At 33.5% G+C, this 72,089-nt stretch overlaps 4 protein-coding genes and 1 pseudogene across 4 annotated transcripts; 3 read left to right on the top strand and 2 right to left on the bottom strand.

Annotated features, from left to right (window-relative positions):
• Nucleotides 1-15,227: 15,227 nt before the first annotated feature.
• LOC133200387 (E3 ubiquitin-protein ligase Trim36-like) lies at nucleotides 15,228-16,907 on the top strand. The gene has a single exon (XM_061336196.1). It carries the CDS (start codon nucleotides 15,228-15,230, stop codon nucleotides 16,905-16,907), a length of 1,680 nt encoding a protein of 559 aa, XP_061192180.1.
• Nucleotides 16,908-22,402: 5,495 nt separating this feature from the next.
• LOC133200388 (small subunit processome component 20 homolog) lies at nucleotides 22,403-39,173 on the bottom strand. Its single transcript, XM_061336197.1, is given in 26 exon segments — nucleotides 22,403-22,554; nucleotides 22,891-23,017; nucleotides 23,410-23,673; nucleotides 23,773-23,797; nucleotides 23,799-23,919; nucleotides 24,125-24,257; nucleotides 24,510-24,644; nucleotides 26,366-26,428; nucleotides 26,650-26,769; nucleotides 27,036-27,185; nucleotides 27,348-27,458; nucleotides 27,563-27,694; nucleotides 27,839-28,009; nucleotides 28,147-28,411; nucleotides 29,786-29,952; nucleotides 34,391-34,558; nucleotides 34,770-34,868; nucleotides 35,061-35,167; nucleotides 35,170-35,216; nucleotides 36,034-36,173; nucleotides 36,478-36,713; nucleotides 36,849-36,961; nucleotides 37,085-37,356; nucleotides 37,917-38,054; nucleotides 38,977-39,029; nucleotides 39,152-39,173. Coding segments are annotated over 26 exon segments (3,531 nt in total).
• Nucleotides 39,174-44,430: 5,257 nt separating this feature from the next.
• LOC133200389 (uncharacterized) lies at nucleotides 44,431-45,732 on the top strand. The gene has a single exon (XM_061336198.1). It carries the CDS (start codon nucleotides 44,431-44,433, stop codon nucleotides 45,730-45,732), a length of 1,302 nt encoding a protein of 433 aa, XP_061192182.1.
• Nucleotides 45,733-50,342: 4,610 nt separating this feature from the next.
• Nucleotides 50,343-51,743, top strand: LOC133200390 (uncharacterized). Its single transcript, XM_061336199.1, has one exon. The coding sequence runs from the start codon at nucleotides 50,343-50,345 to the stop codon at nucleotides 51,741-51,743; it is 1,401 nt and encodes a 466-aa protein (XP_061192183.1).
• A 5,901-nt stretch (nucleotides 51,744-57,644) lies between these two features.
• LOC133200393 (uncharacterized) lies at nucleotides 57,645-58,765 on the bottom strand (annotated as a pseudogene).
• Nucleotides 58,766-72,089: the final 13,324 nt, after the last annotated feature.

Here is a 72,089-nt window from a genome sequence, read left to right on the forward strand (position 1 = left end):
CCAAATCCTTCAACTGGCGTCGGAATTTCATAAATATTGTGGATTCTGTAGAGGACTACGCCAGGCGATGGGCCAGACATGAAAAAGAAGACCTTGACACTTTGTCAGAATGGATTAAATGTATCAGATGTGTGTTAAAATCGCGCATTAAAAGATTGAGGGGCAATATGAGAACCATCTATCCTTCTGTATTCAATAATCCAGAAGTGAAAAAAGAATTAGATAGATTACATGATCAGTACGTACTGGTCCCTGCTGACAAAGCAGGTAACAACATTGTCTTTGTTTGTAAGGCTCATTATATTAAATGTATATTAGAGGAACTTGGATTTAATTCTACAAGTGGTAATCCAACTTATACTCATAGTTCCCTTTCTAAGGAAGAAATTCTTCAAAATCATATGTCAGTTTTGAATATTTTAAATATTATATAACAACCAAAATGAATTTGAATTACCATATTTATATTGGATTCCGAAACTTCATAAAAATCCTTACAAAGATACATAGCGGGTTCCAGTAAATGTTCAACCAAGCCTCTTTCTTTACTCCTCACTAAGATATTAACAGTGGTGAAGGAGAAACTTCAAGAGTACTGTGCAACAATATATTCGAGAAATGGTGTAAATCAGATGTGGATACTTAAAAATTCCAAGGAACTTTTAGAAAATTTGAAATCACAAGATTTTACCAAAATCAACAGCTTAAAAACTTACGACTTTTCAACTTTATACACAACCATTCCCCACGATATATTAAAGTCCAGGCTTTTTGATATCATTAACAGCTGCTTTTTCAACAAGAGGCCCATGGGCCACATCGCTCACCTGAGCAGATTGGCTAGGCAAAAGCACAAATCAGTTCAGTATTGAAAAGATTACGGGGGGGAGGGGCTTGAATTTTAAACTACCTGATCATGCTTCCATGTCAATATAACAAATGGCTTTGTTGTACTTGAGAAGATTTTTAAAAAATTTTCCCATATATTCCTTTGTAAAAATTTGATCCCCAATTGTGGTTCCTCCCTATCCCAGGGGTCATCATTTGAACTTGAATCTACACTACCTGAGGATGCTTCCATATCAATATGACTAAACATAGCTTTCCTGTTCTTGAGAAGAAATATTTTTCTATATGTTCTTATGTAAAACTTTCGATCCCCCAATGGGCCCCACCCAACCCCTGGGGGTCATCATTTGAACAAAATTTTATCTACACTACCTAATGATGCTTCCATATCAAAATGACTAATCATGGTTTGCAGTACTTCAGAAGAAGATATTTTCCTATATATTTCTATGTATAACTTTGATCCTCCATTGTGGCCCCGCCCTATCCCCGGCGGTCATATGATTTGAACAAAATAGAATCTACACTACCTGAGGATGCTTCCACATAAATATGATCAATCAGGGCTTTGCTGTTCCTGAGAAGAAGATTTTAAAAAATTTCCCTATACATTTCTATGTAAAACTTTGATCCTCCATTGTGGCCCCGCCCTACCCCCGGGGGTCATGGTTTAAACAAACTTGAATCTACGCTACCCGAGGATGCTTCCATATAAATATGAACAATCTGGGCTTTGCTCTTCTTGAGAAGAAGATTTTTAAAGGTTTTTCCTATATATTTCTATGTAAAAATTTGATCCTCCTTTGTGGCCCCGCCCTACCTCCGGGGGTCATGATTTGAACAAACTTGAATGTACACTACCTGAAGATGCTTCCACATGAGTTTCATCTTTCCTGGCCCTATGGTTCTTGAGAAGAAGATTTTTAAATGATGCATTTATTTTTTTCACTAATTCTTAATTATCTCCCCTTGAAAGAGGGCGTGGCCCTTCATTTAAACAAATTTGAATCCCTTTCACCCAAGGATACTTTGTGGCAAGTTTGGTTGAAATTGGCCCAGTGATTCTTGAGAAGAAGATGAAAAAGTGAAAAGTTTACAACAACAACGACAACGACGACAGACAACGGACAAATTTTGATCAGAAAAGCTCACTTGAGCCTTTGGCTCAGGTGAGCTAATAAAAATGGAACTCGTAAATATACTTACCTTGTCATTGGTCATTTGCAAAATTATTTTGTTAAAAAACATTCTGATTGTACACACAAGTACTCCGAAGTTGACATTATAAAGATGCTTGAGTTTCTGATTGACAATATCTATGTGGTTTTTGGAGACCAGGTCTTTCAACAATCTATTGGAATTCCCAGGGACCGTACCAATTGCGCCCCGTTATTAGCAGACTTTTTTGTATTCATATGAAGCAGAATTTGTCCAAAATTTTGTACGTGAAAAGAAGAAAACACTTGCTTTGGCCTTCAACTCGACATTTAGATATATCGACGACGTATTGTCAATTAACAATGGTTATTTCCATTCTTATGTCGATACGATATATCCTGGTGAGCTTGAGATAAAAGATACCACAGAGTCTGACACATCTGTTTCATATTTGGATATTTTACTTGAAAAAGACGTTAATGGTAATCTAACAACCAAGCCTTATGATAAACGTGATGACTTTAACTTTTCAATCGTCAACTTCCCTTACTTATGCAGCAATATACCTTCATCACTTGCATGCGGGGTATATATCTCTCAGTTGATTCGATACGCAAGAACATGCTCTACGTATGTAGAATATCTAAAACGGGGTAAATTATTGACAAACAAGTTGATGAAACAAGAATATCAGCTGTCTCGTTTACATTCATTATTTCGTAAGTTCTATGGTCGATACAATGACCTTGTCAGCAAATACAATTTATCATTGAGTCAAAGACTGACTGACGTTTTTCATACTAATTGTTAGGCCATTATTTACACACTGAATTGTCGACGGATTTTTCCGTTATATCCCGATCATGACAAGGAGCACACGGCGGGTGTGACCGGTCGGCAGGGGATGCTCACTCCTCCATGGCACCTGATCCCACCTCTGATGTTTGGAGGTCCGTGTTTGCTCTGCTCCTATTTTGTATTGTTTAACGGACCTTTGAGGTTGAATACTGTTCGTTATCTACATATATTTGACTCAGTAACTGAACATAATAATCATATCTATATTCCTGCCTGTACTTGCCAGTGCTAATATACTAATGCATTTTCACTATATAATTGATATATAAGTAAAGCTGCGCCCACTAGCAGAACATCTAACACAGAGGCCATGGATTTCACATTATTAGAGGAGGCATCCTTGTTCATCGTAAGCATGAAATTAGCATGAAATTAGTTTGTCTACTTAATATCTAAGGCAGAGAAGATTTTTGAAGAATTTATGCATTTTCACTATATGACTAATAGAGCTCCATCCTAAAATTAGAAACCCAAAGCCAGAGGCTATGAATTTTTTTAGGAATGTATGCATATTTACTCTATGATAACAGAGTACTGGATAACACAAGAATTCCTAACCCAGGAGCCATGAATTTCAGTGAAAAGGTGGAGATAAAAAAAACAGTGATAGATCTAAAACATCCATAAACAATACGAAGCTGTGAAGATGAGGGCATTAACATGGGCCCTGGAAATTTCAGGTGGGGTCAGGTACCTAAGATGAGTAAGCATTCCCTGTTGACCAGTCACACCCTTCGTGAGCCCTACGTAATGATCAGTTAGATGGAACCATTGTCAAATTCAGTATAAAAACCAAGGTCATACAATTAGTTTGAAATAAGTCAGCTAAAATATGACCCAATGATAGGTAGTGTTTGCTAACAAGGTTACTATAACCACCAAAGAATTTACGAAATGTCCACTTAAAACTAGGTTGTTGAAATCCCTGTAACATCAACTCATCTATCAGTAGTCTGCCTCAGTTTAAAAAGGAGCCATGAATTTCATAATTTTGGAAGATGCACCCTTGCTCATTATAATCTTTCACTAAGTTTGTTTGCTTAATACCCAGGACCAGAAAAGAAGGTTTAAAGAAATAATGCAATTTTACTATAGGACCTATAGAGTCCGTCCTAAAAACAAAACCCCCGACACGAGGGCCATGAATTTTTTAAATTTTAGAGGAGGAATCTAGCTCACTAGTATCCATGCATTGTTTGCTAAATACCATGGGGCAAAGTAAAAGTTTTTTAAAAGAATCTATGCATTTTTACCATGTGGTCAACAGAGCCCCATGATACCTCCTGACCTAGGGGCCAAAAAAAAAAATTTTGGAAATGCACCCTTGGTCATTATATTCATGCATTAAGTTTTTCTGCTAAATGCCAAGAAGCAGATATTTTCAAAGAATAAATGTATTTATGTATTATCAATAAAGCACTGCTAACACAAGACTTCTTACCCAGGGGCCATGAATTTCAATTGAAAGGAGGTACCCTTGCTCAAAGTAATCATGCAATTTGTTTGTTTATTATTATTATTTATACTCAGGAGTAGAGAGGAAAATTTTCAAACACAAAACACATTTTGCTATGTTATCGAAAGAGCCCAATCTTAACAAAAGAACTGCTGATTCAAGGGCAATGCATTTCACAATTTTGGAAGAGGCACCCTTGCTCATCATAATTTTGTAGTAAATCTGTTTGCTTAATACCCAGGATCTGAGATTTTTAAAGAATTAACACCTTTTTACCATATAATTAATAAAAAGAGCCCCGCTTTGACACCAGAACCCCTGACCCAGGAGCCACGAGTTACACAATTTAGCATGAGTCACCCTTGCTCACCATAATTATGCATGTAGTTTAAAATACAGGAGGAGAGGAGAAGCTTTTTAAAGAATGATTGCATCTTCACTATTTAATCAATGGAGCCCCACCCTTACAGCAGAACCCCCGACTCAGGGTCCATGAATTTCATAATTCTAGTAGAAGGCTCAATGCTTATTACAATCATACCAACAGTTTAACTACTTGGTGTCCAGGTGTAAAAAAAGATTTTTAATGATTGCTTTAATTTTGATGGTTTTAGCCTCATCCCTCAATTCCCTTCACCCAGAGATGTCATATGCCAAAATAGGTTGAAATGGGTTCAGCTGTTCCAGAAAAGCTGAAAAATGTTCAAATGTTAACACATGATGCATGTCACACAACACACAGTAGACCTTGCATGACAAGGGACAAAACAGATAGCAAAGGTCATCCAGGTGACCTAACAAGCTTGAATACTTTAATTCACCTTGCACTCTTGACACTGAAAATACAAATGTCTAGCATTTACATGAGCCTCTTTATACATGTATGAGCAAAAAATTTCAAACATGGTCAGTTCAGATAAAAATATTGGTTTTACTTTTACCTTTTATCATTCATGAACTATATAACATATTTTCAGATAAATTTTGATATCACAGTCATTATCAAGATGTAATGGCAAATTCTTTTATTTTCCGTTTCTTTATTTTCTTAGACACACGATATTCTTCTATCTTCCTCTTCTTTGCTTCTCTTTTCGCTAAGTTGTTCTTCATCTTCTTTTTAGCTGCATATTGTGGATTAGAAACAGCCTGAAAAATACATAGAAATTTAAGTACGAGAGAGAAAGATATTGCTAAACCTCATCCCTTTTTTCAAATCTCTTTAACTTTGCAAATGATAATATGATACCATTCAAAAAATATTGGCCGATTCCATCTAAGTTAGAAGTAGGTGACTGAAATCTGCCTAGGTTTGATGAATAAATGCAAAATCATGAATTGAATTATTTTCTTTTCAAAAATCTTGATTTTGTGCTTTGTCTCACTTATACAGTACAAACAGTGCAGTGTTTTTTAAATATTTTTAGAAAACAAGGTATAATATCTAATTCAGACCTCAACAGCATCTTTTCTTTTCCTTGTTTCCTTCCTGTCAAACTGCTCTTTGTGAGTTTTTGCAAAAAGCTGGGTGTATGTTTCCACACCAAGGATCTTGTTGAGTATATCTAAAACTTCCTGTGCAAGTCTTTTGAGTGATGAATCTACAAGCAATGGTATACTAAATATACAGGTGGTTTGTAAAAAATAAATCATAATTCAAATGATACAATAAATAGTCTGATGTTGTTATTTTATCATGTAAATCAAAAATGCTATTTTACAACAGCAGAGAAAATTACATAAATATTCCCAATTCCTTTTGAAAATACATGTAAATTTCCCCAGAATTCACTTTGATTATTAGATTCAAAATGATACTGAAATGTCTTTATCAAAATATTTCCTCATCTGAAAAGAAATATTCATTTGTAACAAAAAAATAAGTAAATTAATAGTACTCTATTAATTAAATCAATAACACTGACCAGTATTTGGATTGTTCTCATTTGTCTCCCTTTGTAGAGCTGGCATCATGACTGGAACAACACTGGGAGAGAAGTTGAGGACCGAGATCCATACTGACAGCTGCCACCCACTTAAACACACTAGATCTCTACAACAAAATACACTAGTCTCTACAACAAAATATACCAGATCTCTACAGCACCACAAAACACACTAGATCTCTACACAAAATACACTAGCTAGATCTCTACAACAAAATATACCGGATCTCTACAGCAACACAAATCACACTAGATCTCTACAACAATTCACAATACAACTTGAACTCTTTATACAGAAAATCACTGAAACTGGTGTTCATTTAATCAAGGAGAGAAACTCTGCTTTGTTTAAAGTTCTTGAAAAGCAAAACTGAATTTCAACATGCTATGTTTTCTCTTATGTTGTATGCTATTCATATATTCTATATTTTTCTTCTTTATATGCTGTTGCTAGTTCTCAGGCTTGTTATTAAGGTAAAATACTTGACCAATTTTTTTTAGAAAAACTCAATAGTGCATATTAGTGATATTACCAAAACTTAAGTCATTCAAATATAGCATAAAAATATACCTTTATTGTAGTTTTTGGCTGGTTCACTGCCTCATGGTTTGCTTCCCTTATCATTTTCTTGATTAACCATTGCAATGAAAGACACTTTTTGTCCTTTGTACACTGTTTTCTTTTTCTACAGAGTCATTAGAACTCTCTCTGTCAGTGAGAAGCTTGGCTACCTTGGCAATGAACACCATGTTTTTGATGATTTGATTGGCTAATTCCTCTATTAGAAACTGTGACTGTAACTGTGCTATAAGGTCCAATGCCAAACTCTCCAGCTAAAACAGAGATAGATTAGTACATATTTCTCATAATCTTTACTCACAAATAAAGAAAACAGATATTCAATTTACAGTAATACACTGTACCTTTTTAATGGAGTCCGTTTTAATGAAATCACACTGAGCAGAACTAGAAGAGGACTGTAAAATTTCCTCTGGAGTCCATGCAGCGAACATCAGACCAATCAGTTGGCAGGATGCCAACTGCACCCACATACGTTCATATCCCAAATGACTCACAACATATTCTGAAACAACAGTAAAAACTAACTAAACATTAACCACTTAACTTTACAAAAACTTAAAGGTACTTTCTGTCTTTATCTGCCACAATATTTCAACTTATTGCAGAAATAATGAAAAATCTTTGAATCTTATTCATAATAACCTTGCTTACAATAATCTGAAATCAATTTCAAATGAAATTGAAAAATATACTATTCAAAAAATTTGATTAACATATACCCCATATGATATTCACTTCTTCCATCCATTTAACATCCCTGATTACTAGTATGTCACATTCCCTCAGTAACTTGAGGAGTGTATTTAAACAGTTGAAACGTAGTCTATCTTTCTCTGTTTCTCCATCAGAACTTAGGGGCTAAAAATAAAACAATGTATTCCATCCCTAGAAATGCTAAATACTGGAAAAAAATCATTATACCTGTATCTATTTTATAAGTATTACTTGATTATCTCAACAAAAATTTAAACATTTGTGTTTTTATTGATGATTTTAAAAGTTAAGCAGCATTCTCCAGAACAATATATCCTTCTTTCGATTTATATTACTGAGTGCACACATGTTCATATTTAGACATGGATTTCAAAATATGATATATAGAGCAAAAAGATACACACATTTTCTTCGTATCTTCCTGGGTCTATCTGCTGTTTAATTAAAGGCAATATCACAGACAAGTGGTGTGTAAACTTTGTACATTCTACTTCCATAAATAGATCAGTCAGCTGAGCGGCAAGACTCCGATGGTTTATCTATAAATATTGATAAAATCGTAAATAAGTGACCATGCAATATTACCTGCTAAGATTGGAATAAAACAGCAGAAAATTCCTAAAAACATGAGGCATGGCAGTAAAGAGCTAGGTTCAATTTATGCATAAAATGGCCCTGTCCTTATATCAATTGACTATCACCCTCTGTCCCATTTCATATGTCAAAATAAAGGAGAGACTTGGTGCTTTCATTTCCTATAGCAAATTTTCTTTTTAAGAATCCACGTACTGGAAAACAGGCTTCGTGAAAATGTAATGTTCTTAAATTTTGCAGAAAACAGGCGTATTTGACTGCTTTCAGCTAAGAATAAAAATACGAGCACAGCCCTGGATCCAAAAATTAAAACATGTTTTATGATCTTCAGAAACAGATTTTTCATTATATAATTACATATTTTGAAAAGGTTTTGCTCTATATGAAATATTGAAAAAATACTTCAACTTTTGGCTATTTTTAAAGAAATTTACAGGATATGAGAAAAATGATGCATTTCATGACGTCATAATACATTGACTAGAGAGAAAATTACGTCATGTTCAATAGATACATGGTCACCAAGGGTCCAAGTAATAAATACTGTATTGTCAACCACAGCTGAGCAGTTTTGGTTTTTTTTTTGGAAATTCTAAGGGCAAAAAAAGGCCCTGATTGGCCCTTGCACTTTGCATTTATTATCATACAATGTATGTATACCTTGTCATCGGTAAACCATCTTTGGGTGATGTTAAAGAGTTCCTTTCTTGAATTGTGATCTATCTTAAATGTAAATATAAACAAAACCCAACTGTAAATGAGAACAAAATGCAATGATATAAAATAGCAAAAATATGTGGACTTCTATGATAACAAATTTTAGCACATCTTTACATTATACATTAACATTTATAAACTCTAAATATGACAAATCAATTTTCCTCAAAATGCCTTAAAGGAAGATCTCTTTTTTGCTATTTTTTTCAAAACACATGCATGTTTAGATACCTTTTGCAAAAGCGATTTGATGGCAAGTGCTGTGTGTTTTCTACACTTTTGGAATCATCATTAACAAGAGCTGCAGCCATGGGTATGAAAAACATTCCTGCATGATCATTCAAGAAGTTCTGGAATATAATGCATCTATATTACAAAGGTATCTTTTTCACAGCAAACACTCTTAAACATATGTACTTCATGCTCTTTCTAAGTAAATTTACAGTGACACTTGTATAATCTGGATGCCATTATTCCGAAATCTTGCCAAATTAATTTGTTGAAAATATTGTCTAATCCAGAATGTTGTCTAATCTGGCCAATTTCTTTGGGACCACTGGAGTCTGGATTAGAAAAGTTTTATTGCTACATATACCTGAAGAAATGAAGAAAATATAGTGGCCAACATTTCCACAGCAGATTCACGTCCCATCTCCATCTCATAAGAAAACTGGGTGACATAAAACTTCAGGTGTTTGTCAGGGAGCTTCCCCAGGGGATATTCCAGGATGTACTGCAGGGCTATCTGCATCAAAGCAAGAACGAAAGATATGATTACGTGTGTTTTTGTAAAGTATCAAAAATGTAAGGAAAAGATATAAGGCAACAAGAAGATATTAGCTACAAGCGTTTCAAAGAAATTTTTTTTTTTCAAAGGAGTTAAAATATAACTTTCTCGCCCTTGTTACCTGTTTACATTCCCTTCTGACATGGGGGGAGTCAGCTGTGATGGACATACACTCCACCTTCTTTATCAACTCCAAAACTTCTGGAACATTCAACTTCCGAGACAATATGGCCTACAAAATGGTATTTATTTTCAGTTTTATACTTAATATTTCAATGTAATTGGAAAGCAAAAATCAATGTGATAAAAAAATCACCATGTATTTTACCTTTAGAAGAGAGAATGCGGTGCTCTGTATGTTGTAATCATACAAATCCTCTTTACAGAAAGTCAGCAGAACTTGGAGTTGTGTCTGATTCAGTTTGTAAATCTTCAATCTCTTACTAATACCGTCACAGCCTACATAAATGCATGTACGATTTAGAAAAAAAATAAGAGGTGGGTACATTTGTTTATTTTTCCATGTCAATTTTTTATTGAAAATATTCAAAAACTCAAGAGTAACATTTGTGATAGGATCCACAGTTTTTACCTTAAACGCCATAGAAATAAGCTCTACGTTCCCTCCCTTAGAAGCACCTACTGATGCATAGTTCTTCAGAATAACAAACATTCAATTGGCTAGTTTCCTGATGTTATCGTCCACAGATGGTAATTTGAATTTCAGTAACCAACACAAGCATCTCAGACTTAAGTTGTTAATCTGAAAGAATATAGATGTTTTAAACAATTGGGTGCATTGACAGTATTTTCTATCATGAGGGTCAATCAGTCAATTCCTTTCAATACTTGCCTATGAATTTAGGTCACCTCACAATGTTCAACATAGACTCACCCTGATATACTTAGAATGCAGACAGTCCACTAAGATGGCGATAAAAAGGACCACTAATTTACAGTGGTTCTCCTCTGTTGCCACGAAGCGGTCTCTCTTAAGACACAGACACAGAAGCTGGAGACCAAACTCCACCAAGACATGGATGTTGGTCTTCTTACTCAATTTTGGTTTGTTTCCTCCATGCTTTGGTTCCTCTGGTAACATGAGACAACTTGGAGGTCTAAAGGACTGGGTCTCCTTTTCTTCAGGTTTCTTTTGCTTGCTGAAAAAAATTCTCCACAATTAACAACCCCACTTTCAAAAACAATGTTCTATTTCAACATTTCTCACATTCAATGTATTGAAATAAATGCATATAATGCATAAGGTTTGTTTTCACACCATGCTATTTTTGCCCTATAACTCTTGAGAATGGTTTTGCCCCGTTTTAAATTTGCCCGTTCACAATTGTATTTTAGACATAACAATGTTTTCTTTGATTTTGCTCCGTTTTAAGTAGTTGCCCATTTGTGATAGAGGTGAAAGGGGGTATAAAATGGGGACAAAATGTCCCTGTAAACAGAAATTCAATCTACCTTTGTCTGTCGGATAGTTGTGGAAATGAGTGAGTGATTAATCCGTGCGTAAATATCATCAGAGACCCTGTATCTAGACCTGGGTTGTCCAGTAATCCTGTCACCACTTTCTTTAGGACTTCCTGTGCCTTTCTTGCTATAGTGTTGCTGTGTGTAGAGTCAAGAACCTGCAAGAAACAAAGAGTTTTCCCAGAATCCTTAATTGAATACAACATATGAAAACACTATGCAATGCACAGTATACATGATACTCAATGACAAATAACAAGGGCACTGCAAAGAAAAAGCCCCTCCCCCTAAAAAAGGATTTTTTTTAATAATTCATTAATATATGCATTCCTCTTGAATTTCGTAATTATGAACTCCTTTTAGTATGATTGTCATAAAATGTTATTTACTTATTAAACTTTATTATTATACTTTCATGTTAAATACTAAAATTTGATTGGTTTAGACGCATTAAACAATACTTTCTGTTACCTTCAGCGTTAGAAACACACTTCACAACGGGTAACATAACGAAAATTGTCACATGCATGTAAAGAATGTGTGTACGGTTTGCCGTAGAATTCTCATAACATCAGTTGTGCATTTGAAAGAAGCCGAATAAATCAAACTTGCATCCAATTGGCTTAATTGAAAACAACAAACGACAGATGAAATATGTTTTAGAGTGTGCAGAAATATATTTAACGAAACTTTAGATGATAAAGGACTCTTTGAGTATCAAACAAACAATAATGAGGTCAGTAAATCTTTTTCAAAGCTTTCTTATTGAGAAAAACAGAAGCGAGGAGTTTCAAAGCTTTTTACGTGTGAACTTAACAACGATCGACATTTTTTTTTTTTGCTTACATCCTAAATCAAGAAGACATTCTGTATAATAAAATTAATGGTGTGTTTTGGAGAGTAACAGTCGTAATTGACACCCCTCGGAAAACCAATGTCAACCTCCGCTGACACGCCGGTTAACAATGGTTTTCTGTGGGGTGTCAATTTCGACTGTTACCTTCCAAAACAGTCACCATTTATATATTACTGACTTTTTCTTTAAATTTCTAAAACATGTGATTATCACACCGAAAATAAAAAAGGATGACTGCACTTAAGGAAATGTCAAATTTGCGACAAAATAAACATTCAAAATAAGCATTTTCATTGCAAGAATGGTCAGCATTCAATCTGCAACTTTATGTAACAACGTTTAATAAAAGTATGTATTTACGAAGTTCGAATCTGTTTTCAAAGGCAGGGATCATCACAATTTCTTGAATCTCCGTTCGATAATGAGGTTGCCAACTTTTTTATTGACTTCATACATAGTCAGCGCATGTTTTTCTATTGCTCTACATTTAACAGTAGTTGTATATTGGCATAAGTAATAATGTGACAAAAGGAGATTAATAGACAAACATGCGCTCATGGTTAAAAAGAGAAAAAAAACTTCTTCTTCTTACATTCGCTCTCTCTGTTGTAACCAAGGGTTGTGACATGTTGAATTTATTCAAGAGATGAATTTAATTTTTGAGAATTCATGAGGACATGACCTACGGCGCTTCACGCCGGCATATTTCATAAAGCGCGTCAGCGCTTGATGATGAATATGCAGGCGTGAAGCGTTGTAGTTCATGTACCTCACGAATTCTCAAAAATTAAATTCATATCTTATATTTACATTATTTTTCTGATGACTTGCCACATATTTTTGGCATTCAACGATCATTTTTGGAAAAAAAGTTTGCAATATTTTCTTTTACTTCAATCACATCACATTGGAAATACTCTTACTCATCCCACGGTAGTTCATGAGAACGTGAACTTTTTCTAATTTGCAAAGAATCTTAAGGAAAAATATTTGGAAATGTAAATATATTATAATTCACCACGTGATTTCTTACCTCAGGTAACTTTGTGAATTCTAAATTCCGTCACGTGACTTTTAAGGTAGCATGTTTTGTGTTAACTAGGACATTGTGTTCGAACACGTTATGTGATCTGGCATTGATATAAAATATGCTTTAATTACATGGACGTGCTCATATTGTTTATTTGTCAGTAGTGTACTTGTTTCATATAGAATGGAGAGGGAGATGGGAAAGAGTGATCACGTTTCTTATTTCATGTCATTGTTATTTTTCTAGTCTAATTTTAGACCCATTCTTACAATGTTAGCTCCACCTCTCATGCATATCTTATATCAATCAAGGGCAGGCAACTGTAAATTCTATATATCTGGAAAGCAGTAAGCACAAAAATCATTGAGTCATTTTATTGTATCACAGTCTAAAATCATTTTAAGATTTAAATTTGGTTCCAAATTGACAGGATTCTTTCATAAATATACAAAAGTGAAATAATGTTTAGACATAAAAGCAACCGAAAAAGACCCAAAAACCGGCGTTAAGTGCAGTCATACTTTATAAATTAAGATTAAATGCTATGGTATGAAAAGCACAATTTAAAAATACTATTTTTTAATGTTCAACACGTTTTTTAAGCTAATCAATACAAATTTACAAAAATCGATTTTTTTCTGAAGGTAAGACCAGCGAAAGATACTGAATGCCTTTACAAGGTGTTTCAAATATCTGTTTAATATTCTAAATAGGTGATCTATCACAAGTTTCCAGTTGTACAATTTTAAAAATATAAAATCTGAGAAATGCAAATGTGTTTTATATGTTTTATTAATTTGTTTACATGTGCATGCATACAACTGTACAATGAAGGAATTAATGAACAACTATATCAAAATCACTGTGCTATTTTAATAAGGAAATTTTATTGCACAACTGCTTCATTAAGGAGGTTCGATCCTGAGCTTTCGAGCAGCTTTAAGTCTGAACCTTTATTTCTAAAATTCTGCATCTTATTTAAGTTCTTAAATTAAAATTGGATTCTACAATATACATTACACTATATTCAATGAAAAAAAAACGCAATTAAATTTCATTCCAATAGGATTAAGCTAGGAACTATATTTTGTGGTGGAAGGTGTTTTAGAAGAAAATATTTTTTTTTTCAGTTTTTAAGTATTTAAAGTTCTGTTAAGTATAGATCCCTATTTTTGAATGCTGGTTGCACATAGAGCTATTTTGTGCAGTGAAGTGTTTTATGATTCTGAAATATCTATTTCATCAATTTTCATCAATTCTATCGTCATATTGGAACAGATATATATAGTAAATATATATATTCTGAAAGTCCAGGAAAAAATTGAGCCAATTTTAACATAAATTAACACTTTTTCAGCAATGTCTAAAAATTTACATCATAGACCCCAATTTTTGATTTTCTTTTCTGAATATTTAAGATAACTTTGATCAATCTGCTTAAGTTTGGCAAAAGTTTAAGACTGTAAAATAATTTTCTTCTGTGTTGAATTTTTTATGCCAGAAAAAATGACATTTTTTGAGTGCAGAAAGGTCAAATAATTGATTACTCAAAGCAATTTGAAACTTTTTCTTCATCAAAATTTTATAAATGTCTTTTTTAAGATAGAATAATAGTACATTTTTAGCCCATGATTTAATTGGATAAAAAATATTGGAGGAAAAACTTCGAAGATGTCATTTATGATTAAGACACAATTTCAGTACAAAAAGGTCATAATAAATGAATCCTAGCACCAAAAGAAGCATATTGGCCCCCATTTTTGGTTTTGTTTTTTAATTAAGCTATGTGTAGATACTAAAAATATACTTGACAAAAAAATCTTAAGACTTTAAATATCAGGATCCAGCCTCATTAAAATTAATCCAGGTTTTTATGCAGACCCAGTGTCAAAATCCTTATCACAGGTAGACATTTAAATCAATGCATAGGAAGTACACAATTAGCACACACCTGAATCATTGATTATCTTAACATACAAACAAGCCGCCATATTTGTTAGAGACAAACTTAAACAGGTAAAGACAATTACAGCTTAATTCATTTGTTATTAAATATACGTAAATTCCCATTTAATTTTTCTTTTCTGTGCTTTCTTGTTGATTTGAAAAAGATATATTTTGTATGCCAATTTTATTTTGTAAGGTAAAACGATAAAGCTATACAGTTTCATTGTTGACACTCCTTAATAAGAGTGCCATGGCAACATCATTAGATTTTCATGCCAGGGCACAGGACATAAAACGCTGTCAACTTTGCCCAGGAAAAGACAGGAAGTCTGCCACAGAAACGGTGTGTAATACTTGTCATGTCAATCTGTGTAAGGACTGTGTAGGTCACCATATGATTTCTAGTCCAACCATTAGACATGATGTTGTAACTTTTCAATTCAAAAAATCTGAAATCATTCCACCACAATGCAATGCCCATGGTGAAATGCAATGTGAAATGTTCTGTGAACAATGTAATTCCCCGATTTGTCAGAAATGTCTAGCCTCTGGATCCCATGAAAATCACAATGTACCACATATTTCTGCAATTTACAGCTCTAAACAGGAGCTTATCAGGAAAGACTTAAATGAACTTGAAACTAGTATTGCACCTGTTTATGAATCAATTCTCTCTGAATTAAAAAAAATGTTATCAAGCATTGAACAGAAACACAATGAAAGACAAAGAACCATTGATGAATTTGGTAAAATATGGCACAAGCTAGTAGACAAAGTTATTAAAAAATATCAGAGTGATGCAAGAAAAATGGAAAGAGATGATGTTAACGCAATAAAGAACCTGGAAGCAGATTTCCAAATAGGATACTTATTAATTCAATCAGCAATGGATGACAACAAATCTATCCTAGCTTCAAATGATCCATCTAAACTAGTCAACTACACTTCAGAAAATGAAAAGTTCAGAACTGTTCATTCCAGATTTGAACTAATAGTGTCGGAATTCAGTCCCAAAGAACTTACAGAGCAGGCACTGTTTCATATCATTGGAGACATTCCAGAAACGGTGAAAACTAGCATTCAAGGACAGGTCCTAAAAGCTCCCCATTCTAATCCCAGTTCCGAAAAAGCTATCAAGAAGTGTCTTGATTTGCCACTTACAGTAGGAGAAATAAATACTGATGAAGAAATTTGTCAGCTAGCTTGTATTCCTCACACAGATCAATTCTATGTCAGTGGCGTCAATGGAATCATTAAACATATGAACAAAGAGGGGGAGGTGCTGAGGAAGATCACTACAGAGAATATTGAATTATGGGCTTTGACAGTCACCAGAAAGGGAAACTTAGTGTATATTAAAAAGGAGGAGAGAGAAATTAACATAGTTGAGGGTGAAAAGATAAAATGTCTGCTCCAAGTTCAAGACTGGATGCCAGATGCTATCTGCAGCACTTATACAGATAACATCTTAGTACATATGACATTCCAAAATACAATGAAATGGATCCAGCGTAGAAAAGTTGTCCGTTATTCTGGCTCTAAAGTTACACAAGTAATACAATTAAGTGACCTGGATTTATTTTCAATATTTGTACATTGTATTGATGAAAACAAGAATTTTGACATTATAGTGAGTGAGCAAAATTCAGTACTAGTGTTGAACAATAAAGGACAATTCAGGTTTAACTACAATGGAATGAAATACAAATACTTCACTCCACATGGTATTACTACAGACAGCATGTGTCACATCCTGATTGCTGACAGGGCTAATAACATTATACGCATCATTGACCAGAATGGACAATTCCTTCTGCACTTAGACAATTGTAAATTACACCCACCATGTAATCTAAGTATAGATAGCAATGACATATTGTACGTTGTTGCTGATAACCATAAAGTGAAACGAATCAAGTATATGGAATAAAAAAAATCATGTGTTCATGCAGCCAAATAAACTGAGATGATTTATGAACCTCAAAGTCCGACAGGGTTGGAAGAAAATATCAGTGGTGGGAATTATTTCTTTAATTCATTCAATATTATACAAAATTCAGAAATATAATAAACATTAAAACGGAAGATAATAGTATGCAATTATTGCTGTTTCGGAGATCAATACGATGATTTAGACACTTGAGGAGTACAATATTCACCGAGCCTGAGGGGAACTTCCAGAGTGGCAAGACCAATTATAATTTTTTTGTCATCCAGTGAAATACCGCATCTTACACTGTGCTTGGCTTGGACTTCAGCAAATATATATATATATATATATATATATATATATATATATATATATATATATATATATATATATATATATATATATATATATATATATATACTCACAAAAAAAGAAATACAAATTCCAAAAATTATGACGCTTTGCTTTGCTTGATGAGACAGAATTTGATAAGCTTTTAAATGATAAAGATGCAAAACACACTCAGAAGGCTACAAAAATAACAATCAGGATCATTTACAGCTATTTACAGGAGAAGGGACTCTCTCAAGATTTTGAATCAATGGAATTGGGTGACCTGGACTCTGCATTGAGCAAATATGCAGAAGAACAAGCAGCGATGGGCTCTATAAACGAAGCAGTTTATTTTCTTATAGACATGGACTTAATAGACATTTGACAATGAAATCACGAAATCCGCGGGACATTATCCACAGACAGAATTTCTGGAAAACACAACTTTTAAACAATTTGTCCAATATAACAACTCATTACAATGTACACTGCAAGGGAGAGCGTTAAAAAGGTTCAGTGATAGACTTGACACAAGAAGCTCAGAATTTAACATTTGAATCGTACCATTTTTTTTTTTTTTTTTTTTTTTTTGTTACACTGTGTTCTTATTGAAATTTTTTGTTGAAACTTACAATTAAAGCAAAAATGTTAGAGTATGCTGTCATATAATCATAATTATAATAAAACAATTATTGCTGTGTTTGAGGTCAATATGATGATTTAGCCACCTTTAAAGTACAATGTTGACTTCGACCTTGGCTCAATAAATATTGTACTCCTCAGGTGTCTTAAAGGTGCTTAGACACAAATTTGAAGTTAATATTTACTCCAATTTTCTGTATAATTTCATGACTTGTATTTTGCTATAGCATTTCTCAAGAAAATTTGATAAAAATCTTATTTTATCTGGAAGTTATTGAAACTTTGAATTTCTGGACGCGTTTGATAGACACATCCTTGCACTTTCACAAATTTTAACTTTATCCTTATTGCTTTAGAAAAGTATCAATTTTGTTGTTTATTAATGAGAAATATTAAAACTATAATGCAGAAATTTCAGAGTAGAAATGTAGAAGGCAAAATTCTCTCACCAGTATTGTCAGTCCGTGCTCAGTGGTGTGTGCAGAGTTTAACAATTGAACACACCCGGTGAAACGTAAACATTAACAACAACAGAGCTCGTGCCCTGTTTACAAAAACAGTTTACGTTTCACGGGTGTATTCAATTTGTTAAACTCTGTACACAACTACACAACACTGAGGAGCACGGGCTGACAATACTTAAGTGAGTGGGTTTTGCTTTCGCACATTTTTACTCTGAATTTTCTGGATTATAGATGTAATATTATTCATTAATACACAACAAAATTGCTACTTTTCTTAAGTATTAAGGACCAAGTTAAAAATTGTGAAAGTTTTTAATTTTATTTACGTGTCAAATGCTATAGCAACATATAAGTTGTGAAATTATACAGAAAATTTGAGAAAATATAAACTTGAAATCTGTGTCTATGCACCTTTAACCATAGTATTAACTTCAAAAACAGCTGCAATAATTTATTTTATTTTAGATCCAATTGAAATTTCTTTTTAAATATGATTAAAACATTATGAAAGTGGGAATTTTACATTCAAGTGTAAATTAAAATTCATTTAGATTTACAAAATGTAATTGACTTTCATTTCTTGTTGTTTTATTTTTTTACAAAAAATATTTTTGCAAATGCAGTGCATGCACAAAATTGCTAAAAATTTAGAGAGTAAAAATTTTGAGATTTATGATGTACTGTAGATTTACACATTTTTATTATCAGACCAATGCCATATTTTCATTCACAAATATTTTAAAAGTAATGATAACATTTTCTTAATATTTAGATATGTAAGACGTGACTATATTGATTTGATTATATATCAAATTTTTTATTGCACAATATGTATCATGATGGTATCATACAAAGACTAATATTCTGGCATTTCATACATACACATAATTACTAGTACGAATCTGGAAATCATTCATTCATTTGTTCAAAGTTTTGAATTACTGTTACCAGAAGTATAAAAATATTGTTGAACAAGGGTATCATAAATCAAGGCATGTTTTAAAATTATTAGAGCCATACACTCTTTAAATGCATTTAGATAATTGAAAATTGTGGAAACAAGGTCCCAAGGATGTGGTAACATGGTTTCACAAAATCTTTTGGGTGAAGATATATTGCCAAAAATCATGAGAAATACGATGATCAGGGATCAGCAAAATAGTAATTCTAGTACTCAGTAACTGAACATAATAATCATATCTATTTACCTGCTTGTACTTGCCAGTGCTAATATACTAATGCTTTTTCACTATATAATTGATATCAGTAGAGCCTTGTCCACTTGCAGAACATCTAACCCAGAGGCCATGGATTTTACATAAGAGGCATCCTTGTTCATCATAAGCATGAAATTATTTTGTCTACTTTTAAATATCTAGAGGCAGAGAAGATTTTTGAAGTATTTATGCATTTTCACTATATGATTAATAAAGCCCCATCCTAAAATTAGAAACCCAAATCCAAGGTCTGTGAATTTCACAAATTAAATAAATCATCATAACTTGGCACAAAGTTAGTTTGCTAAATAACCACAAAAAGAGAAAATTTTTAGGAATGTATGCATATTTACTACAAAAAATTTTTACTACATAAATAACACAGCACAAGCATAACACCAGAACTCCTAATCCAGGAGCCATGAATTTCACAGTGAAAAGGTTAAAATAAAAAAAAGTGATCGATCTAAAAACATCCATGAACAATACAAAGCTGTAAAGAGGGCATAAACACGGACCCTGGAAATACCAGGTGGGATCATGTGCCTAAGAGGAGTAAGCATCCCCTGTTGACCAGTATTACCCTCCATGAGCCCTTAGTATTGATCAGGAGGACAGAACCAATGTCAAATTCATTATAAAAACAAAGGTCATACAATTGGTTTGAAACAAGTCAGCTGAAATATGATCCAATGGTAAGTAATATTTGCTAACATGGTTATTATAACCACCATAGAATTTACAAAATGCTGACTTAAAACGAGGTTATTGAAATCCCTGTAATATTAACTCATCTATCAGTAGCCTGCCTCAGTTTAAAAAGGGGCAATGAATTTCATAATTTTGGAAGATGCACCCTTGCTCATTAAAATCTTGCACATAGTTTGTTTGCTTAATACCCAGGAGAAGAGAAGAAGGTTTTAAAGAAATAATGCAAATATACTAGAGTCCGTCCTAAAAACAAAACCCCTGACTCAAGGGCCAGGTTTTAAAAAAATAATAATGCAATTTTACTATAGAATCTATAGAGTCTGTCCTAAAAACAAAACCCCTGACTGGAGGACCATGAATTTCACAATTTTAAAGGAGGAATCCTAGCTCACTAATACCCAAGCATTGTTTGCTAAATACCATGGGGCAAAGAAAAAAAATTCCTCTATGCATTTATACAATGTGATCAACAGAGCCCCCAAGATACCTCCTGACCTAGGGGCAATAAAATCAAAATTTTGGAAAGAGGCATCCTTGCTCATCATAACCATGAGTTTTTCTGCTGAATACCCGGAAGCAGATATTTTCAAAGAATAAATGCATTTTTACTATATTATCAATAGAGCACTGCTAACAGAAGACTTCTTACCCAGGGACCATGAATTACAATTTTAAAAGAGACACCCTTGCTCATCATCCTCATGCAGTTAGTTTGTTTATTATTATTATTATTTATACTCAGGAGTAGAGAGGAAAATTTTCAAACACAAAACTCATTTTAATATATTATTGAAAAAGCCCAATCTTAACAAAAGAACTGCCGATTCAAGGGCAATGCATTTCACAATTTTGGAAGAGACACCCCTGCTTATCATATCATTTTGTAGTCAATCTGTTTGCTTAATACCCAGGAGCTGAGATTTTTAAAGAATTAACACATTTTTACTATATAATTAATAAATAGAGCCCCGCTTTGACACCAGAACCCCTGACCCAGGAGCCACGAGTTACACAATTTAGCATGAGTCACCCTTGCTCACCATAATTATGCATGTAGTTTAATATACAAAGGGAAAGGAGAAGCTTTTTAAAGAATGATTGCATCTTCACTATTTTAATCAATAGAGCCCCACCCTTACAGCAGAACCCCCAACTCAGGGTCCATGAATTTCATAATTCTGGTAGAAGGCTCAATGCTTATTACAATCATACCAACAGTTTAACTACTTGGTGTCCATGTGTAAAAAAGATGTTTAATGATCGCTTTAATTTTGATGGTTTTAGCCTCATCCCTTAATTCCCTTCACCCAGAGATGCCATATGCCAAAATTAATTGGAATGGGTTCAGCTGTTCCAGAAGAGCTGAAAAATGTTCAAATGTTAACCAATGACACATATTACACAACGCACTATGAACCTCGCACGCATGACAAGGGACAAAAACAAATACCAATTGGTCATCCGAGTGACCTAACAAGCTTGAATACTTTAATATACCTTGCACTCTTGACACTGAAAATACAAAACTTTAGCATTTACATGAGCCTCTTTACACATGTATGAGCAAAAAATAATAAACATGGTCAGTTTCAGATAAAAATATTAATTTTACTTTTACCTTTTATCATTCATGAACTATATAACATATTTTCAGACAAATTTTGATATCACAGTCATTATCAAGATGTAATAGCAAAGTCTTATTTTTCGTTTCTTTATTTTCTTAGACACACGGTATTCTTCTATCTTTCTCTTCTTTGCTTCTCTTTTCGCTAAGTTTTTTCTTCATCTTCTTTTTAGCTGCATATTGTGGATTAGAGACAGTCTGAAAAATGCATAGAAATTGAAGTACGCGAGAGAGATATCGCTAAACCTCATAAATCCCTTTTTTTCAAATCTCTTTAACTTTGCAAATAATAATATGATACCATTCAGAAAATTTTGGCCAATTCCATCTAAGTTAGAAGTAGGTGACTGAAATCTGCCAAGATTTGATAATTAAATGCAAAATCATGAACTGAATTATTTTCTTTTTAAAAATCTTGATTTTCTGCTTTGTCTCACTTACACAATACATACAGTGCAGTGTTTATTTAATGTTTCTAGAAAACAAGGTATAATATCTAATTCAGACCTCAACAGCATCTTTTCTTTTCCTTGTTTCCTTCCTGTCAAACTGCTCTTTGTGAGTTTTTGCAAAAAGCTGGGTGTATGTTTCCACACCAAGGATCTTGTTGAGTATATCTAAAACTTCCTGTGCAAGTCTTTTGAGTGATGAATCTACAATTTAAGCAATGGTATACTAAATATACAGGTGGTTTGTAAAAAAAAATCATCATTCAAAATGATACAATAAATAGTCTGATGTTGTTATTTTATCATGTAAAACAAAAATGCTATTTTACAACAACAGAGAAAATTATATAAATATTCCCCAATTCCTTTTGAAAATGCATGTAAATTTCCCGTGAATTCACTTTGATTATTAGATTCAAAATGATATTGAAATGTCTTTATCAAAATATTTCCTCATCGAAAAGAAATACTCATTTGTAACAAAAAAATATAAAGTAAATTAATAGATAGTACTCTATTAATTAAATCAATAACACTGACCAGTATTTGGATTATTCTCATTTGTCTCCCTTTGTAGAGCTGGCATCATGACTGGAACAACACTGGGGAGAAGTTGAGGACCGAGGTCCATACTGACAGCTGCCACCCACTTAAACACACTAGATCTCTACAAAATACACTAGTCTCTACAACAAAATATACCGGATCTCTACAGGAACACAAAACACTAGATCTCTACAACAATATTATAACAATTCGCAATACAACTTAAACTCTTTATACAAAAAATCACTGAAATTGGTGTTCATTTAATCAAGGAGAGAAACTCTGCTTTGTTTAAAGTTCTTGAAAAGCAAAACTGAATTTCACCATTCTATGTTTTCTCTTATGCTGTATGTTATTCATTTATTCTATATTTTTCTTCTTTATATGCTGTTGCTAGTTCTCAGGCTTGTTATCAAGGTAAAATACTTTGCCAATTTTTTTTAGAAAAACTCAACAGTGCATATTAGTGATATAACCAAAACTTAAGTCATCAAATATAGCAAAAAAATCTACCTTTATTGTAGTTTTTGGCTGGTTCACTGCCTCATGGTTTGCTTCCCTTATCATTTTCTTGATTAACCATTGCAATGAAAGACACTTTTTGTCCTTTGTACCACTATTTTCTTTTTCTACAAAGTCATTAGAACTCTCTCTGTCAGTGAGAAGCTTGGCTACCTTGGCAATGAACACCATGTTTTTGATGATTTGATTGGCTGATTCTTCTGTTAAATACTGTGACTGAAGCTGTGATATCAGGTCCAATGCCAGACTCTCCAACTAAAACAGATACATGTCTTACAGATAAGTGCATGTTTCTCATAAGCCTTACTTTAATACAAATAAAGAAAAAAATAAGTTTACAGTAAGACACAGTACCTTTTTAATGGAGTCAGTTTTAAGGAGAACTAGAAGAGGGCTGTAAAATTTCCTCTGGAGTCCATGCAGCAAACATCAGATCAATCAGTTGGCAGGATGCCAACTGCACCCACATATGTTCATATCCCAAATGACTCACAACATATTCTGAAACAACAGTAAAAACTAACTAAACATTAACCAAAAACTTAAAAGTACTTTCTGTCTTTATCTGCCACAATGTTTCAACTTATTGCAGAAATAATGAAAAATCTTTGAATCTTAATCATAAAAACCTTGCTTACAATAATCTGAAATCAATTTCAAATGAAATCGAAAAATATACTATTCAAAAAATTTGATTAACATTTACCCCATATGATATTCATTTCTTCCATCCATTTAACATCCCTGATTATGTCACATTCTCTCAGTAACTTGAGGAGTGTATTTAAACAGTTGAAAAGTAGTCTGTCTTTCTCTGTTTCTCCATCAGAACTTAGGGGCTAAAAATAAAACAATGCATTCCATCCCTAGAAATGCTAAATACTGAAACAAATCATTATACCTGTATCTATTTTATAAGTATTACTTGATTATCTCAACAAAAATTGAAATATTTGGGGGGGGGGGGGGTTGATGATTTTTAAAGTTAAGCAGCATTCTCTAGAACACATATCTTCCTTTCAATTTATATTTCTGAGTATATACAATGTTCATGTTTAGATATGCATTTCAAAGGAGAAAAAAATACATACATTTTCTTCATATCTTCCTGTGTCTATCTGCTGTTGAATTAAAGGTAATATAACAGGCAAGTGGTTTGTAAACTTTGTGGATTCTACTTCTATAAATAGACCAGTCAGCTGAGCGGAAAGGATCCGATGGTTTATCTATAAATATTGATAACGCAGCACAGTTAAGGCTGCAGTAAGGAGGCGGGGCCTAATTTGTACGGGAAATGCTTACTATGACATCACACAAAAATATAAGTTCTTCAAATTACCACAGAATGAAATGATTTGCTATTTTAAACTGGTGGATAGCTTTAAACTACATAAATACTAATTATTGCATGCATTTTTGTCGTTGGTTAAACCTCACACAGCAATATATAAACAATTCACTGATCGCAATGCACTTGTCAATGTGACGTCATATCGTAAAAGTTGACGCAGTTTGTATGCAGTGAGAGGCGGATCAAGTTATATTTTATACAATGAAAAATGTATTTTGTAATTAAATAAAATTTTATTTGCAGATATATAAGAGGCCTTTAACTTGGATGCGATGTCTATTTTATGATTTTATTCATATACTTCCCGCACATTCCCTAGTCAAGCGATACTGCCGTATATTTGTATGCAGATTCATTGAAGGGTAACAAAAGGGCCGTAATAAATCGATATATTGCAAGGGCATACCCTTGATGAATTATGACAAGCTTTTACACATAAACTCAAGAAGTATGAAGATATTTGAAAAGTGCTGCGAACCTGTTGAAATCTTGCAAATGAATTAATTATATCTATATTTAATGCACTTGACCAGCAAAATATTCAACATACGGTCTGACAAATGTAATTTTAGCAATTAGATAGTAGAATCCAAATAGGTTCGCAGCACTTTTCACAAACGACAAAGAGTGTTGAAAATAATTATATATTAAATTTAGATTTTTAACTTGGTTATGCCCTTGCAATATTGGAATTTATAGATGACCTCAATACTTCAGGTATATTTGCTAAAACCACGTGACTGCCACATCACGTGGCAAGTCTAAATAAGAAATCTAATCATCTTCAACATGTAGTTTTCAACCACATTGCATTTGTCCGATAATAGTAAAGTCCTAAAAAGAATCACCCATCCTTGTAAAGAATGTATTTTCTATCTAAAAAAAATCGCCGATGTTTCCATTTGGCACCTTAACTGTACTGCGAAAATCGTAAATAAGTTACCATGCAATATTACCTGCTAAGATTGGAATAAAAAAGAGAAAATTCCTAAACACATGAGGCATGAGAGTAAAGAGCTAGGTTCAATTTATGCATAAAATGGCCCTGTCCTTATATCAATTGACTATCACCCTCTGTCCCATTTCATATATCAAAATAACGTAGAGACTTAGCGTTTTCATTTCCTATTACAAAATTTCTTTTTAAGAATCCAAGTATTGGAAAAAAGCCTTTGTGAAAATGCTATGTTCTTGAATTTTGCAGAACACAGGCGTATTTGACTGCTTTCAGCTAAGAATTAAAATAGGAGCAAAGCCCTTGATACAAAAATTAAAACATGTTTTATGATCTTCAGAAACAGATCTTTCATTATGTAATTGCATATTTTGGAACAGAGGTTGTGCTCTATATCGAATATTGAAAAAATACTTCAACTTTTGGCCATTTTTAAAGGAATATACAGGATATGAGAAAAATGATGCATTTTATGACGTCATAATGCATTCAATAGATGCACGGTCACCAAGGGTACAAGTAATAAATACTGTATTATCAACCATAACTGAGCAGTTTCGAATTTTCAGAAATTCTAAGGGCCAAAAAAGGCCCTAAGTGGCCTTTGCTTTTGCATTTATTATCATACAATGCGTGTATACCTTGTCATCGGTAAACCATCTTTGGGTGATGTTAAAGAGTTCCTTTCTTGAATTGTGATCTATCTTAAATGTAAATATAAACAAAACATAAATGTAAATGAGAACAAAATGCAATGATATAAAATAGCAAAAATATGTGGATTTCTATAATAACAAATTTTAATACATCTTTACATTGGACATTAACGTTTGTAAACTCTAAATTTGACAAATCAATTTGCCTTAAAATGCCTTACAAAAAAATCTCTTTCTATTTTTTTTTAAACACATGCGTGTTTAGATACCTTTTGCAAAAGGGATTTGATGGCAAGTGCTGTGAGTTTTCTACACTTTGTGGATTCATCATTAACAAGAGCTGCAGACATGGGTATGAAGAACATTCCTGCATGATCATTCAAGATGTTCTGGAATATAATGCATCCACATTACAAAGGTATCTTTTTCACAGCAAACACTCTTAAAACATATGCACTTCATGCTCTTTCTAAATAAATGTACAGTGACACTTGTTTAGTTTGGATGACACTTGTTTAATCAGGATGACATTATTCCGAAATCTTGCCAAATTCAATTGTTTAAAATGTTGTCTAATCCAGAACGTTGTCTTATCCATTAAATTTCTTTGGAACCAATGGTGTCTGGATTAGAAAAAATTTACTATTATATATACCTGAGGAAATGAAGAAAATATAGTGGCCAACATTTCCAAAGCAGATTCACGTCCCATCTCCATCTCATAGGACAACTATGTGACATAAAACTCCAGGTGTTTATCAAGGAGCTTCCCCAGGGGATATTCCAGGATGTACTGCAGGGCTATCTGTATCACAGCAAGAACCAAAGTTATAATTATGTGCATTTTTGTAAAGTATCAACAATGTAAGGAAAAAGATATAGGGCAACAAGAAGATATTAGCTACAAGCATTTCAAAAAAATCTTATTTTCAAAAGAGTTAAAATATAACTTTCTCGCCCTTGTTACCTGTCTACATTCCCTCCTGACATGGGGGGAGTCAGCTGTGATGGACATACCCTCCACCTTCTTAATCAACTCCAACACTTCTGGAACGTTTAACTTCCTAGACAATATGGCCTACAAAATTTTCAAGATATTTATTTTCAGTTTGACACTAAATATTTCAATGTAATTGGAAAGCAAAAATCAACGTGATAGAGAAAAATCACCAGGTACTTTACCTTTAAAAGGCAGAATGCAGTGCTCTGTCTGTTGTAATCATACAAATCTTCTTCACAGAAAGTCAACAGAACTTGGAGTTGTGTTTGATTTCGTCTGTAAATCTTCACATCTCTTACCAATACCGTCACAGCCTACATATTAAATGCATGTACGATTTAGAAAAAAAATAGGGGGTGGATACATTTCTTTATCTTTCCATTTTAAAATCCTTTATTGAAAATATTTTAAAAATCAAGGGTACCGGTAAGAGTTGTGATAAGATCCACAGTTTTTACCTTAAATGCCATAGAAATAAGCTCCAAGTTCTCTCCCTTGGAAGCACCTGCTGATGCATAATTTTTCAGGATAACAAACATTCCATTGGCCAGTTTCTTGATGTTATCATCCACAGATGGTAATTTGAATTTCAGTAACCAACACAAGCATCTCAAACTTAAGGTGTTAATCTAAAAATATATTGATGTTTTTTTTAAACAATTGGATTACACTGACAGAATTTTTTATCATGAGGGTCTATCAGTCAATTCCTTTCAATAATTGTCTATGAATTTAGGTCACCTCACATTGTTCTATATAGACTTACCCTGATATGCTTAGAATGCAGACAGTCTACTAAGATGGTGATAAAAGGGTCCACTAATTTACAATGGTTCTCCTCTGTTGCCACCAAGCGGCCTCTCTTTAGACACAGACACAGAAGCTGGAGACCAAACTCCACCAATACATGGATGTTGGTCTTCTTACTCAGTTTTGGTTTGTCACCTCCACGCTTGGGTTCCTCTGGTAACAGAAGACAACTTGGAGGCCTAAAGGACTGGGTCTTCTTTTCTTCAGTTTTCTTTTGCTTGCTGAAACATTTCTCCAAAATTAACAACCCCCTACTTAAACAGTCTATTTTTGTAAATCTTACATTCAATGTAAAATCTGATCAACATTTCTTACATTTAAAGTATAAAAACATAGGTAATCAAAGATTACAAAGCTCACCTCGACAAATGTTACTATAAGTAAGGCAAATTTCACATAATATTTTTTTTTCTAGTTAGGGTACATCCCAAGATCAATATCCATGCAAGTTTGGTTTAAGTAGGACTTGTAGTTACTTGGAAATAGACCTGCTCAAAAAACTTTTAACCTGTTAAGTAATCAAATAATTGTGGTCAGTTCCAACATTTAAAGCAAATCTGGACATTTCATCCTTAGATGCACCATCTATGCAAGTTTAATCATAACAGGCCATAATATTATATGGCTTCTCTAAAAAAAATTACCCTGGTCACTCATCTGTAAAATGTAGGTCATGCAGATTCAGAATCCAAAGCAAGTCTGGAAGTGTCCATCCCTAGATAAATCAGATACATTAACCAGGTTAAAATATGGCTAAACTTCACTCATGTAGTAAATCCAGGTCAGATCCAGCATTCGAAGCATGTTCATTAGTGTACATCCCTAGATGCTTCATACATGAAAGTTTGGTCCAGGTAGAGCTTACAGTTACTTGGGTATGGGACTGCTCCAAAATCTGAACTGGCCTCACATGTGGAAATCTAGCTCAGATCCAGCATCCGAAGCAAGTGTGGTAGTGTCCATCCCTATATGCATTATCCATGCAAGTTTGGTCCAGGTAGGGCTTATAGTTACTTGGGAATGGGACTTGCTCCTAAAACTTTAACCAGGACGCCGACGCTAACGCTGACACCGACGCCGGGGGTATAGCATAAGCTCATCTCGACTTCGTCGAGGTGAGCTAAAAATGCATTTAAAAAGCTGCCTTTGAATAAATTACTTTCTTTTCATGCTGTTACTGTGGAATCATTAGATTTTGTGGTGTCTCAATTTTTATGGAATTTGTGGGTACCTCTCATCCATGAATTTACATCTCCATAAACAGTGGTTAAAAAGCTATATTTCTATATTTCCTTCTGCAGAAATAAGAGAATACTCGAAATTACATCCCCATGAACCTTGTAAATTTAAGCAATTCACAATAATTGGCCCCCCACAAATTTTAATGATTCCACAGTATTTTTGCCCTTTCACACTTGAGAACAGATTTGCCCCATTGTAAATCTGACCATACACAATTGTATTTAAGAATAAGTACACAACGTATTCTTTGATTTGCCCTGTTTTAAATTTGCCCATTTGTGATAGAGGTAAAAGGGCCACTAAATAAAATAAAATGGGGTGAAAATTTCCCTGTATACAGAAATTCATTCTACCTTTGTTTGTCGGATAGTTGCGGAAATGACTGAGTGATTAATCCATGGGTAAATATCATCAGAGACTCTGTATCCAGACCTGGGTTGTCCAGTAATCCTGTCACCACTTTCCTTAGGACTTCCTGTACCTTTCTTGCTATAGTGTGGCTGTGTGTAGAATCAAGAACCTGCAAGAAACAAAAGTTGTTTTTTTTTTTTTTTTTTTTTTTTTTTTTTTTTTTTTTTTTTTTTTTGCAGAATCCATAAAAAGTGCAACATGTTAACGTTGTGCAAGGTACATGACACTCAAATAACAAAGGCACTGCAAAGAAAGAGATCCCCCCCCCCCCCAAAGAATAATTTTCTGAAAAGAAAAATATAAGATTTTATATATGTGAATTCTCTTGAATTTCATAATTATGTACTCAAGGGTGAGGTTTTTCTTTGCCAACAAAATCTCAAGACTTGGGATGCCAATTTGTAATTGATTAACCAGTTACTCGGCCAGAACAATGGTGATTACTTAGAAAATCTGTAATGGGTTAGTTGGAAAAAATTAATATATGTGTAAATTTGAACTACAAAATCCTGTAAATTCAATTTAAAAAAAAAACTGAAATGTTAACATTTTCACCTATCTATTTATGGTGATTTGGAGATATTTAAGGCTATCTGGATTAATATTGTGTGGGTAATTGGCCAGTTTTCGAGATGTTAATTGTTTAAAAACCATGTTGTTACCCAGCCTGTCCTGTGTTTCTTCAATGATTTTAATCAAATGATACGGTGAACTGATTATGATCTGTTACAGTACCTATCCTTTGCCTATCAAATTAATTATTAAACAAACAGGTAAATTAAGGGATAGTGTACTTTTTCTTCTTCTTTTTTTTCCTATTTAAATTGAAAGAACAAAATATAATCAAATATAAACATAATATAATATTACTACAGGTAACATCTTTATAGTCTTGTTTAGTTGAGTAGAGCTTACAATGATGAAATATGTCAAGAAATTTTAATACGATTGACCGATTAATCAGTTAGAACCGATTGGCAATATTCCTTTGTGATAACTTAGTAGAATATTTATTAAACTTAAATAAAACAAGACTATCAAGGGGGAAATTTTCTCAGAAAAATAAAAAGAATATCCATAAAAGATTTTGAATGTACAAAATCCTTCAAACATATGTGTTTCCATAATTTATCTTCTGCAACTTCAACAATATCATCACAAATGTGACAATAAATGCCTGCATCAAAACAGGATATTGATTAACCAATCACACTTTATATAGCCTTTGAGATTAAACAACATTTATGGCGACAGGTTTAATACTAACAATACTGTTTAACTCTTTACTTTTAAAGTTTACCTCTTTTCTTGTGTCCTTTTTTGTTTAAGGTACATGTATTACGGGCTTGCTACAGAATTAAATACATGTTAATTTAACCGATTAATATTTACTAAAATAATAAAATTTAAGTAAATTAAGATTTGATGTTATGATATGAAAAGTACAATTTAGAAATACTTCTTTTAATGCTTAACAAGTTTTGTAAACTAATCAATACCAAATATTTACAAAAAAAAACTTTTGGGGAAGGGGGAGGGGGGTAAACCCAGCAAAGATTATTAATGCTGTTTAATACAAAATGTTTTCAAATGGCTTATTAATATTAAAAAATAGGAAAACCATCCTGACTTTCAAAGTGTATGATTTTAAACGATTTTAAAAAATGAGAAATAATTGCAAATGTATTTTTTATGTTTAATCTGCTAACATGTCAAAGTGAAGGTATTACAATATCAAATTCACAGTGAAATCTTATAACACATCTGCTCCCATTGAAGTAAACCAGGTAAATATGCAGACCCATTTAAATCAATGCACACAAAGTGCACAGTCAACACATACCTGGATCACTGATTATCTCACTTGTAACATAAAAACAGGCCGCCATGTTTGTTAGGGATATTTTAAAACTTAATCAGGTAAGACAATACCTTAATCATGTGCTATGCAATATAGATAAATTATACCTATTTAATTTTCTTTCCTGTGCTTTCTTGTTGATTTGATAAAAATATTTTGTATGCCAATTTTACTTTAAGGCAAAATGATACAGGTGTACATTTTCATTGTTATCACAGGTACAATTAACTCCTTTAGTTAATAAAAGCAAAAAGCAAAATGGCAACTTCAACAGATCCCCATGCCAGGGCACAAGATGTAAAACGCTGTCAGCTTTGCCCCGGAAAAGACAGAAAACCTGCTGCAGAAACTGTGTGTAACACATGCCTTGTTGATCTCTGTAAGGACTGTGTAGGTCACCATATGATGTTCAATCCCACCATTAAACATGACGCTGTAACCTTTGAGTTCAAAAAATCTGAAATCATTCCACCTCAATGCAGTGTCCATCAAGAGCAGAAATGAGAAATGTTCTGTCAACAATGTGAATCTCCAATATGTCAGAAATATCTAGCCTCTGGATCCCATAAAAATCACAATGTGCCTCAAATTTCAGAAATTTATAGTTCTACACTAGAACTCATCATAAAAGACTTAAACGAACTTTAAACTTGCATTGGACCTGTATATGAATCAATTCTCTCTGAAATGTCAGCAAAGTTATCAAGCATTGAACAAAAACGTGCTGAAAGACAACAAACTATAAAGGAACTTGAAAAAAAATGTTACATGATTGTATATAATGTCATTGAAAAATATCAGAGAGATGGTAGGAAGATGGAGAGAGAGGATAAAAAATCAATTCTGGGCTTGAAATCAGAGTTCCAGAAACGATATTCATTAATTCAGTCAGTAGTAGCTGATTTGAATTATCAGTGCCACCATTCAATCCCACAGAACTTACAGAGCAGGCATTGTGTCAGATCATTGGAAACATTCCAGAAACAATGAAAACTAGTATTGAGGGGCAGGTCCTTAAAGCACCTGAATCAATTAGCAGTTCAGAAAAACCAATCAAAACATTTCTTGATTTACCGCTTGTAGTGGGAAATGTATATACTGATGACAAAATTCTTAGAGTAGCTTTTATTCCTAAAACAGATCAATTCTATGTCAGTGGTTTCAGTGCAAGCATTAAACACATGAACACACAGGAGAAGCTTTTGAAAATAATCCTTACCAAGACATCTCATCCAGCTGATTTAACAGTCACCAAAGAAGGACACCTCGTATACACTGATACAAATGATAATAGTATTAACTTAGTAAAGAAAGGCAAGTTAGCATCGTGGATCAGAGTACAAGACTGGATGCCACAGGCCATCTGCAGCGCCTTACCAGATGATCTCTTAGTGTATATGGCATTACCACATACATCAGAAAGTCTCATGCATAGCAAAGTTGTTCGTTATTCTGGCTTTAAAATCACACAAGAAATACAATTACATACCTCTAGCAGTTTTTTATTTCCATCATTTGTAGCCTGTATTGATGAAAATAAGAACCTTGACATTGTAGTGAGTGATATAAATTCAGTAATAGTGTTGAACAAAGAAGGACAATCCTGGTTTCAGTATTATGGAAACCCAAAGTCAAATGAATACAGTAACTTTATTCCGGTTGATTTCACCACAGACAGAATGAGTCACATTCTGATTGCTGACAGGGCTATTAACATTATACACATCATTGATCAAAATGGAACATTCCTTATGTACATAGACAACTGTGAATTATGCTTTAGTATTCCATGTGGTATCGGTATAGACAGCAATGACATATTGTTTGTTGCTGAAGCAGACAGGAATGAAATAAAACAAATTAAGTACATGAAATAAAAAATACAGAGAAAACAACAACCCCCCTCCCTCAAAATGAAATTACATGAATCAAGAATAAAAATCTGTGCAAAACAAAAGCTATTTAAAACTGGGAGTTGAAATATTAGAGAATACAGATATTGGCACTTTTACTTATATTACAGAAATTACAAATTATTATCATCATACAAAGGATATACAGTCAAACATCGTTATCTCAAACTCGATGGGACCGAGATAAAACTTCGAGATATCCGAAGGTTTGAGATATCGAGGGTAAAATACTTAAGAAATAACTGCTAAGGACTTCTTTGTCATATCTACGGTACTCGAGATACCTGGTTCGAGATACCAAAGTTCAACTGTATTTTCATTCATAATTCAAAAGTATTTAACTCATTATGAATCACTGTCCGTATTATTATTTAAAGTTATAATTGCAATTCTAAAACATTTTTTTAAATCATTTTTCTTGAAAGGTATTTTCATAATGTTTTCCTAAAACTGCAACAAAAATCAGAATGTTATTAAAGAAGATACTGTACTTTTTTCTAAATCAATTATCTGTCCAGTTTAAAGATATCAGTGATTAAAAAGCTCAGAAATATTAGTGATTTACTGAACAGATAAAAACAAAACAATCATTATTTCTAGAGTTTGTACAACACTCTAGCTCTTCCTTTTTTTAAATCCTTTGTATCCTGGACCCTAACACCAGGTTTATAGCATGAATTCATGGCTTTGATATGAACTAAAAAAGCTTTGCTAAATTCTACATTAAAGATTATTCAAAATCCTTACAAAAATTAAATATGACAATGCTGTACCTGTTTCAGTGGTGTGATGAATGCCATGAGGGATTCTTTACTGATGACTTGAGCCAGTATTTTGTATGAGTCGTAACTCTTAATAGATCTGGCCTCAAACAGTTTACTTGTAACACCAGCCACCTCCTTCTCTTCTGCCACTTGTCCAAATAAATCTTCATAAAAAACCTGATGGTTAAAGAAATAGCAAAATTAAGAGATTTCAAGATCAATTCATTATCATCACTCTAGGGGAACGCATATTATAACCTTGCAATATATTTTTTTTCTTTTATTTAAAATGTGTTTTACTCTCATATTTTGTTAGGAAAATCTATAATCACAACAGTTCAGGTGAAATATAATGTCTTGTTCACATAAATGTTTTAATTTTACTTACATCTTGGAGACACTTCCTACAGACATCCAAATCTCCTTGTTTAAGAACAGGCAGCAAATTCTTAAGCAGCACATGAACAGTGTAACACAAAACATGGACCTATGGAACATGAAATCAATTAATACAGCAAAAAATGATTTTAGAATCCATACCTTCAATTGGTTAACTGCAAAATGTTTGTGACTAATTAAGGCAACTGCCAAATCAATTATAGGAAATTATGAAATTCAATTTTACAAAATAATTCAATGATGTAGTAATCAAATTGTTAAACTAAGAGGGTTAAGTTACCTGATACCCTTTTCTCAATGTTCCTCTAAGTTCGGACAAAATGTATGGGAAAAATCTTGGTCCAAGGGAAGTTGTAATCTTCACTAGTGTATCCCTAGCAGTGTTCTGATGTCCACAGCTCGAGACTTCATAAAATTACACACTTTCAACAGGATTCTAAAACAAAATATGAATACTTTTTAAGAAATTATTTAATCATAATATTCCTATAGGTGTTTTTCTTTTTTCTTCATTAACTCTAAAAGACATATTGATAATTACAGTTCATAAAGATGAATACTAGGTCTGTGTATTGAGCAAAAAATTCGATACGAAACGATATTTTATAAAGCGAATGCGATACATTGGATTCCTTAACAAGTCTATCAAAAAAGTCTTGTAAATCAGTTTATGCATAAATTTTATAAAAATGAGTGTTTTATAACCCAATTTGATGTTCATGTCTCACTGTCATTAAAAATACACTTCAAATTCAAACATTTAAAAACTGTAAAACCAACATGTTAAAACACAGTTGTCTTTATATTTTGTAATAGTTATTTTAGATGTTCGATCTCCTTAATGTGTATACCATTAATGATCAGTTTTAATTCAAAACAAATATAATCTTTGGGGAATAAAATTTCCAACTTTTTTTTCACAGAATTATAAGAAAAACTGCCTGCCCGATACGTATTGGAAATTATTTTTTCGATACGATACATTTTTTAATATTGATGCGTATTGATATATCGACATATTGAAACAGCCCTAATGAATACAGTAAAACATGTCTAATTTGGATGTTGTGTATTTCAAAATCTTGTCTATTACAATGTAACTTCAAGTCCCTTTCAGTTAAGATGTCTAATATTGTTTAATCTGTAATGTTGTCTGATAAGTAATTAGGCCATTTTGTGAGGAACCAGTGGTGTCTGGATTGGATGAGTTTTGCTTTGTGTAATTTGTGAATTTGGAGGGAATAAACACTTACCCTGGAAGGTTCCGCTCTAGAGATTTATGAGGTAGATTCTGTAGTAACTTTATCATGGCTAGAGCTATGGGTACTCTCAGTACTTCACTGTCCTCTGCTAAATTATTCCTAGCCAGCTTGTGTTCATCTTCACTCTTCTCCTACAAAAAATATACCCGACATTAAGAAATCTTAATATTATACTACTCTTATTTACATGTAGATAACTGTGAAGTGGTGTTCTGTTAATCTTTCAATATAGTTATGTTACTTTCTAGATGATGATCATCATTGCACAAATCTTTTAAGGAAACAGTCTATTCTGAAATCTGAATGCTTTTACTTATCTGGACATTTTTTTTCTTTGTGCAGAAAAAAAATATCTAGATTAATAAGGTGTAACTTTACATGAAAATGCATATAAAATAATTAACTGCATATCAAACATTGCAAGTCAAGTAATACCTTCTTTGTAAGACATCTCTGCAAGCTAGGGATAACTGACTTCATTATGGTACAGTGAATTCTAGTGGCCTGACCAACAGAACATATCACCATGGAATCAAACTGTTTTGTTTGAGAGCCAGTGCTTGTTTCCATGGTTTCATCTGTTTCTTCTGGAATTGTGGGTTTTGCATCTACAGTTTCCTCTGTGTTTTCTGCTTCTTGTTCTTCTTCATTTTCAAATGGATTTGGCTCCTCTATAAAAGATGTTAATGTATATGTATGTGATAAATTGTGGTTTCATATACAATACATGTTCTTTCTGCAGAATTTTTAGAATCATTAATGGCTATATGTAGGTGTGGTTTGGTTCTTTTTACAAAATCTTATACCTGTTATTTCCCCTTTAGCTTTTTTCTTTGCAACAGAATCTGGTAAATTGTTCACAGAGTGTTGAGAATTTTTGAGGTCAAAGTGGAATGCATCCAGAATACGAACAATCACCCTACAATAAACAAATCAATATATTATATGCATATTTTATATATAACAGAAATTTCTGTAGTTAAAAATATTCCTTTCAAAAATAATACAGTAATGTAAAATGTATTGAAAATATTCTTTATACCTGAGCAAGAGTTTTTTCTTCTCAAACTTCTTTGACAACAAGGACAGAAAGTATTTCAGTTGATTTATGTACACGTGCCAAGGTAGTTGTTTACACAGAACTCCCATGGCATCTATGGCACTTTCTTGCAGACCCTGGGCTTTTGTAAAAGTCTCATCAAGCAGGAAGGAAGAGGTTAGGGGAAGTAAATAAGAAACTATGATTTCCTTACGAACAGATCGAGACTGTAATGTCCTGTTCATCTTCTTTAATGCTCTTGATCGTCGGTGTGTCTGTAATGAAGAAAACGAAAGTTAAAAGATTCAGGTTTGAAGTATTCTTTTTAATTACTGTATCAATTAATAAATTCAGTAACAATATACATCCTGTATTTATTAAATAGATGTGTCTGTAAAAAAAAAAAGCATGGAAAACATTTTCTGTTGTAATGGCAAATTGTAGTGGTTATTCAACGCAACATCGTCTTTTAGTAAAACATGTTCATAATAACATAGACATTGTGAATATATCGTTACCATAAACAAAACACAAATTCAGCCAACACTAGAAATAGTGAAGAATAACTACTGTATATAACAAATTATGTACAGTAAAACACGTTACTAACGAAGTGCAAGGGACCCACAAGTTTGCTCCTTAAACGTAATTTGTTATATCTATTATCTTTACAATGTATCTTTCAAGGCCATTGGGAATGAGAATCACTCCGCTGTAAGCGTCAGTTCATTTTAAGCGTGTTCGCTATAAGAGTTTTTTAATGTATAAAACAAAGCAGTTTTAGCTGTTACAGACAATTTGTGATACATGTAACTGTATTTCACTGTAGGTTAACCTGGATATGCCGTATGCTTTCAAAGTAATCAGCCTCCACATCTTTGTCCTTGAGAATCACAAGGTCAGCAAACATGTCATGTGACGGGAACGTATCCACCAGTACAGACAGAATAGCAATGGACTTGTGTCGCACATTCTAAAAAGAATTTTTAAGAAATTTCAAAATACATCAACTCACAAACTTATAAAAATATATTCCTAATATAATTTCAACATTATTTTATGTGAATGATACTTCATGGATTTTTTAAACTTTACATAATTATATAATAATTTTTATTCATAAAATATTTCATTTAATGAGTATATTGTTAAGTGTCTTCATAAATAAATATAACCAAAAATAAAAATACTTCGAAAGTTATCAAATTCAAGCTTCATCTTTTCACCTCTTTTTAGCTCCTAAAGCCTGCTTTTACTTCATGAATAAGTCCATTAGAAATCAAATCTCTGAAAACATCTTGGTCATAGGTCACATACCAATATGTGATTGCCGTTATCCCTCAGTGACATAGAATATCAACTATCTGTTCAGTATGAAACATCATTAATCAATTTACAGAAGAGTTTGAAAATTTAAGAATCTTTTCTATACATTCAATTATTGTCTAATTCTTACGAATTTTTGATACATTTATATCAAAAGGAAAATTTCAAAATTTCTTAACCAAAAGAGTTTTTTTTTTCCTTTTTGCATAACTGTATACATAAAAAAAATAACTACATATACGTTGTAATCTTTGTGTAAACTATTAAATAGTCACAATTAAAGGAAGATTCATACATTTTTTATACAATAACAACAAGAATGGAGAACAGGGATTAAGCTGGAAGTCCACTTTAAATTCACCTTTCATTACTTTGATGGCCTTGTGAACTTTCTTGTGAGCATTCAGTCTTTAATGTAATGTAATCGGTCTCCTCGGAATATTTGGGGTCCCAGACACTTAGCTGTATAATTGTAGTATTAGATAAGTTTGTAAAAATTTGAATTTGAAATGCTGATTTTACTGTTATACAGTCAAACAATATTTTGAAAATAATGCAAGTCTACCCACCTCTGATAAAAGTTGTGCTATCTCTTTCAATTCTTCATTACTTCTGCAATAACCTAAAGGAACCAAAAACTAATCTCAACAATTAAATACTTGTAAATTTTCCTTTTCCAAAGCAGTTTGTTTGTCTGTGCTAAGGTTGACGTAAATTCTGGAACAGTGTCCAACCACATCTAACCAGTTAATACATTCTTCTTCATAATGTTCGCTAATTCTATCTGAGTTTCATTCCACTCTCGCCACATAAATATTTTGTCGTCTCCTCCTTCTGTTTATTCTTCTTAAAGATCTTTAAAATCCTGACACTTCTCGGTTATTCATACAGACGGTTCTGTTTTCATGCTTAATGGAAAACACATGCCTTCAGAATATAACTCCTCTTTGCAACCAAAATCAAATACAATTTTTTTTTCTTGAGTCAATTTGATGAAAACGTTTGATCTCCACGAAAGACATAATTTTCAGGAAACATTCATTCCTGAATTAAATCTCGAAAATAAAAAGGTAAATTTTCAGTTGATTAAATTTGTGTTGAAAGAAGCCGAAAAAAGCATTTCATGGGTAAATGTCCACTGAATTTAGACGTTAGAATAATTTTGGTTAATGTTTATAAAGAAAAGAGTTTATAGAGAAATGACAAACCACCATCTTGTTTTCAAAACTTATTCAATCATCGAAATGGGAAGCATGGTTGAAAGAGCAACGTTTGGTGACCCAGACGAGTTTGATTTCATGATAGATCTCCCAGGTTTTAATCAAGCTTTGAAAAAATGTCATGGGAGAAATGGCCACTTAGGTATTCAGAGAGAGAGATGAGTTTCCACCGGAAACCGGAGGGGACTATAGCTTTCCTCTGCGTCTGTCCGTCCGTCCGTCTGTCTGTCTGTCTGCAAGTCTGTCCCTGGTTTTCTGCACTTTTTTCCTAAACGCCTGCAAATATTGAGCTGATTTATGGTATGTGAATGTATTTTGAAAAGTTGCGGATGAAGTTGCATTTCGTTGCGCTTCACTGATTTTTGACGGAATTACGACCTTTTCAATTTTTTCAGGGTTTTCCGCAATTTTTTCAAAACGCTTGCAGATATTGAGCTGGTTTTGGGCATGTGCTTTTATCTTGATTATGTTAGAGATCAAGTTTACATTTTGTTTCGCTTCAATGATTTTTGACGGAATAATGGCATTTTCAGTTTTTAACGGGAACCAGATTACACTTGCCGGTAGGAGACTAGTATTGCTAATGCAATACCCTCAGAATGTTTGTTTTATCTAAACATTTTTTTACAATATGTAGGAGTATATGCTTTATAAAAGACCTTTTGGATTGCAACAAGGTAGCTAAAACTTATTTGTAAAACGTTTCTTAATTTGCCATATTCTTCAATTTATGTGGCGATATATATTAATTGCAACTTGCCGCTGAAAGCATTTTTTAAAAATATTTATTAGATCTCAAGATTTTGGACTGCAACTTGCAACCTTACTATCATGCTGAAGTATTTACCGAATTTAAGACTTCATATGAGTCAATACTATGAAATATAATGCAGTCCTTTGTCAAGTACGAGGAAAAAATATCCAACAGAGCATTCATTTAAAAAAAAAAACCCTTATTGATTTGTTATTTATGTTAACTTCAACGCGAGTGCTAAAAATTGTTAAGGTGGACTTGCTACCTAATTTATGCTATTTATCATCATAAAATTTATGCTTTGTGAACATAATAATTTCTATACAATTGTTTTGCTTTGACTGTGATTTTATTTTTTTTTATAACAAGTTTATAATTTGCGTGAAACTTGGAGGAAAGCCAATATCAACAAAGCCCAAAAGGAAGAATTATTGCAGAGGAAATCATACTTATTTATAACATGCGTATATATATTACAAGTGAATTACACTGTAAAGTAAAATCTGGAAATGACGAACAGTATTCAAGTAAAAATCAATTTAAACAACACAAATCGGGAGCATAGCAAACACGGACCTCCAAAAACATCAGAAGTGAGATATGTGCCATGAAGGATTGAGCATCCCTTGTCGACCGGTTACGCCCGCCGTGTGCTCCTTGTCATGATCGAGAAAATTTTCTGTGTGTAAATAATGGCGTAACGATTAGTATGAAAAACGCCAGTCAGCATTTGAACTAGAAATATATTGTTTTTGCTGATAATGTCAGTGTATCGACCACAGAACTTGCGAAGTAATGGTTTCACGCCAGACTGTTGATATCCTTGTTTTATCAACTGTTTTGCCGATTTCATTTGATTAATAATTGAATTATATTAAATGACAAGAGTGCTGAATGATTGTGTACTGTACTTTTATATACATGTCGTAGTCTATACTCAAATTCCAAAACAAGGGGTGTATTGATAACTTTTTCACTGTTTCTTGAATTCACGGATGTATTAACAGTTAGCGAATATTAAACCGCGTGTTATTTTCCCCCATACAGTATGCAGATGATAAGGGTATATTGCTTGTTAAGTAAGGGAACCTGACGATAAAAAAGTTGAAGTTATCACGTTATCATAAAGTTTTGTTGTTAGGTGACCATTAACGCTTTTTCTGATGAAAAAATACCAAAATAAGAAACAGATGTACCAGATACATGTACATTAATGCATTAAATAACCATTACTTATAGAGTCTGGGCTTTTAAATACCATTACTCTTTTTCTTAAAGTAATTCTTTACATTACCATGACTTAAGTTTGTTTGTTTGTTTAACGTCCTTTTGAGGATTTTTCAATCATATTGAGACGCCACACTTGCCGATGGAAAGCTGCAAATATAGACTTCTACTCGAAACTTTGGGCATTTGAGCAGTGAGGGATTTTTTTTTGCCAGCACCTACTGAGACACGGGACCTTGGTACAGTCTCATTCCAAGGACCGGTCTCCACCACCCGCAGTGGGAATCCCAACCCGCAACGTCAGGATCAACTCCTTTACTCCTCGACTCTAGAGCAGACGTTCTAGCCACTGCATCGAGCGGACGACCCATTAAGTTTTTAATTTAATGCATTACATGTACCACCACTTATTGGATTTTAAAAAATTAAAATACAGATTTGTGCATATAATAGGGCTCTTCAGAAATTTCTGAAACATTTTTTTTTAACTCGATAGAAGAGATCAATTAATGAGAGTTTATTATAATTTAGCAAGGAAAAAGATACAAATATACAAAATCTTTTGTTTATAAAACCGATATATAAGTCACTGTGAAATTCTTAAGTTGCATATGTTCATTGCAAAGAAAAATCACAATGTAATTCTAACATTACGTCAGCCTGTTTTTTTTTCACACATTGAAACGATCAGATTTTCACCAGCTCTCTTTCTGTCATCACTTGATATATTACTCTATGAACTAAAAGGGCAATTTTTCTTTATATTTTGACCTTCCTTTACAGACTTGTGTGCCGTTGCTACCCCTGCATCATATCTTATACAGTCGGACGTGCATCATTCGATACCAACTTTAGAACTGGTGACGTTAATTCAGTCTGTACTCACTGAAACTCGTCAGTTTTTTAATCTTACTATGGTTCAATGATAAATCAGGAAAAAGAAAAGCTTAATCAAGTGTTAAACTAGAGCCCTAGATATGTGTCCTCTTGATTGTATTAATTTGTTTTAGAAGGACCTTTATATTAACAATTCTACTCCGGTCTATATAAAAATTATTGCATGTCCTCTACTTCCCCTTGACAATAAAATTCATTTTACCTAATCAAAATCGTATGCCCATGGGAAGAATCTTTAAAACATCCGTATTTCTAATCGAAAAATCTATCAAAATTGCTCAAATAGGGTAAAAGGAAAGGTCGAAATATGATGTGTATAATTTCAGGTTTTTTAAAAAATGTTCTGAGACAACTTAGTAAGTAGTAATTCCAAAATTGCAACATCTGATTTTGAAACTGCATTGGATAGGTCATTTAAAAACAAATTTTTTTGGCTTTTATTTATTGTTGTTTTTTGGTAAATGTATATGCCAATTTTCAAAAAAAAAGTTTATCAGATACAAAAAAAAATACAAAAATTTCCGAACATCCCTTTTTCTTTCAAAATCATGTGAAGAATGTTGATTCAAATTTGCTTTCACAAAGAGTTCACTATTTTTCAATCAACAATAAGGAAAACATGTATAATATACACTTTTTAGGTAGCTATTGCCGTCAGAGAGCAAAAACATTTCGGACTCTTTACTCACTCCAACAACTATCTCAATTCGTCAAACTTACAATGTTTGACCGAGGACCTTTTGAAAGAAATAATGCATATAATGACAAACTTCTGAAATTGTTGGACAGTGTGTACACTTTGCTCAACAAAAAGTAGCATGCCCTCCTCTTCCTTTTGGTCTAATTGATATCACAATGTCGGCTAAAGCCAGACAAGTTCCTTTTTATGTTTTAATGTTTTATAAACACAGTCTGGAGAAAGGATTTGTTTTTGGAGCACTTTAAAAACAATACATTTTTTTATCTTTACATAATCCAAAAGGTATTAATGAGTAATGCCAGCATTATTGTAGATTTGAAAAAGTAGTGTATTGCATTACCATTAAATGTAATGCAGATTTCTTGGCGTTATACGTTATTAGCATAACTTTGATTTCACGTAATGCACAGCAATGTATTACCATAACATCAAATATTACCCAAACCTGGTATAATATGATTGTATTTAAGAAAAAAAAACTACATGGATATGCATTGTGTGTCTCGACGTACGCTAGTTTATGAACTGTTAACACATGAATGCATCTCAATGATAAGCCTATGCATGTATTAACTTGACAAGCATATCAAGTAGATATTTAAAACGCAATTATTGCTATATAATGTCTAACTCATTTGTGCAGGCATACGGAAATCTGGCATTTTAAAGGAGCCGCAAACATTGAATTGACAAACTTAAAAAGGGTATGTATTAAAAATGTCACAGTTTTAAAACAAAATAATAACTGAAAAATTACTTTTATGTACACCGATTATGTTATAATTGTTTTTACTGGATGCAGCTTTAAACTTGTCCTCTAATTTTAAAGTCTGAAAGTGACATAATAGTTTGTTAATATCTGTTTAGAATCACAACATTAAAGATCATGACATCAAATGTAGATCCCCTCTTGAGAGCACAAGATGTGAAACGCTGCCAGCTTTGCACTGATAAAGATAGAAAGTCTTTAGCTAATATAGTTTGTAACACTTGTAATGTCAGCCTTTGCGAGGACTGCGTAGGTCATCATATGATGTCTTTTCCCACTATTAAACATAATGTCGATACTTTTGAATATAAAAATTCTGAAATCGTTCCACCACAGTGCAAACTAGATGGACACGAAAAATGCGACAAGTTCTGTTACGAGTGCAATTCTCCAATTTGCTTCAAATGTACTACTTCCGGATCACATGAAAATCACACAATAAAACAGATTTCTGACATGTGCAACTCAAAACAGGATATCATAAGAAAGGACGTACAAAAACTCGAAAGTGAACTAGCACCTGCCTTTGAATCCATTTTCTCTGAAATAGAGATTATGGAATCGGATGTTTTGAACAAGCATGGCGAAAGACGACAAGCAATAACTGAATTTGGAAGAAAATGTCACAAAGTTGTAGACATCGTTATGACGAAGTATTTAAGCGATTCAAAGGAGATTGAAAGAAGGGATTTGGACTCAATCAAATCTTTAAAAGCTAAAATTCAGGACCAAAAATCATCAGTTAAATCAGAAATACAAGAAAAACATTCAATTCTTGAATCTAAAGATGCATTCAAACTTGCTAGTTACACATCCAAAAACAATGAGTATAGAGACGTTCCCTCTTGGTTTGAATTGAAGATTCCACCATTTCATCCAAACGAACTTTCAGAGCTAGCATTATTTCAATTAATTGGAGAAATTCCTGAAACAGAAAAAACGTATATTAGAGGACATGTCTTAGAAGAACCTGAAATTGTTGGTACAGTGAGCACTGGTAATCATGAAACAAACAGAGTGAACTGTATTCCAAACACTAATGAATTTTATGTTTGTGGTGTCAGTGAAATTATCAAACGTATGAACACAGAAGGGGAGTTGCTGGAAATGATCACAACTAAGTCCAAAACATCCCCATCAAATTTAACTGTCAACAGAGAGGGAGATTTGATATACACTGACGTGGATGATAAAAATATTTACATTGTGAAGAATGGACAGATACGGTGCCTAATCAGACTTTTCAAATGGACTCCAAGAGGCATCTGTAGTACCTCATCAGATGACTTACTAGTTGCCTTACTATTAAAGGGTGACACAAAAATAGTCCGTTATTCTGATTCTACCGTTACACAAGAAATTCAATACAAAGATACCGGCGAACCTTTATATCATGATCCAGCATCTATGGAAGAAAATAAGAACGGTGATATTGTGGTGTCTAACTGGGCTACAAACACAGTAGTAGTGGTGAATAATGAGGGAAAGTTCAAATTCGAATATAAGGGAAACCATCAAAATAATTTGGAAGATACATTCACTCCAGATGGAGTAGCCACGGACAGTATGTGCCACATTTTGATTGCAGACCGTAATAATCATATAGTTCATGTCATTGATCGCAACGGACAGATACTTGTATACATAGACAGCTGCAATATACAGTATCCTTACGACCTCAGTACAGACAGTAAAGATATGCTCTTTGTTGCTGAATTCAAAACTGATTTAGTGAAAGTAATAAAGTATTTAAAATAATGAATGGTGAATTTAGTGTTGCACGTGGTATACTCAACGTAATTGTATACATGAACATGCCATATATACGTGGGAGGTTTTAATGCTGTCAGAGAATACTACCATACCTAATTCCGTTAATTATTGATCTATGCTATTTTTCATTATAAAGTTCTTACAGAAAATAATTAGTTCTTGTTATAATGAAATAAACATACCATCTTTGGTATCAATTAAATTTGATGATGAAGCTTTTATAAATTTTCCATGGAGGGAGGGGTTTTAGAAGTACAAAGAATAAATGTGTTATTTATTAAGGATAATAGCCGAATCAAATATTTTCCATCTATGAGAATAATTACTTTTCGTTAAAAGGATTTTGTTTAAGAGCAAAATAAAAAAAACATTTTTGTTTGTAAGAATACAGAGTAACGGTACATAATAAAGCATACTCAAGGCGTATTTTTTTCTCTTTATTTGCATTATTGTAATAGGGTGATATTTTCAATATATTTATGATTAATAAATGATACTAAAAGTATATTGTGTTTCTTGTTGTTTTATAATTATTTCACTTGATCATCATCTACATCATCATCATTTTGTATATATTTAGTTGAAACACAATTGGATACACATTCCTGTATTGCCCTATTCTCCCTTGGTTCTTTTATTGTGCTATTCATTGATCATTAGTTGACTTCTTCAATTAATGACTTTTTGGTATTTAATGCCTATGGCTATTTTACCTATGTGGTCATTTTCAGACATGTGATACATGTCATGTGGTTTGAAGAACCAATAGATTTACTTTATATATTTTCCCGCTTTTGGTGAACTGCCTTTGTTCATTAGAAAGTTAGATTCCTTAGAGGAAAGTTCTTATAATATATAATTATGTAGTGACTGTATCTATGTGAAGTCTGCCATATTTGAATTATCCTGACTGACCTGAAAGATGCACTGACAGATAGTAAGTGCACTCTATATTTTTTTATCTTGATTAATATCTGATTTAATATTTCTGTAAATTATCTAATTTATGCATTTTCTATCATTCATGAGTAAATTCAATTGATTTGATCATCAAGTTTATTTCTTTTACTTTTATCATTCGACCTTAGTAATTTATAAATATCAGTTATCAATTTCATTGATGGGATCTGATTATTGATTCTGAAGTTATATAGTTAAACTATTATTTACAGTTGATATGTAGTATACCCGAGACTTGATTCAGGCAGCTTATTGAGTTTAAGCCTTGTTCCATAAACAGGTGATTAATTGATAAGCATATGAAATATAATACTTTTATCATAGATAAATGTAATGTGAAATAGTTGCATTGAAATGTATATATTTATGGAGTAATATTGTATATGCATAATATTCATTATCAGAATTAATGTTTTTAATATATTTTTAATGCAGTCAAGGGAAATAACTTGTAAAGTACTTTAAACTTTAAGAAGATAGCAAGAGTTATCCTTCTTGTATTATACATATTCCCTTGCAAGTTTATTGTTGATTTTTTATGCTCAATATTGTTTATTCCTATTACAGGGCTTAACTATAACTACAACTATTATATTATCATTGAGTCCATCCATATCAACACTGAAGTATTTAATAATAAATGATGAACCGACAAGTGGTGTGTTATTCGTCACTAAAGGCCACTACTACATTTGGCGCCCACGTTGGTTGTTGATGATGGACGATGCCTACACAAGATGAAGCTGATGAATGATGGTCTACATCTACCTTCCTCCTTGCGAGAGCTATAGTGAACAGTGTCAGTTTTGTGCTTGCTGACTTAATTTACCCTACATGCAGTAGTGATCAGCACTGTGAACTGTGACTTTATATTGTGACTTCTGTGTCATTGACTCCGTGGTGATTCATTATTCCACCAGTGGTTGGTAAGACAATCTACCATACAACACTTGTTTACCTAACCAGTATATAGATAAGAGTATTTGTATTATCTGTTGTATATAAACATGTATTAGGAACAAGTATATTGAAAACAAAACATTTGTGCCCTGTCCTTATTGTACTGGTAACTGATATAGTTTCATATTGAAATTCTTTCAAAATTGCTCTTTACTAACAACTTTGCACTGCACTGCATGCTTTATTATATTTGACAATTGTTGACTGGACTGAACAGATGCTGATAGAGCTGTGGTAGCTGTGGCAGATGTACATACTAGGCACAGGTAAGGTCCCACCCCATGCCCTTCTTAGTTACATGTACATGTACATTATAAAGACACACATGTATATGATAGGTCATACATACACGCATGTACGTATGTTGATCAAGTGAAATATTGTAGGTGTTTGACAACAGTAAGGGTAGCTATAGATAACATGTCCGTCTGTCTGTCGTAGTTAATATTTGAAGTGAATATCAAAGTATACTGAATTTTTTTGCATTGGGTACAGTAAAGATTGAGTATCTCCCACACCTGCTCACTATATAGATAGTATATTTGAATAAGACTGCCATTATTTTATTATTTCATCTGCTCATTTTTCATTTTCATTTGATTCATTGTATTTAATTTTATTGTGTATATATATTCATTTTGTTGTCATTGCCTTTTGAACATTTTTCTATTGTTGTTTGTTTCTATTTTGTATACATAATGTAGACCAAATTGCAGTGAACTAGAGTTATTGCCCTTTATTCAGAGTAATTTTGATATATTTATCAGTTACTTATTAAAGTTTCTTTAAATTTTTTTTGACATCTCTTTTATTATTTTTTTTTTCTTTTTGAGTTACATAAATTGATTTTTCTTTCTATAAAATTACTTGAATTGAAATTATTTTATTTGATTTTTTAAATTTAAATTTCATTACTCTCAATTAGAATATTGTATTGATTGGTATTTGAACTAAGAGTGAATTCATTGGAAATTGATTAATTGGGATATGTGATTTATTTTGAAATTTTTGTTATGTAATTAATTTTTTTGGAAATTCCATTTATTTTTTTATCTGTGACATTTATATTTATATTTTTTGTATAATTTGATAAAAATTTAAATTTTCAAAAGTTTCTCTGAAATTGCATTGTTTACATTGGTGATATTTATTTTTCTGTTCATTTGGCAAATCATTCTACATTTTTATTTTTTTATTTTTTTTTTTCAAGCATATTTCATTTTGATTTTTTAAAAAATGTTAGTTTGACTTACTGGCAGGTATATTCAAAACAAACATTCTATTATATTGTAGCATGTATATTGTATATGTGATGTGAATCAAAGTGACACAATCCATTTTGTGATGAGAAAAGTGAAATTTTGAAATCAGTGAAATCAGGGAAATATATTGAATTCAATTCAAGTGATACATGTGAGTGAAATTTTGAAGTGAATCACTACATTGGAAATTCAAATTCGTTCTAGGATTGTGTATTCTTGGAAAAATTCATCATGGCAGATATTACAGAAGATGAAGCAAAGAACATTATCAGTTCTTTTAAAGCCTTGAAGTTGAAACCCAAGGCAGATACACCTCAGGATCTTCAGGCATGGCTACAAGGATTTGCTAGTGCTAAATCACCTACAGTACCTACAGTGAAAACTGAAATTCAGACGGATGTTATAAAACACTACACAGGATTTCCCAAAATTTCAACATTCTCTGGTTCATCAAAATGTGAAACATCCTATGAACTATGGCGTTACGAAATCCAGTGCCTTGCTAAAGAGAAAGTATACAGGGAAGACCAAATCCTACAAGCAATTAGAAGATCAGTGAAGGGAGAAGCTGCTAATGTGATCATGAGACTGGGTCCTAGTGCAACCATTGACACTATTATACTCAAGATGAACTCTATTTATGATACCATTGAAAGCAGCCAAAAAATCCTAGGAAAATTCTACAGTGCAGAACAAGAACCTAATGAGACTGTATCAGAGTGGGGTTGTCGGCTTGAAAACATCATCAATAAAGCGGTCCTCCGAGAAGAAGTAGAAGCGGGAAAAGTGGATGACATGTTGTGTCATGCTTTCTGGTAAGGACTTCGACCTGATTTGAAGGATGCATCAGGATACATACATGACAAATTTTTATCCTTTGATGAACTGAGATCAGAACTGAGAGCTATTGAAGAGGATCATGATCATCGGAAAAAGGCACAAGTTAAAGCAAGTAAGGATTCAAATGTGATGAGTGCAATACATACAGAAAAGCCCACATCTGAAATGGATGAAGTCAAAGGAATGTTACAGAAGCTGACAGCTGAGGTACAGCAACTGAAGGATGAGAGATACAGCAGACCACAACAATTCAATAGGAAAGATAACTACAGTGGAGATAAAGAAAATCCATATTATTGACAAGTCTGCGCCACATCAACTTCAGTTTAGACCACAAGGACGAGGAACATACAGGGGTCAATGTTCAAATAGAGGTCAAGGATCATACAGAGGTCAAAGTCTATACAGAGGTCAAAGAGGAGTTTATAACACACAGCGACTCCAAGGAAATAAACCTAACCCAGTTGGACCAAATGGTTTGCCCATATGTTTTCGATGTGGTCAAGAAGGACATATCCAGTTTGGATGCAGGATAAAGACCTTTATACAGCAGAAACAACCTTTAAACTCACCATGGCCGGCGTTGAGAGGCAAACACTAGGCCAGGAACATGGAACACAGAGCCTCAGAAATCATCCAGAAACAATACCGGGACTGATGGGAGAACAAAGTTTAATACATATTAATATCAATGGTGTGGAAACAACTGCCTTATTGGATACTGGTGCCACAGTGTGTACCATCAACACAGATTTTTATGAGACTTACTTGCGTGATCTACAAATATTACCTCTAGATGATATACTTAAGATCAGATGTGCTGATGGTGGAGTTATGCCATATCTAGGATATGTGAAAGTTAACATCAAAACAACAGATATAGATGCGACAACAGACCATGAATGTTTGATGTTGGTAGTTCCAACAACAGAATATAGTCAGAAAGTTCCTGCGATAATAGGCACAAATTTTATTCAAAGTATGATGGCATCTGTACAGGAACAAAGAGGAAACAGATTTTTACAGCAAACCAGAATGACAACACCCTGGTATTTAGCATTCCGATGTATAGCCATTAGGGAAAAAGAACTAAATCGCAACAGACATAGACTGGGTATAGTAAAATCAGCTGAAGAATACAGTATCTTCATTCCACCAAATAAGGAAGTTAAAATATCTGGATACATAGATCATCAAATACCATACCATCCTGTTTGTGCCATATTACAAGCAACTAATGGATCTGTGATACCAGATGACCTTGACATCACACCATCTTTAGTTCAATACAAATACCAAGATAGTAATCTAGTGGAAGTCAACATTAGTAATGTGACAACAAGAACTGTTAGGATTCCACCTAGAGGACTTTTATGTGAACTACAACCAGTGATGATCGAGGAAGTACAAGCCAGTGCTGATGCACTCACCGAAGTATCCCCACCAGACAAAATAATGGATTCACTAAAAATCTCTAATAAATTCCTGTCCCATGATCAACTTCAAGAATCCTACAAAGTATTAAAGAACAACAAAGACATATTTTCAACAAGTGAAAGTGACATAGGCCATAGTATCAGAGTTCAGCATAAGATACATCTGAATGACGAGACACCGTTCAAACAGAAGCACAGACGTATTCCTCCATCAATGTTTCAAGAAGTTCGTAACCATCTACAACAGTTACTGACAGCTGGAATCATAAGACGGTCAGAATCACCATGGACCAGCAACGTAGTATTATGTAGAAAGAAGAACGGAGAGTTACGTATGTGTGTAGATTATAGACAACTTAACTCCAGGACTGTAAGAGATGCCTATGCACTACCAAGAATTGAAGAAATATTGGATTCATTAGGAGGCAATACATATTTTTCAGTCCTAGACATGAAGAGTGCATACCATCAAGTTGAGGTTAAAGAAGATCATAAGCAGAGAACAGCGTTTACCGTGGGGCCACTTGGATTTTTTTAATACAATAGGATGCCTTTTGGATTGGCCAACGCCCCAGCGACATATCAAAGATTAATGGAGGATTGTCTAGGCAACTATCATCTTAGCTTCTGTTACATCTATTTGGATGATTTAATTATATTTTCAAGAACATTTGAAGAACACATAGAGAGATTAGAGAAGGTATTTCAGTGCATCAGGGAAAACAACTTAAAACTTTCACCGAAGAAGTGTGCTTTTTTCATGGACAGAGTGAAATATGTTGGACATGTGGTTTCAAAAGAAGGGATAGAACCAGATCCAGATAAGATAGATAAAGTCCTGAACTGGTCTAGACCAACTAAGCCAGATGAAGTTAGACAGTTCATTGGATTTATAGGCTACTACCGCCGCTTCATCAAGGATTTCACAAAGATAGCAAAGCCACTTAACGAATTGATGCCACCAACATCACAAAAGAGTAGAAAGAATTCTAAAGCACCACCTTCCTGGAAATGGGGTACAGAACAAGAGAAGGCATTCCAGCAACTTAAAACCCAATTATCATCACCACCTATATTAGGATACTCTGACTATGAAAAACCTTTTGAACTCCATACAGACGCCTCTCTTTCAGGATTAGGAGCAGTCCTATATCAGGAACAAGAAGGCCAAAAGCGAGTTATTGCCTATGCAAGCAGAGGTCTCAGTAAGTCAGAAAAGAATTATCCTGTCCATAAGCTGGAATTTCTTGCCTTGAAGTGGAGTATTTGTGACAAGTTTAAAGAATATCTCTATGGACAAACTTTCAGAGTCTACACTGATAACAACCCTCTTACATACGTTTTATCTACAGCACATTTAGATGCCACAAGTCAGCGATGGGTTGCCAGCTTAGCATCATACAACTTTGACATCATCTACCGCCCTGGAAAGTCAAATAGAGATGCAGATGCATTGAGCCGTTTACCTGGACTCCCTAGCAATGAAGAAACATGCATCACCAGTGATTCAATACAGTCTATTTGCAATGCTATTGAAGTGTCTCCATATGCCGAATGTTTCACAATGTCAAGTGATGCTGTGATTGACCAACCATTACCCCAAGTAGACAAACACTTTGATGTCATAACTGCTCAGTACAAGGATCCCATTTTGAGTTATTGGATTCCTTTCATTAGAAGCAACACTAAACCATCAAGGAATGAGATACCATTTAATCCAGACCATATGACCATCTACAGGAACTTTGACAAACTTCGAATCATCAATGAGACTATCTACAGAGAAGTTTTTTTAGACAACATCAGGAAATATCAACTGCTTTTACCATCAAAGTGCATACACACAGTTATGAGGTCACTTCATGATGAGATGGGTCATCCTGGCAGAGACAAGACTGTATCATTAGTCCAGGATAGATTCTTTTGGCCCAGAATGACTGCTGATATTGAGGATTATATTCAAAAATGCAGTAGATGTGTCTTCAGAAAATCACCAGACAATCAAAGAGCACCTCTTATAAATAAAACTACATTTCAACCAATGGAACTAGTATGTCTGGATTTCTTGACTTTGGAAACATCAAAAGGTGGATATGAAAATGTACTAGTTATAACTGACCATTTCACCAGATACGCCCAAGCCTACCCAACGAAAAACCAAACAGCCAAAACAACAGCTCAGATTCTTTTCAACAACTTCATTCTACATTATGGTATTCCCAAGAAAATCCACACAGACCAAGGAGCAAATTTCGAGAGTAACTTAATCAAAGAACTTTGTGAACTTATCGGCATTACCAAATCACGCACAACTCCTTACCATCCTATGGGAAATGGGCTATGCGAGAGGTTCAATCGCACTCTCCTTAAGATGTTGGGAACATTAAGACCAGATCAGAAACATGATTGGAAACAACACATAGGTCCCATAGTACATGCTTATAATTGTATGAAACAGTCTTCAACAGGACATTCGCCTTTCTTTTTGATGTATGGAAGAGAGCCTAGGTTACCGATAGATTTTGTATTTAGAACCAATCCATACGAAGACCATGAAAGTATGCCCCAGTACATCAAGAAGTTGCGAGATAAACTAGACACATCCTATAAACTGGCTCAGCAGTATCTGAAAGATTCCCAAGGAAAACAGAAGACGTATTATGATAGGAAAATTCGAGGAGCTATTCTTTCCAAAGGAGACAGAACATTAGTGAAGATAGTAGCATACGATGGCAGACATAAAATAGCTGATAAATGGGAAAGTGAGCCATACATAGTATTATCTCAACCAAACCCAGATATACCTGTATACAGAGTCCAGAAGGAAGATGGTACAGGGAAGATACGAACACTACATAGAAATCTGCTACCAATATCTTTCATCCCAGAGGACAGAGTCAACATTGCACCAAAACCAAAGCCAAGGAGAAGGAAGTCAGTAGCTAAAGTAGCTCAAGAACCAGTACTTACCACAACTGAGCCTGATGTCGAGAATTCTGATTCAGACAGTGACCATGATGTAGGAATACCCCACATCATCTTAAGCACAAGAAGAGTTAATGGGGAGATGAACCCTGGCAGTGATGCTGATAATGTTCATGCATCTACCCAGGAACCACAGAAAACTGACCCAACTCCATCTGTATCACAGACAGATGAAGATACATCAACAGAGGAAAAACAGCCGGCTGGTCAGGAAGATATCCAGGATCTGGATGAAACACATGAGAGTCCTGATAGTGAAAGTGATGAAGATACCCGGGTCAAGACGCCAGTGCCCCAGACAAGAAGATCAGCAAGATTAAAAGCACAGCCAAAGTGGATGACATCAGGGGATTTTGTCGTGAACCAACACTCAACAGAGAGTCAACCCGATTGGAGGTTAAAGGCGGAGTATTTAATGAATACTTCTAACAATTCTATTTTTAAAGGTCATGAACATAAAATTGTAGATAGTATTTTAAAGCTTTTAGTTGATACATAAGTCAAATACAAATAGGACTGTATACTTTGACAAGTATTTTTATGACAATTTGCTGAATTCAAATATTTTTATGACAATTTTTTGAATGATGGAACATCATTCTCGAGCAGGGGGAGGGTGTAATAGGGTGATATTTTCAATATATTTATGATTAATAAATGATACTAAAAGTATATTGTGTTTCTTGTTGTTTTATAATTATTTCACTTGATCATCATCTACATCATCATCATTTTGTATATATTTAGTTGAAACACAATTGGATACACATTCCTGTATTGTCCTATTCTCCCTTGGTTCTTTTATTGTGCTATTCATTGATCATTAGTTGACTTCTTCAATTAATGACTTTTTGGTATTTAATGCCTATGGCTATTTTACCTATGTGGTCATTTTCAGACATGTGATACATGTCATGTGGTTTGAAGATCCAATAGATTTACTTTATATATTTTTCCCGCTTTTGGTGAACTGCCTTTGTTCATTAGAAAGTTAGATTCCTTAGAGGAAAGTTCTTATAATATATAATTATGTAGTGACTGTATCTATGTGAAGTCTGCCATATTTGAATTATCCTGACTGACCTGAAAGATGTACTGACAGATAGTAAGTGCACTCTATATTTTTTTATCTTGATTAATATCTGATTTAATATTTCTGTAAATTATCTAATTTATGCATTTTCTATCATTCATGAGTAAATTCAATTGATTTGATCATCAAGTTTATTTCTTTTACTTTTATCATTCGACCTTAGTAATTTATAAATATCAGTTATCAATTTCATTGATGGGATCTGATTATTGATTCTGAAGTTATATAGTTAAACTATTATTTACAGTTGATATGTAGTATACCCGAGACTTGATTCAGGCAGCTTATTGAGTTTAAGCCTTGTTCCATAAACAGGTGATTAATTGATAAGCATATGAAATATAATACTTTTATCATAGATAAATGTAATGTGAAATAGTTGCATTGAAATGTATATATTTATGGAGTAATATTGTATATGCATAATATTCATTATCAGAATTAATGTTTTTAATATATTTTTAATGCAGTCAAGGGAAATAACTTGTAAAGTACTTTAAACTTTAAGAAGATAGCAAGAGTTATCCTTCTTGTATTATACATATTCCCTTGCAAGTTTATTGTTGATTTTTTATGCTCAATATTGTTTATTCCTATTACAGGGCTTAACTATAACTACAACTGTTATATTATCAGTGAGTCCATCCATATCAACACTGAAGTATTTAATAATAAATGATGAACCCATAAGTGGTGTGTTATTCTTCACTAAAGGCCACTACTACATTATAAATGATTCTGTCAATTTCAAAAAAGAAATTGATTAATTTCTATGTGAAAATCATATAAACCATTCCACGCACCTCTTCTTCATATGAATACAAAAATATGTTTGCAAATAACGAGGCGCAGTTAGTACCTAAGGGAAATCTGATAGATTGTTTGAGATTGTCCACCAAGACAGAGATAAAAATGTCCTCTAATTTACAGTGGTTCTCCTTTGTCGCCATCAAGCGGCCTCTCTTCTGACAGCAAAAGGAGACCAAACTCTACCAATACATGGATGTTGGTCTTCTTACTTAGCTTGGGTTTGTCTCCTCCATGCTTGATTTATTCTGGTAACAGGAGATAACTTGGAGGTCTAAAGGACTGGGTATCCGTTTGGTTGTTTGTCTCCTGTTTTCTAAATCTTATGGGTTCCCTGCACTTCTACCTTTGTCCGAATCAATGTACCAAAAATGTCTTATGATAAAATAATTCAATGTGTGAGCCCTGACCACTTCTCATTGCCCGATATTTTCAGATATTACTGAGTACATGAAAATCCTTGAAAAAAAAGTTTAAATCTTCTGTGACTACACCTAGGTTATCCTGTTTGTTCGTAGAATCAAGGAACTAGAAAAACATGGATTTCTCTTTACCAGATTTCATTATGCTAATGTATGATGTTAATACAGTTAATACAGATGCATTATGTTAATACAGTGCTAATGTATGATGTTAATACAGTTGATACAGATGCATAATGTTAATACAGTGCAAGTTACTTCATACTTAGTTACCTAAAGCACAACACATGCAAAGCAAGACATATCTAACAAGAAGAATTATTTTAAAAATGCATGTGTGAAAACGGCTGTCAGTGTCAAGCATAGATTGTCAGCCAGATTGTCATTTCATATACATGTTGTATGTCTATTTAAAACAATTTCAATTTTTCTAAAACTCTGATAATTACATCTTATGTAGTATCTAGAACGTTGTCGAAGTTGTATGCTGTCTTTCATCTTCAGTTGGAATCTCATGTTTAAAAACAAATAGTATTCTTCCAATCAAACCATCTTGGTATATCTAAGCATGGGTTTTAGTTGCTACTGTGTTAAAAAGTTTAAGAATAAAATTCTTTCAACAGAAAAATTTGTTGACCATTTATATATATGTGATAAATGTGAAAAGTTAATTATATTTTCATGTATGCAATGTGTGTTATTTCTATTTAAATGTTTGATACGTGATGATATTCATTGTTGTGTTGTGAAGTGCGTTAGTGTAAGGGAGTACAATATTTAGTTAGTATAACTTGTGAAAATGGTGAGGGGTAACATAGGTTACAACCAATCTGAGCTGTGGACTCCGGACGAGACAGGTGTCAACAGACTTCCGTATACATCCAGGGTAAATTCACAACTGGCTTGATATGGTATTTCAGTGATCAGCTGATCGTGACGTATACAAATATATATATCCCGAACCCGAACTATTTTATAATACCTTTTATTACTACATTCCTCCCCATTTTAACGAACCCCAAGGTATGGCACAAATCAGAACATCAGACTTAATGCCATTTAAATATAAAAGCAGTATACTGTACGTACATATATATACAATTTTAAAAATGATTACACTATACAATCAACATTACATTTGTAATGCATCTTTGAAGTCTGACAGTAAGATGTCATTTCCCTTCTCATTCATATGTACCCCATCCCTTTTAAAAAGTGTTCTGTTTTTCCAATATATTTTATGATGAAATCTTACTCTCCCTCCCCTTTCTTCCAGGAATGATCCTAGTTCTTTATTAATAATCATTTTCTTGTTTTCTCCCTCCCAGACTTCAATTTTTCTCCAAACTCTTCTTGACAGCAGTTTAGAATATATAAAAATTGTATCTGGAAAATTTTCCATGTATAAAGCAATGTCATTTTTCATTTTGGTTATAAGAGGAAGAGGACTTGAAAAAGAGATGTCATTAGATCCTAAATGGATTATAAGAATGCTTGGGGTTATATCCTTTGTAGCAGAGTGTAGAGTTTGAGTGAGAGAAGACCATTTCATGCCTCTTATTCCATGCCATTTAATGTTGCAATTCTGTAAACCCATGTCAGTCGAGTGGGTGTCAATTGATCTTTGATGGGCCCAATAAATAATGGAGGATCCTATTATAAGTATTTCTTTGTTTTTGTTAAGTTCACATTTTTGTAGAACCTCAACAGGAGGGCTGCTAATGTCCAAAAGAATACTGAGTATTTTCCAGTGTAATAGACTTGTAAAATTTTGTGCAGGGTAAAGCCTGATGTTGATGTGTTGCATCCAAGTAATATTTTATTTGTACTATGTCATCTTCTTGCCAAACTGTTCCTAAACATGTGGAAAAATTTTCATTTGAATTTATAAATGATATCACTTTAAATTTGTTGAATCTGTTGATTAAAGTAGATATTTGTTCAACACATATTTGGCCATGAATGTAAGCATCATTTCTACAGTTAGTGGCGTCATCAAAATGTGCTTTTTCTATATGTAGTCTTAAAAACTTTTCCTGGCTTAAACCTAATTCACATATCCAACATGGTGTTTTTGGATAAAGAAACCAAGGAATATGTTCTTGAATAACATTTCGTCGAACATGTGTAAACTTCGAGTTACAAACAGGGCACTTTTTTTCCTTTTTTACCTAAAGTGGAACCTTGCACAGGGTTTGGTTGAGGTTCTTCTTCATAGTCAGGAACAAAATGATCTCCTAAGTCTGACATTTCTAAAACAATTGTACTCTACATTTAATACAAGTTACTCTTAATATATAAATTTGTCAAAATATAAACCACTGGCACTAATTAAGTAAAATGAAATAAATATACAATTTAAAAAAAAAATCGGTGTGTGTATTTATCTATTAGTTTGATTTGTTTGTTTGTTTGGGTTTTTTTTTATTTTTTATATATAAAACATTAAAACAGTTAATAAAGTTGATAAAACATGTTAGTTATTTAAAATTCACTTGCACTTCTGCTAATTTAATCCTGTACGAGGGGTGATCAAAAAGTTCGCGAACTATCTCTATATTTACAAAACTACAATTCAGATCAGAATGAAATTTGGCACACATAAAGTCATATACACGTTCTATAAATAGCAGATGATATGTAATGTTTTGCTCCATGTTTGTGACGTCACAATGTGAAAATGACGTCAATATGTAGGTCACTTGTGACAAAAAATGGTTGACTCAGTCGTATTCGAGCATTGCAGGGCTGTAAAGTTTAACGTATATCTTGGAAACCCCTTTGCAGTAGGATATAATAATTTGTACAGGGTTCATGAAGACAAAAGACTTGCCAGAAGTTCAATCATTAATTGGATTGATTGTTTTAGTGAAGGAATGGAGATGGTTAAAAATGATGTTTGTTCTGTTGCCCAGTGAAAGCAAGCTTGGGAAGAGATGTGTTGTTGGTTGTGCAATTTGTTTTGAAAGATTGCCAAGTTATAGTTAAAAAAATAGTTGAATATTTTAACAGTAATATAATTATCAAATCCCTAAAATATCGTTTACTTTAGACTTTAAACATATCGGATATGATAAAAAGAAGGCGGCCATATTTTATCCACATTGGAAAAACGACGCTCCCAAGACAGATGACTCGAGTTGTGATGGTCACCATGCTCATTTTGGGAAAGGATATCCTTATCCATCCATCCAATTGCCGAGATTTGGCCATTTCTGACAAATGGACTGTTTTTGTTATAAAAAAATAACTTGCATTGTAAGAAATATAAGACTCGGAAAAATCATTTATCTTCTGTGAACAGAACGCTACGGAGCATGTCACGTGACCGCCTGGATCACGTGATTCGCGCATGGGCAAAACGGTGGCAGATGTGCATTAAAATCGGAGAGGACTATTTTTAAAAATAATAAACATTGAAACCTAATTTTATTTCTTATATGGAAGTAATTCAACTAGTTCGCGAACTTTTTGATCACCCCTCGTACATAGTCAGATAGGTAACGGGGTCTTTGTCTTGTCCTTTGACCTCTTTTAACCTGTTCTTTTTCTGTAGAAAGAGAACTTGAAGCTGTATTGGAGTTTTGATGATGCATCAGAATATCCGACGCATCATCCCTAGCAAAAAAGTTTACAACATCTGAGATCACATCATCAGATTCAGATGTTGTAGCTGAGGAAGGACAATCAGTCTGCTTCAAAGACCCATCACTCTGATTGAAAAACTTATTCCTGAATCTTTTTACCCAGCCGGGATGATCTAGATCTTTACAGAGCTTGATACGATCATGGTGTATTACAGTTTTTCTGTTTTTCTTATCAATGATCTTAAATAAAACAGGAAATTTGACCTCAGTTATGATATATGGACCCTTCCAAAGAGACTTTAATTTTGAACTTTGACCCAATTTTGTAGCTGAATCAATTTTCAGTACATCTCCCTCACTGTATGTACTTTGATATAAATTGGTGTCAAAGTATCTTTTTTTGTCTATCTTGGGCTTTACAAATATTTGCTCTTGCAATTTGATGACATTCTGTAATATTAGACCTCAAATCTTGTAAGTATTTCTTTCTCGGAGTTGTTCAAGTTGTATGTACCTAGTATCAAATCTATAGGTTGAGTTGTTTCCCTTCCTAAAAACATAAAGTTTGGTGTAAACTGAGTTTGTCTATTTTCAGTAGCTCTAATAGCATCTGCAATTTGTTGTAAATTGAGGTCCCATTCATGTTGTTCGTCTTTTAAATAACATCGAATACTCTAGAGTACTAAACGGTTGTATCTTTCAACCTGACCGTTAGACTGAGGGTGGTAGGGTGTTGTCCTGGTTTTAGCTATTTGTAATAGCTGACACAATTTTTGCATAAGTACACCATCAACATTTTTACCCTGGTCAGAATGTAACTCTGTAGGGCAACCATACCTTGATATAAAATTATCAACCACAGCTTTTGCTACTGTTTCAGAATTTTGGTTTGGTATTGGGACAATTTCTAACCATTTAGTAAATTGATCGATGACCATCAAGATGTACTTATTTCCATTTTTGGTTACAGGAAGGGGCCTCAGTATGTCAATGTGTACACGATGAAGAGGATAGCCTGCATGATATTGACCTAGAGCAGCCTTAGCTTTGATATTGGGCTTTTTATTTTTGTTACATATACTACAATTTTCAACATAAAGTTTGGAATCTTGTGACATACCATACCAAATTGAACACTGTTTCAATTTTTCATAAGTCTTTGTTTGACCTAGGTGTCCTGCTGTTTTACAGTCATGACAATGTTTCAATATTTCAGGTTACATATTTTTTGGAGCCACAAACAAATATCTTGGATTAACATGATCTTCCCATAGATAATATAGAAGACCATCTTTAAGGTGTAACTGAGATTCACATGACCAAAGATATCTAACACTGGAACTACTTAATGATAACTCTTTCTGAGATGGTTTTATCCCAGACTCTATCCATGTTTCGATTTTGTGAATATCACTATCTTCATTTTGTTTTTTATTTAATTCACCTGGGTCAAAAAGATCTGACAACCCGAGAGCAATTGTATCAAAATTGTCAACTGATCTTATTGTCAAAGGAATAACATAATCTATATCATTCTCGAAAGTAGCCCACTGTTGCTTTGCTCGAGTGCAAAAATGGCACCCACAAGGTAATTGACTCAATTCTATTCCAGGTCTATATTCATTACATAGATCTAGACTATCTGGTATTCTGGTCTATGTTGTAAAATGATGTTATATTGTGACGATTCTTCAATCCATCTTGCTAGCTGACCTTCAATGTTTTTGAAATTTAAAAGCCATATTAAACTATTGTGGTTAATGTAATAATTGCCAAGAGTTCTTTTCGAGTGGTGCAGTATTTTCTTTGGGCTGGTGTTAATACCTTGCTAGCAAAACTTACAATTTGTTCTTTACCATTTTGTATTTGACATAATTCAGCACCAATTGAATTATCTGATGCATCTGTGTCTGAAATAAAGGTATCTTGTGAATTTGGGTATGCTAATGTCAAAGCTTGAATGATGCATCGTTTGATCTTTTCAAATGCATTTTGATGTTCTTGTGACCATTCAAATTTTGATTTTTTTGATTTTTTTTACAAGTTGATATAATGAGTGAGAAATTTCTGCAAAACCCTTAACATGATTTCTATGGTAGTTTGCAAATCCCAAGAATGATTCTAATTGCTTTGTATCTTTTGGGACTGGCCACTTTTTGATAATTTCTATACTTTCAGGGTTGACTGGCACACCATTTTGATTGACTAACTTTCCTAGAAATTTGATTTCTCTTTGGTATAAATTGCACTTTTGGGGTTTGAGTTTCAGATTGTATTTTTCAAATCTGGAAATTACTGCAGAAAGATTTATAGTATGGGAAAGCATATCACTACCTAAAATGATAACATCATCTAAGTAGGCTAAGCATTCTTGCCATGTTAATCCCCTTAAAACTTGTTGGATAACTCTACTAAAAGTGGCTGGGCTGTTACATAAACCAAAGGGTAATCTAATATGTTCATACAAGCCATACTTAGTTGTAAATGCTGTTTTGCTTCTGTTCATCTACTAGTACCTGCCAGTAGCCTGAAGCCATATCTAGTGAACTGAAAAAAGTATTTCCCCCTAAAGTGTCAATACAATCTTGTATATTTGGTATGGGAAAAGCATCCTTTGTTGTAACTTTGTTAAGGGCCCTATAGTCTATACAAAATCTCATTTTCCCATCTTTCTTTCTCACTAATACAGGAGGAGAGGCCCACTCTGAATTAGAGGGTTGAATTATACCCTTTTCAAGCATTTCCTCATTGTGTTTTTTCTCTTCATTTTCAAACCCCATTGGTGTTCTACGCAACTTCTGTTTGATTGGGTTTGCTTCACCAGTGTTAATTTTATGAGTTATCTCCCCATTAAAAAGACCTTAATCAAAATCATCTTTGGCAAAAACATGTTGAAATCTATTTAACAAAGAGAAAACTTCATAATGGTCTTTCTTATTTAGGTTAGTAATTGATCTATCATATACGTCTTGTCAGTGAAGTGGTAACTGAGATCTTAAATTTTCTGAAGTATGGGTAATAATGGAGTGATCTATGTCAATTTTATTGACAGATATTTGTTCGTCATCTTCCATATCAACTACTTCATCTATTTCTATTCCAAAACCTATATTTTGACCCTTTTTTAAAGTGACAAATCTATCTGTTGGATTTCTAAAGGGAATTCTTGCTTCTTCTGAATTTATCACAGAATTGGGAGGCATAATACCCTTTGAAAAGTTTTTTTCTGTTTCAATACAAAGTGAACCTTTGAATGATTTGTCAACATTTAATGGTGTAATTTGAACTGTTTGAGGTGGGATGACATTTCTTTTCGTACAGAAATTCTTTATATTTGAATATCATTCTTAGAACCCTCTGTTTTGATCTTAGTGATTGGTACTGATGTTTCATCCAATGTAAGAGTCAAGTTTTGCATATTGATAATGCTGTTGTGTGCTTTCAAAAAATCAAGGCCAAGTAATAATGAGTCTGCAATCTCCCCAACCACTATATCCCATCTTTGAACAATTGGCCTATTCTTAACTTAACCTTTTCTGCTATTTTGGCTTTGATGATATTATGTTTACCTGCCGCTTTTAAAGTTATTTCTTTATTCAGTGTTGGTTTGGGTTTGAGAGTTTCAAAAAGTTCATAATTCATAACAGTGACTTGTGCTGCAGTATCTATCACAGCATCAATTGTTTTGTTGTTTACAGTACAAGGGACATAAAGGGTGTTTTTTCAATTTATCATCTTTGTAAAGTTCAATTTCTTGTATTTTAAATTTTACTTTAGGACGAGGCCTGTCTGTTGTATCTGAAAAGGTTGGAGAATGGCCTACATCTCCAACCTGTTGAAGTTTAAAGGTATAGACTGGGGTGATGGTGACCTATTCCTACGATTAGGACAGTCTTTGGCATAGTGACCTTCTTGATTACACTTAAAACAAGTTTGTCTGCTTGGGCTACTTGAAGGAGATCTAACTCTTGCACTCTCTCTACTGTTTGATCTGTAATTGTTTTTCTGACTAGAGGATTTTAAAATTTTTAGGATATCTTGAATGCTTGTTTTTATTTCTCTTGTGTCATCTTCTAATCTCTTGACCCTTGACTCTAGTCTTGACACTTTTGTTTGTTCTGTGTATGGTGTTGATGTTTGTTTTGTGTTGTAAATAGCCCTAACTTTATTTACATTCTCTTCATCTTCCTCACCCTCACTCTTTGAACTCTCAAACTTCATCCTTCTTGTTTCAGACTTTTTAAGACCTAAAATAAGCTTTTGATTTGTGATTGCACTTTTTATGTACTGTGTTGCAATGTCTAATGTGGGTGGGGTTTTGTCCATTGCAATGAGTGCAGCTTGTTTATTTGTGCAGCCTCTCAAAAATGCATCTATTGCAAAAGTTTGTCGACGGTCTTCTGGTGTGTCTGGGTATCCGTCTGTTGTCATTTCCATCAAATGTAGACATTTTTGATGGACTTGGTCTCTTTGGCTCATTGGTGTCAAGGCTAACCGATAAAGATTTTTTGTAAACTCCTTGTGGGCCTAACATGTCTACTTCTCGACGGATTTTTTCATCCTCAAGTTGCTTGATTTTATTTTCTAAATGTTGTAGTTTACTTACCCACCTGCTGTCTTGTTCCAAATGTTTTTGTTCCATCACTGCAAGTTCTTCGTCCTTTGCTGTCATTTTTTTTTACTAATTGTGTTTTCGTAGTGTGCTTTTGTATTTTCTAACTCTGTTTCAAATTTTTGTTGTAACTTGTGCATTTGTTCTTCATGTTCAGATCTTAATGTATGTTCTAAAAATTCCATTTGTTGTTGTCTAGCAGTGATGTCTTTTTCTGACTGAGAAATTTGTATATTTTTTCTTTCAATATCTTTTGTTAGCTTACCAATTTCTGATTGTAATTTTGTAATTTGACTTGGAGCATCTTCAATTTTTGGATGTGTTTTTTCTGGCTGTGTCACTCTCTCTCTCTCTGAAAACAATCACACCCTCATTTACAAGGGGATTGTGCTTGGGATTGTTGTTAATGTTTTTAGGTCTTCAACAGAAAGTGTCCCTTTTTCTTCCCTAAGTCTCACGATTAACCCTGCCCTCTTTTCTCCTATGTTAGGGATTGTTTTTAATTCCCCAAAGCTGGCACTGTTTATGTCTACAGGGTTTTCACTAGTTGCCATTTTGATTAAGTTCTACTTTGTTGGAAAAAAAAGAAAGTTAGAAGAAACAGACGTGTTGTTGATTAACTATCAGAAAGTCCGACAGAAAATCGAGAGTGAAATGTTTATGATTGTTATCAGAAAATCCGACAACAATCAAATCTAAATGAAAAAATGAGAAAAAAGACAGGAAATGATAGAAACCGCCATTGAATTTATTTTTTGAAAAAGAATTTTATTTGATAAAAATAACGAAAAACAAAGAAAAACGGCGCGAAATATGAACACACAATGTCGCACTTCACCGATCGGGGAATCCTACCGGCGACGCCAATGTTGTGAAGTGCGTTAGTATAAGGGAGTACAATATTTAGTTAGTATAACTTGTGAAAATGGCGTGGGGTAACATAGGTTACAACCCACCTGAGCTGTGGACTCCGGACGGGACAGGTGTCAACAGACTTCCGTATACATCCAGGGTAAATTCACAACTGGTTTGGTATGGTATTTCAGTGATCAGCTGATCGTGACGTATACAAATATATACATCCCGAACCCGAACTATTTTATAAAACCTTTTATTACTACAGTTGTGACATGTCGAGGAAACTTGATGTTTCTGTACGTTTACTGTATAAATGCATATTTTAACTAATTTGAACGTTAATCATATTCATTGTACATACTTATTTACCTCTGCTTTTGTAGAAAACTGCATCTTGTATCCATTACTGTTTTGACTATACCGGGAAATCACACGTTTTTATTTTGCAATTCCGATCCCGATCTCGACATCATTTGTACTAAGAATTTCGTATTTATTCTGTACTTTGACTCGAGTACTGTTTTTATGTTACAATGATATATATTCTAAATAAATATTATCGTATTTTTATTACCATTTGAATGATACCAGTTGTGTATTGTAAATATATTGGTATTGCTAAGACCTAGTTACCTAGATACACTTGTTTACATACGGGCTTTTGATCTAGAATAGATAGAAGTACGGCAGCCGTTAAGGGTGTACAAAATTGTTGAAAGGTATTTTTTACTAGTGTTTTTTTTTAGTGATTAGAGATTTTAATTATATTGTAAAATATTTTTAAAAGGTAACTAGGGTAGATTTAACTTGTAAATATTATATTTAATATTTTATGATCTAAATAAATAGTTCATATTAATTGATATAATATTTGTGTCTTTCTCTTACGCATTTGAATTTAAATAACAAATTCAGCAACCGCAACAATATACATGTATTTACATTTCACATGTATTTTCCTTATAACGTGTTCGGAAAACTACATCATTCAAAACTCTATAACAAGATATATTATATAAGATTATTATTTTCGTAATCGTCATTGGCTGAAAGGACGTCATGCAATATTCATCCTTTTGTGATACTGAAGCGAAAGCGCAACCGCGGAATATGAGATCGCACGACTCACCGTTCGGTTGCAGCAAAGTCACGTATAAAGTGACTTCATAATATAAGAAGCATGTCTTTACCATTGTGACGTAATGACCGTCAAGCGCTCAGTTAGAACTGTGTCAGATTATTCATTTTGAGTGATTATATATATAATATAACTATTATGGACTTCAGTGAACGGTCGATATGTGGTTATAAGGACCCATGTCAAGTGATATTGACCGAAGACACAGAAAGTGATAGCGACCGAGCTTGCTGTGTCTTCGGTCAATATCACTTGACATGGGTTCTTATAACAACATATCGACCTACACTGAAGTCCATAATTGTAAAGTTTTTTGTTTTTTTTTTTAATTTTTGATGTTGTTGTTGTTGTTGTTGTTCTGTTTTGTTTTGTTTTTTTTTTTTTTTTTTTTTTTTTTTTTTTTTTTTTTTTTTTTTTTTTTTTATTTTGTTTGGTTTTTTTTTTTTTGCATTAAAATTCGAAGGCCATGCAAGTGCAATATCATAGACGAAAATAAATTTCCACACTAAATATTGAACAGAACAATTTCGTTGTACAAGTGCGGTGTGCAGCAATAATAAACAGGCATAATATACTAATATTAAAAACAATAATTTATCAATCTATCATGAAATTTAAAACTGTAAGTATAAGCATTGAATAAATCAATTGAAATTTTGGACGTTCAACTTGTCACAAATGCTAACGTGCGTTTGTCAATTTGTCAGCACAGCGGTCCGTGTTATGTAACGTTGAACATCAAAAGATTACTATTGAATACGTAATGAAATATGGAGATAACGAACAGCATTCAAGCTTAAAAGTCCGTTCAAACAATACACATCGCGAGCACAGGAAACAGGGATCTCTAAAACATCGGAGGTGGGATCAGGAGCAATGGAGGAGTGAGCATCCTCTGCCGACCGATCACACCCGCCATGTGCTCCTTGTCATAATCGGGGAAAACGGGAAAATTCATAGACAATTCAGTTTGTAAATAATGCCTTAACAAATAGTATGAAAAACGTCAGCATTTGACTAAATGATAGATTGTATTTGCTGACAAGGTCATTGTTTCGACCACAGAACCTGCGAAATGATGACTGAACGAGATTGTTGATATTCTTGTTTCATCAACGTGTTTGTCAATAGCTTACCTCGTTTTAGAAATTGTTCGTACGTATTACCAGAAAGACAACAGTTGTCCTCAATTAATGTTGTCAAAATTGATGCAAAATACACTGTTAGTGGTATTTTTCTAATCAGTGAGCAGCTAAAAGATTTCATTTCTGTAGAACATAATAAATTACACACATCTTTATGGCTTGGCAGTATTACTGGTATTCTGTATTATATCGCAATATAATGGAGTCATTACAAAATTACTGTCATACTTTTTAAACACCAATTTGTAATATCAAGGATCAGAATTCATATGCTGATTTTGAATCAAACAAGGGGTCCAATGCCTTAACGGTCACCTAAGTTCAATACAACCCTGTTAGGGATCTACAGAATGGCAATTTAAAAGAAATTACATTTTAAAAAATCTAATAATGTGATAGAGGAAAATATGTTGCATTTGCTCAAAAACAAGAGAAATATGTCAATTATGTATCAACAAAATAATTAGTCTGGTTATCAGCAACATCTCTGAAAGAAGGTCTTTATCCCTTGCCTATACATGACACAGTTAATACATGTACTCCAATTTGTCTTAAAACAATCGTGCTTAAGTATGAACTACAGCGTACAAATAGTAAACCATTGCACTTGCCAAGAATTGGCCTATTCTCGTTTTTCACATAAAATTTGCAGTAAAAAAAATATGACATTTTTCTTCCGTATCTATTTATTTGTTTATAATTATGTATACATGACCATTAAAATCAATAAAAGTACTTCCGTATTCAAAGGTCCTTATTGTAATTTACAACGATAAATAATTTGAAAATGAAAATCGGAAAATATTTGTAAATATCTTTTTTCAAGAACAGCAGAATCATGTTAAGTCATATTAATATGCAAACATATGCAGATTAATGTTTCTTCAAATCATGACCCCGGGGACGGGATGGGACCACATGCAGTTGGATATTAAAGTTATACAGAAAAATCTTTTGAAAAGTCTCTTGTTTAGAACGACAAGGCCATGATTAGTGGTTTGGATAAGCAAGCATTATCAGGTAGTGTAAAATGAGGTTTGTTTAAATTCTGACCCCAAAGAGAAAGGATGGAGTAAGAATAGGGAATCAAATTTCTTTTAAAATGTCAGAAACAGCAAGACCAGTATTAGTGATATATGCAAGCATCCCCCTGGAAATGTAGATTCAAGTCTGTTTCAGAGATGCTCTTGGGCCAATGTTCTGAAGAACAGTAGGGCCAATGTGACTCAGGCGTGCGTTGTGGTTCATTGGTCTCTTATTTTTCATTGTCGATACAGGCAGAATAAATCCCTTCATAAAAGCAACATGGCAGCATTAACAGATCCATAAGAAAGAAAAGAAAATGTGAAAAGCTGTCAACTTTGCCTTGGTAAAGACACACGTCTGACGCAAAATTGTACGTAACGAATGCAATGTACCTCTCTGTCAGGATTGTGTAAGTCACCATGTGATTTCCATCCCAGACACTAAACATGTTACTTTTGAATTCAAAAAGTCTGAGGTCATTATTCCTAAGTGCAACATCCATAAAGAACAAAAATGTGAAATATTGTCAACAGTGTTATTCTCCAGTTTGTCCGTGAGGCTTTGTTTCTGGATCCCATGAAAATCACATTGTATACCACACATATTTAAATCTTATAGCCCTAAGCAAGAGCTCGTCAGAAAAGACTTATTTGAACCGGTGTATAAATCAATTCTGTTTGAAAAAGGAGCAATGTCATCAAGCATTGTTGAAAAGTACTCAGAAAGACAACAAACTATAAATGAGCTTGGTAAAAAATATCACAAAATAGTAGACAATGTCATTAAAAAGTAACCGAGTGATCCAAGGAAGATGGAAAGTGAATATCTTAACTCTATTCAGGGCTTGAAATCAGAGTTCCATAAACTTCACTTGCTAATTCAATCAGCAATTGTTGAAAACCAATCTATCCTTGCTTCGAATGATTCATCCAAGCTTGCCAACTACACTTCCAAACATGAAAAATTCAGAAATGTTCCTCCAAAATTTGACTTAACAGTACTTAAATTCAATCCCACAGAACTTACAGAGCGAGTATTTTGTCAGATAATTGGAGACATTCCAGACACAGTCAAAACTGGTATTCAGGGACAGGTCCCTAAAGCTCCAAAGCCAATGTCCAAGTTTGAAAAACCAAACAGAAAGTTTCTTGATTCGCCGATTTATATAGGATATATAAATACAGATGAAGTAATTCATGAAATAGCATGTATTCCTTACACAGATGAATTCTATGTCAGTGGTTGAATTTTTCTGAAATGTACACAGGACATATATTAATTATTCTAAGTTAGACATATACATGTACAGGGTGTCCGAAAAGAAAGGTAACAATTTAATGCAGACCAAGTGCCTCAGAAGGATTCTCAAGGTCAGATGGCAGCAGCATATCCCAAACAGGACAGTTCTGGAGATGGCAGGAGCAGAATACATCAGTGGCGAGGTGAGAAGGAGGAGATGGAATTGGATCAGCCATGTGCTGAGGAAGGATCCAACAGATGACTAAGTTGTGGCCCTCGGGTGGACACCTGAGGGGAGAAGGAAGCGAGGCCTCCCCAAGGCAACATGGCGGCAGATGGTTGAGGTGGAATGGAATGATGCATGCTGGAAGTCATGGAACACGGCAAGCCGTGCAGCCTCGGACCAGCCCCAGTGGAAGAGGGATGTTCAGGCCTTGTGTGCCTTCTGGCACAGAGAGAATTAAGGTAAGGTATTAAACCTATTACAATGTACTGACCTTCTCTTTGAGTTTCCAAAACATGATTATCAAGGGAGATTTTTCTCAGAAACATAAAAAGGATTTTCATGAGAGATTCTGAATCTTCAAAACTTTTCAAACATCTATGTATCCATAACTTGTCTACTGCAGCTTAAAAACAATATCATCACAATCAAATGCCTGGATCAATGCAGGATATTGATTGACCAATCACACTTAATATACCTTTTCGATTAAAAAACATTTATGCTGACAAGCTCAATGCAGACAGTACTGTATAACTCTTAATTTTAAAAGGTCAAAAGGAGACCTTGTTCTTTACCTCTTTTCTCATGTTTCCCCTATTTTAAAGAACATGTACAGAATTAAAACATATTTATTTAACAGGTTAATATTTACTAATTAAAACAAAATTAATGTAAATTAAGATTTTATGTTATATGTGATAAAAATTACAATTTAAAAATACTATTTTTTAGGGATGGCAATCGAATACAGAATTACTAATCGGTTAACCGCAATACGTTCCGACCGATTAACCGGTTAATCGTATCAAAAACCGTTATTAGCAGACCTTTTTTGTATTCATATGAAGCAGAATTTGTCCAAAATCTTGTACGTGAAAAGAAGAAAACACTTGCTGTGGCCTTCAATTCGACATTTAGATATATCGACGATGTATTGTCAATTAACAATGGCTATTTTCATTCTTATGTCGATACGATGTATCCTGGTGAGCTTGAGATAAAAGATACCACAGAGTCTGACACATCTGTTTCATATTTGGATATTTTACTTGAAAAAGACGTTAATGGTAATCTAACAACCAAGCTTTATGATAAACGTGATGACTTTAACTTTTCAATCGTCAACTTCCCTTACTTATGCAGCAATATACCTTCATCACCTGCATACGGGGTATATATCTCTCAGTTGATTCGATACGCAAGAGCATGCTCTACGTTTGAACAATTTCTAAAACGAGGTAAATTATTGACAAACAAGTTGATGAAACACGAATATCAGCTGTCTCGTTTAAAGTCATTATTTCGTAAGTTCTATGGTCGATACAATGACCTTGTCAGCAAATACAATCTATCATTGGGTCAAATGCTGACTGACGTTTTTCATACTGCTTGTTAGGCCATTATTTACACACTGAATTGTCAACGGATTTTTCCGTTTTTTCCCGATCAGGACAAGGAGCACACAGCGGGTGTGACCGGTCGGCAGGGGATGCTCACTCCTCCATGGCACCTGATCCCACCTCTGATGTTTAGAGGTCCGTGTTTGCTCTGCTCCTATTTTGTATTGTTTAATGGACTTTTGAGCTTGAATACTGTTCGTTATCTCCATATATTTCATTTTCATGACATATATTTTATTTTCCTAAGAACCTTTCTTCATATAAACACAATAAGACTAAAAAAGAATTAAGTAAGAAGTTAGCAATATTCTGTTTACCTTGATCAGGAAACTATATTTACATATAT

The sequence above is a fragment of the Saccostrea echinata genome, unplaced genomic scaffold, assembly GCF_033153115.1.
Source record: "Saccostrea echinata isolate AGI-Se365-2 ecotype Australia unplaced genomic scaffold, CSIRO_AGI_Sech_v1 ptg000039l, whole genome shotgun sequence".
In the NCBI taxonomy this organism is placed as follows: Eukaryota; Metazoa; Mollusca; class Bivalvia; order Ostreida; family Ostreidae; genus Saccostrea; species Saccostrea echinata.

Bases quoted from the DNA above. Each gene is read 5' to 3' on its own strand.
- LOC133200387 (XM_061336196.1), top strand. From the start codon at position 15,228: ATGGCAACATCATTAGATTTTCATGCCAGGGCACAGGACATAAAACGC.
- LOC133200389 (XM_061336198.1), top strand. From the start codon at position 44,431: ATGTGCAACTCAAAACAGGATATCATAAGAAAGGACGTACAAAAACTC.
- LOC133200390 (XM_061336199.1), top strand. From the start codon at position 50,343: ATGGCCGGCGTTGAGAGGCAAACACTAGGCCAGGAACATGGAACACAG.